The sequence below is a fragment of the Vulpes vulpes genome, chromosome 3, assembly GCF_048418805.1.
Source record: "Vulpes vulpes isolate BD-2025 chromosome 3, VulVul3, whole genome shotgun sequence".
NCBI classification, from domain to species: domain Eukaryota; kingdom Metazoa; phylum Chordata; class Mammalia; order Carnivora; family Canidae; genus Vulpes; species Vulpes vulpes.
The window spans coordinates 37439966-37512054 of NC_132782.1; the positions used below are offsets into that span (position 1 = coordinate 37439966).

Consider the following 72089-nt stretch of genomic DNA (forward strand, 5'->3'; position numbering starts at 1 on the left):
CTCTCTCTCAAATAAATAAAATCTTTAAAAAGAAAAGAAAGAAGAAAGAAAGAAAGAAAAGAAAGAAAGAAAGAAAGAAAGAAAGAAAGAAAGAAAGAAAGAAAGAAAGAAAGAACTCTAGGACTGAGGGCATTCTTATATAGCCAAGTAGGGACCAAAAGACTGCATGTGGTGCGTGCCTTTCCCAACACGTTTTTCCCCCACCCCAATTCCCTGATTTTGAAGCTATAACCAAGAAGTATAAGAATAGCTTCCATTTCTACCTCACCCTCAAATCCAGCTATAAGTCTCAGGTATCTGTTTTTGGGGGAAACACTACCCCAAGTGTTCCTCTTCTTCCTCTGCCCTGCTCTTAACTGCCAGTGTTGGTCCTAAGGGTGTCGCTCTATGCATCCTCCATATAGACATCTCCAGCCCAGAGTTCCCAGAGCCATCATATGTTCAGGTCGTGAACTACACAACCCTAGGGGGCACCATTCATATAGTCAATATTGTGGATTAATATATATATATATATTAAAAGATTTTATTTATTTATTCATGAGAGACACAGAGAGAAAGAGAGAGAGAGAGAGAGAGAGAGGCAGAGACACAGGCAGAGGGAGAAGCAGGCTCCCTGCAGGAAGCCTGTCATGGGACTTGATCCCAGGACTCCAGGATCATGCCCTGGACTGAAGGCAGTGCTAAAACGCTGAGCCACCTGGGCTGCCCAATTAATATATTTTTTACATAAATTTTCCAACACATGGAAGTGTCTTGAGAAAAGAGTTCCATTTTCTAATCAGCACAATGGTGTGGTAGTACCAAGTAGTGACTCTGCTCCGCCCTGAGAAGAAGAAAAAGCAGCTGAGGTGGGAGGGGAAGAGGGGAAAGCAAGCCTAATCACAAAGAAAGATAGTTCTCATAAAGAGTTCCTTCATTTCTTGCTCAAGAGAAGAGGCTTAAAGATGTTTTTTAAAAAACAACAATTATCAGTTGAAGATACCAAGTAGACTGGGAAGTTAAGCCGCTCCCTATTCTGAAATTTTGAGTTGAAGACCTCTATTTTCACAGTCTTTTACAATTTGTCTTAGTCTTGGGAAATTTGGAGCAATTCCTATCAAAATCCAGCAGAAGTGATTGCAGGATGAGAAACAGTGATAAGCTAAAGTCTTTTTTACAGTTTTCTTTTTTGTTTTTGCTTCCTCTTTACCCTTCAAGACTGCCTAAACTGGACTCTAATCCTGCACTGTATTCAGTTCAAAAAGCTCTGTCATCTGAAGGAGAAGGAAAACATTAGGCTTTTTGTCTGCCCACCAATCTGCCTACCCTCTGTGTTATTCCACTTCATGTATTTTCTACAAGATCTGTAAAAAGAATGGAGTCCAGCTTGCATCCCCAGGCAAAAACTACTCACTATGGACATATCTAGTGCACAAATTAGAAGGGAGACTCACTTACATTCATGTGTGCTGGACCATTATGGTCACCAATCTGTGAAATATTTAAAAATTTGGAACAGATAAACAGAAATGACTTCAAAAGGTAGCTTTCCTTTGATAGATTTTGAAATATCTAAGGAAAATCATGGAAAATGCTCTTCTTGCCTAGAGAGATTTGTGGGGTGTGTGTGTGTGTGTGTGTGTGTGTGTGTGCGTGTGTGGGGTTAGGAGTGATAAGGCTTAATACTAAATACCTAAGACCTCATTGAGGACCTTGAGAAAAAAAATCTCGGTGGTGGGCATCTCCTCAACCACCTTTATTATTATTTTTAAAGATTTTATTTATTTCAGAGGAGAGAGAAAGAGTACAAGTGAGGTGAGGGGCAGAGGGAGAAGCACCTCCCCACTAAACAGGGAGCCCAACACACAGCTTGATCCCAGATTCCAGGATCATGGCCTGAGCTGAAGGCAGACACCTAACCAACTGAGCCACTCAGGCACCCTCCTCAACCACCTTTAAAATCCCTCTGGAAAATGGCTCCCAAAACTAGTCTCCACCTCACTCTACCTTTGACAGGAATATAAATCTTCTATCTGTTAAGCTTCTTTCCTCCTCCACCTTCTAAATCCCCTTGACCCTCCCTATACTGAATACTCAAGAGCTTCCCAGTTAACCTTCCAAAAATGCCAAAATCCCAATCATCGATTGCTTCATAATAAGATTGAGCCTTTGATATATTATCTCTAAACTCCCCAAACGCTTAGGAAGACCAAATCTTAGAAATAATGGAGTCATTATCTGGGACATTTTACCTCCATAACTAGAAATTAGAAACAGTCACCATGAAGTAGCTGTGTCCTCAGAGTAAGCCTAGGCTGTAAACAGCAGAAAATAGAGCAATTACTTGTATCAAAGAACTTGGATCTAGCAAGAAGCATTGATACTGAAATTTGAATAAGTATAACCGGAAGCAACTTTACCATTAAATGTGAAGTCATCTTTGTGTTGTAGATTAAAAAATTTTTTTCATGGGAGCCTAGGCATAATATTAACATATTTTATGATTATCAAATAGTGAAAAGCGGAATTGCTTTGCCCAGCCAGGACGCATGCATTCCATGAATAATGTAATCTTACACGTACCACTCATTCAGTAACTGCTGATGAATCAAATGGTGGCTTAAATGAAACCCACATGCAGAACTTTGGAGACTCAATGACTGACTTCTTCCCACCTCTCTCTTAAGAGACTTGTTCTCTGAAAATAGAAACTAAAAGCTTCTCAAATCTGAGAATGGTCATCTAGAAGACTATTAATAACCTCAAACTGAAAAGAAACAGGAACATTAGAGAAGGGTTTCTGTACATCCAGAGTGAGGTGTAGTCTAAAGACAGAAAGAACTGAAAGAAACCCTGAACTTCGTCCTCTCATCTTATTGTTTGGATTAATAGTGTTACTGTTTGGGGAGTTATTTTCTTTTTATTGTTAGGTAAAACAAGCAGTAGTCTTTTGTTTAAAAATCAAGACTTTTTGGCATAAGAGAAATGGAGGTACCATTGCAGAAAATAATTTCAGTAAAAATACAATGTTAGAACTCAGAAATATCCATATAAGCTCATGCCTTGAGAGAGAAGAAAACATGTCTTTTCTGAAGACTAAACTTGTTTACTAACAGTGGTAGTATGAATGCTTAGCACACATATTATGGTTTATAATTCCATCATTCCACAAAAACCAACCAGGCCTCTTTGGAAAGATAGCCAATTCCATGTCTCAGTTTAGGAAGGTACAAGAGACAGAAAACAGGAAAGATTTCAAAAATTAATCTGCATGGGGCTTTAAAATGTTTTTCTTTTTTTAAAGGTTTATTTGTTTAAGAGAGAGGGGGCGGGGAGTGGAGAGAGAACAAGCAGGGGAATGGCAGAGGGAAAGGGAGAGAATCTCAGATTCACCGCTGAGTGTGGAGCCTGGTGTGAGACTGGATCTCATGACCCTGAGATCATGACCTGAGCCAAAACCAAGAGTCAGACTTTCAACTGACTGAACCACTCAGGCACAACCCCCACCCAAAAAAATTTTTTTTTTTTTTCCAAAAAATTTTTTTTATTTTGATGGAATTTCAGTCTTGCAAAGAAGTTGCAAGATTACTACCAAGATTCCCAGGTGCTTTTCATCCACCTTTCCCAAATGTTAACATTTTAGTGTCTTTGTTTTATTTCTATCTCTGTCAATATATATTCTGAAAAATTTGAAAATAAGTTGCAGGCATGATACCCCTTACCACTAAATTCACTTATATAATTACACAACAATGAACATTTAACTATTCACAGGAAATTAGCACTGATACAATTCCATTGTCTAATACATAGAGCTTATTCAGAGATGGCCATTTATTCCAATAACGTCCTTTATAATAAGTGAAAAACTTGGGCTACGCATTACATTCAATTATCATGTCCTTTAAATCTCCATTAATCTGGAACAGTTCTTCAGACTTTCTATGTTTTAGAACATCACCATTTTTAAAGCATATAAACCAGATATTTTGTAGAACATCCCTGTTTGGGTTTGTTTGATGTTGCCTCACTGTTAGATTCAACTTGTTTATCTTAGGCAGGAATCTCTCAGGTATCGAAGTGTCTTCTCAATGCATCATACCCAAAGGCACATGATGTTGATTTGTCCCTTATGGATGATGTAAACTTTGGCCAATGGGTTAACGTGGTGTGGTAGAGGTTCATTTCTGTATATTTCTACTTTATTTTTGATTCGCTTTGTTGGAGCTTATGAAGAAGATAATTGATCCATATCCATTAGGAATTAAAAGTAAAAAATTAGGAAGTATTCCAGCAGAGATGATATAAAAGAAAGTATTACATAATCTGGAAAAGCACTTAAATGAATATAAAGGTTTGTTATTTTTAGCAATGATTCCACTATAATATTTCCCAGAAAAAGTGATTTAATATGTAAGAAAGCTAAGCATCTCAGCTTTTTCATCTGAATTTTGTCAGAGAAAACAATCATAGGAAAGTAGAATCAATCCAAAGTCAAATCCCTTAGAAGTTCTGACGAATAACTTCTGCTTTTCCTCAAAGTGTTATGGTCTCAGCTCATTCAGCTGCCCCTTGGATAAACTACTTAGTCTCTGAGTTTTAAATTTCTCCTTCTATGAGAGAGAAAGAGACAGAGAGGGGGGGGAAAAGGAGGTGGAAAAAAGGGAGAGAGGGGGGGAGGAAGAGAAACCATTCCAGTTGCAGAATGGTTGGGAAGAACAGATATAAAATGCAATGCGCTTGGCATAATGCATAATGCCTGGCAAAGTCCATATAAACAAGAAGACAAATTATTGTGAACATGGTCTGCATCAGTTTTCCCTGTGGGCCCCCATGAGGCAGGTGGGGTAAGTATTTGTTATTATCTCCATTTAGATGTGATCAGTGTCTCCAGGATCACATCAACCAAGCCAGGTGTGGGGCTGGTATCTGCTCTGGGGTTACTGTTTATTACTCTTTCTTTTACATGTGGCTTTAACCTTGCATTCTCTGCTTGGAGAACTCATTTTATGTTGAAATATACAGTTTAAATATACATATACAGTTTGCTTGCATTTCTGAAAGATTCCACTCAGACCAAAATGTGATCATGCAAAAGATAATAATAGCCTTGATTTAATAACACGGAAGTCATTTTGTTCTCTTATCTCTTGTGTCTAAAAGAAAGTTCCCAGTAGCATGAAAGGTGACCTGCATGTGACTGCAAAACAAAGTTATCCATCACTGTCACAGGCACCAGGGCTAATCATTTCTCTAATTTGAATTCAAGGACATTCTCACCAATCATGCTGGTGGAATGCAAAGCAACATTGCTTCTACCCAGCACAACCTCCACCTGACTGATGACCATAAAAAACCATACGATTCGTTCCGCTGAAAATATAGTCTCTGAGCCCGCCCCCCACCCACCGAGAGACCAATAAGTGTCTCTGTGGCACTCGATTTTCTAATTGCAACTTTACTTTGATCAAATGTTTTCTCAGATCTACCTCTTTAACTTATGAATACACCTGCCAAAATGTGAAGAAAAATGCATTACTCTTCTTTAGTTGGCCATTCTCTTTGGTTTGGCGTTATGTAATCCAGAAATCAAAAGGAATCAGAACGTTGCCAAATAAACAACTTAAGTTGCTTAATACCTTGAAAAAAGCCCAATTAGAAGGAAAGAATGCCAATAAGGAGGCTGCCAAGGCAGCGTCTGTTCTCAGAACTTTCCTTGTCTCAGGGAAGCCAGGACCAGCATAGCAAATCTATCCGGGCTTCACTATCTTACTCCTGCCCTTAGACTGCATCCTTCCTCCCACAGTCCCTCTCTCGGTCTCTGTGCTCTCTGTTTTCTGACCCCTACATTTTCTGCAGAAACAATTTAACACGAATTTTAAAAGTAAAAGGTTAATGCTGGCAAGTCTTAAAATCATTTTTGAGAAAAACTCTCTTTGGCCTTCTTCTTAAATGTAAGTGCAGATGATACTGTGGCTGTTATTTTTCCTTCTTATTTTGCAACACAGGACCATTCTCATCAGGATTCTGGATTAACTCATACTAACTTGGTTTTCATCACCAAAGGTAGCCCTGTGGCTGTGTTGTAAAATGGATAAAGTTTTGCTTCATTTCCTTCCTCTCACAAATATGGTTTTTTAAAAGATTTTATTTGTTTATGAGAGACACAGAGAGATAGAAAGAGAGAGGTAGAGACACAGGCAGAGGGAGAAGCAAGCTCCATGCTGGGAGCCCAATGTGGGACTCGATCCCGGGTCTCCAGGATCAGGCCCTGAGCCGAAGGTGGCGCTAAACCTCTGAACCACCCAGGCTGCTCACAAATATGTTTTTCATTTGCCCCAGATGATTCTGGGTTTTCAGGTGATAGATTTTTTTTTCAGCCAATGGTGTAAAGCACTCTAACAAACTGCCCCCAGAACCAGGAAGCCTAGAGAATAAGCTGAATAAGATGAAGAGTAAGAAAGCCACATTGAGATACATATAATTGAATTGTCAAAAGTTAAAGACCAGAGAATCTTAAAAGCAACAAGAGAAAAATAACTTATTACATGCCAGGGAACCCATAAGGCTGTCAGCAGATTCTTTTGCAGAAATGACAGGCCAGAAGGGAGTAATACAATATAGTCAGCACGCCGAAAGAAAAAAAAAAACCCTGCCAACCCAGAATACTATACATTGCAAAAGTATTCTTCAAAAATGAAGAAGAGCTAAAGAATTTCCTAGACAAACAAAAGCTGAGGGACTTCATCACCACTAGACCTGCCTTCCAAAAAATGCTAAAGGATGTTAGCAAGTTGAATTGAAAGGATGTTAAACAGCAAGATCAGGAAATTTGAATATGCTGAGACACTAGGGGTGTGTGCACACAGAGGCAAGATCATGTGAGGACACGGAGAAGGCCGGCAACTGCAAGCCAAGGAGAGAGACCTCAGAAGAAAGCAAACCTGCCGACACCTCCATCTTTGAGTTCTAGGCTCCAGAACTGAGAGAACGTAAGTTTCTGTTGTCTGAGCCACCCAATCCGTGGTAGCTCTTGTGAACTAATCTAGGAGTCTCTCCTGACCCCGAACTCACCATGTGACTTAGCAGGACCCTTCTCCTCTCCGGGCTCCAGTTTCCACATCTGAAAAGGACAAGGTTGGGCTAGATGCTATGTGAAGCTCCCATCCGTTTTTGTGGTCAACTGTTCCAGAATTGTCATCAACTTCTATGTGGCAGATTTTACCATGAGAAGATAATCAGTAGGACAGATGGACTTTTGTTTTTTTTACCTAACTTCCATCCCTCAGCACATCCATATTAGTTTGCTAGTGCTGCCATAACTGAGCACCACAGCCTGGATGGAGGGCTCCCACCACAGACATTTATTGTCTTGCAATTCTGGAGGTGGGAAGCCTGAAATGAAGATGTCAGCAGGGTTGGCTCCTTCTGAGGGCTCTGAGGGACGATGGGTTCCTGCCTCTCCCCTAGCTTCTGGTGTTTTGCTAGCCATTTTTGGCATCGTTGGTGTATAGGAGCATCACTCTGGTCTCTGCCTTCATCTCCCTATGGTTCTTCTATGTGCATATTTGTGACCACATTCCCCCAACTGGTCCTATTGGATTAGATCCCACCCTAATGTCCTAACTTTAACTTAATTAGCTCCAAGCAAAGACTTGTCTTCAAATAAGGTCACATTCTGAGGTAGTGGGGGTTAGGACTCCATCAGAAGAATGTGGGGGGACATAATTCGACCCATAAATAATAGCATCCCTAACTGCTATCGAAAAAAGCCCAATTAGAAGGAAAGAATGCCAAAAAGGAGGCTGCCAAGGCTCCTACCTAAGAATATATCACAGAGAATCCCCCAGGTCAGCCTCCTGTCATGGTCTGTCTTCTACCAATATGCTTATCTTGGGTTTTCCTGCCTACTTTTCTGTACCTAGTACTTGGGTTTCTCTCTCTGGCTGTTTCAGAGTCGACAATTTGGAGAATCTGTAGAACATATCTAACCTCACCTCCCATTAGAGGCTATAGCAGTGCAAATGCATATTCTTCTAGCCTCCTTTGGATCCATATTCTCCAGCCCATGGATGTGCCCATTTTCAAACCCATCCAGGCCAAGGATCCCACGTGAGTCAAGACCCTAGACTACCTCTGGCCATTCATCTAAGAGGGAAGTGTGAACAAAAAGATCCTCACAGATCCTGAGGTAGTAGATTTAAAATGACCTCTAAAGCAACAAGCAGGAGTAGAAAAGAGACAATAGGCCAAGGAGTACCACTAAAGTTTGTAAAAACATTTATTTTGCTATATCTCATACCCTTCCTAGCAAGCTGCTTTCATGGTCTTAGACGCTTGGGTGGCTTGGTTTTGCAGGTCAACAGCAGACTCTTTCCTTTCATAAATACAGAAGAGACATCATCCAGGTCCACACAAGAAAACCAATTCACATTCTCTCAACTGTTTGGAAGCCCTGGCTTAAGTATTAATTCCCTCCACTGGGAAAGCATAATTTTCATTTGTTATTTAAGGATATTGGTTCATTGAAGGATAGGAATCAAATAACATACATAAAAAAGATGATTACTTACAAAAATTGATCCCTACAGAAATATCCCATTGATGCTCAGTATATGAAAGCACAATTAGAAATGGCATTTTCTGGAGCCAGCACCAAGGTTGCCATGGTAAGAACAATTTTTTTTTAGTTACCTAGAGAAAGAACAAAGTATCAGAAACATGTGCAGTTTGTTAGGTTCTAAACACTAGCATAGGGATGATTTTTTTTCTTTCTGAAAAGGAGAATTTAATGGAAAACAAAACCTATCCTAGACCATGACTCCTCACAAGGGTTCTTGTTTTGAAAAGAACCATAAAATGTATTTGATTGGGAGGGAGAGAAGCCTGCATTGTATAAAATGTCAGTGGGGGAGCAGTTGGGTTTTGGCTTTTTAAGTATGGCCTGAGGAGCTGGAGATAACATCACCTCTCTCTCGGGGTTGTTGCTCATGTGTGCAGTCATCAGCCATCTCCTTTCCGTGGCCCCCTTATCTGTTATGTGCTATCGGTTTCATGCTGAGAAAGCTGGACTCACAGAGTAAAGCCTCTCAGCTCTTTAAGTGACTGAAGAGACTGCACAAGAATAGAACCATTCTAGGCTTCTGCAGGTGTTAGAGAGGAAATGAAGTTCGGTTTGAATGGCACAACTCTTCCTTCTCATCTCAATTAAAAAAGAATGAACTCTCTTAGGTATCCCTATTCTTTAATGTTCCTTCTTTGGCTGTTTTAGCCACCAAAGGCTTCTCTTTGGTGGCCTCTTTCCACTCATGGTCCAGGCTTTGGGGCCATTCTTTTTCCTAAAATCTTCATCATTTTTTCTCTTCCCCTCCATTTTGTTGAAGAATTCAGTTCTTTAACCCTATAACCAAAATTGCACAATCCAGACCATCATTTTACATTAGACCCCTGAATATCTGTGCGTGTGTAAGTATATATACTTATCTTTACTACATGTGATACATGCTGATATTTTCTATTTTGTTGTATTCAATTTCAATTTTTAAAATATTGGTCATAACTCTCTAACTTGATTTCAGGCCCCAGTAATGGGTTGTGACAAATGGTTTGAAAAGTGCTGTACTACAACCCACTATCAATGTCATTTGAAGTCAGGGAAGGTTCTATAGAAAGTTAATTCTTGTGTTGGAACTCAATATATAAGCAGAATAAACTGAGATAAGTAGATGATACAGAACAAGGATCAGGAAATATGGTGGTTGACAGCATGTATGTGATCAGATAGATAAACTTTGAAGAAATGAAGCAATAATTTAGGAACCGACATGTGGTGAATTCTGGTATAAGTGTATCGGTGAGAATTCATAAGAGATGAAAGGAATACTTATCAACAGTTTGAAAGTAACACTATTTTGTACAATAGAGAAAATCTTAGTTGTGTGAATTAGGTCCAAGTATGTAGAAATGAGATGAGATACAGCCACAAGATTGCATAGTTCATAGTGATTCACAAACTTGTCATAAATTTCAAGCACTGACTACTCCTTTCCTGTCTTCACTGGCTTTGCCTATTAATCAGTTTCCATCGTCCCCATTTCCTCCCCATTCTAGATAAAGCTGAGTTTTCTCTCAGCTGCTTGTATCTCTAGGGACCAGGGTTCTCTAATGACAAGGACTCAGGAGCATCTTTCTTCATTGAGATCTCTCTCTCTAGCTATGTGTGTTCCTAACCCAAGACTGCCAGACACATCCCATATAAATTCCCAGCCAGGCCTTACCTTTAGCTCTGCACCCTCCACCTCCAACTCCTCCTCTTGTAGGAACCTTCAATCTGGAGCCTCTTTCTTGCTGCAATCTCTGAAAAGGCTCCTCTATTGTTCTTGGTGGCTCCCAATGGGCTACTTATACACCCTCCCTCTCACTCTCATTTAATCCATCCATTTAATTAACCTTTCTTTCCTTTTGAGCTTTCAGAATTCATAAAAAGACTAAGTGCTTTCACAGCTCACTACTCCATTCTTGACCCCCAGCATTGACTGCTTAGCTCAGACTCCATTTTAAGTCCTTTCTGGGGATAACGGCATGGAGACCCTTGCAGAAGCAATCCTAAGAGTTCTCAGGAGAGAAGCCTCAAACTGGACTGGAAGTAGAGAAAAAGCAGAAGGGGACCACAAGGCAAAAGCCCTGAGATTCAAGGTGCCTGGATGGTGAGGTCAGTTAAGTGTCTGACTCTTGGTTTCAGCTCAGGTCATGATGCCAGGGTTATGAGATGGAGCCCCTCAGTGCAGAGTCTGCTTAAGGCTTTCTCTCCCTATCTTTCTGCTCCCCGCCCCCACCGCTGCACGTGCCTTCTCTCTCTCTCTCTCATAAATAAATAAATAAATAAATAAATAAATAAATAAATAAATGTTTTAAATAAATATTTTTTTAAAAAGCACTGAGACTCTATAGCAACCCAGGTTGGAAAATTTCTGAAGGGTTGTTGTTAATTGACTCTTAACTAGGGAGTCAGCTGAATTCTACTACCTGAATTTATTACTTTTACCTGAAGTGTGTCTTCCATGACAGATATGGGTCAGACATGTGATAGAACAGAATTTGGACTTCATCAAGCTACAAGGATGGGTGATGTGACCACCGCCGACAAGTGTTTGTTTGTGAGGCAGAGTGCTGTGTGGTCCTTGACTTCACTGTTATCTGAAAACTAGGTTGTGGGAGGAGGAGAGTTCTAGCTCTTAAGTCTTTTTAAATATTGGAGGTTACCAAAAAGAATCTGATTCCTATAAACAATCAGATATGCTTAAGTCAGTTCACAATACCCACGAGAGCCTTGAACAGTTGGAAATGGTACTGCTTTCTTGTTTATAATTTTAATTTCTATAATTTTGTTCTTGATATAACTGGGAGGAGATGTCGGTGTCATAGAGACCCATGACTAATTTCCAGCCAAGTATACTGGACACGTTTTCATTAGGTTCATTCCCTCCAGCAATTCTCCCTTGCTTGAGGCAAAAAAAAAAAATCAGAGAAGCAAATGCATCATCATCTGTATACTCAGAGGAAGTCAAGCTTTTATCTTCACTTTATTTGGAGTTCTTGCCTCAAATATTATCCCTCACCTACATATCTTGTGCTGTCCAATTCACAATGCCTATTTTTAAACATAACATTCTGTTTTAAATACTCTTTGGGAATGCCTGACTCACTTTATTTATTAATTTATTTTTTAGCAGATGATGGTAGTCACTGCAGAAATCTGGGGTGGGTAAGGGTCATCTACTCCACATGACCCAGCTACCAGGTTATAATGCAAGAGAGCCTCAGATTTTAGCCAATTCACAGATCATATATCTTTAACCTCCCCAGTGGAACTCATTCCTATCATTTGTTAAACTAATCAGCTATTATTTCCAGCAATAAAAAAATTTCTAATATTTACTATGCCAATTAGCAAACTAGGATATTTTTTGAGGTACGTGTAACAGAAGCATTTTAAGTAACGAGTTCTGTACTTTAGAATCCGAGATGACCACCTGAAATGTGCATCTTTCTTCTAGGGTCACAGACTGAGCCCCTGCTGAAGTTATTGTAGAGTGAATTGCAGCTTTCTTAATGTGTTTTTGGACATAATAACGAGTACTTCCACTGTTAAAGGCAATGTTAAATAAAACTCAGTGGGTGTTGGGTTCCTTTAAAGCATTAGTACACTGTGTACGTGGTCAGTTTCCAAAGAGTTGATGGGGAAGCTGGTGGTGGCTCCAGGGTTCTGCACTTCCTGACCTCGGCTGGCCTTGGAGCCTTTATGGTATTATAGTTCATGGAACTAAGGTTGCTTAGAAACTACCTTGGCAAATACCAGTCTAGCTGAGTTATATAACCAGAGGTCAAGGGGGAAGCCTGAAGGCTGGAAGACGGGGAATGGCGCTGTAATAGATGTGAGATAACGAGATCCTAACTAAGGGCGAGAAAGCAAGAAATCTTGGAAAATCCAATTAGACATTTAAATGAGAGAATGGAGTAACTTGGAACATTAGTGTAACTTTAGTACCTTGACTGTAGAGACAGGCAAGGCCTTCAGAGATATGCATTATCCGTGGGGTGTTGCCCATGTCTGTAAGCACCATCTTTCCAGGCAGGAATCCCATAAAAAGAATTCAGCGTAGAACCCAGAAGTTAACAGAATAGGTGAATTCAATCAAGTGGCGAAGCAATCCGGGTGTGTGTGCGCGTGTATGTGTGTGTGTAGGATAGGATGTGCAACAGACTTAAATCCTCTCCCCTTTACAACAAAACTCCTCAGTAGAATTTATTCTTTCCACTGCCTCTGGCTATTCTCCTCCCATCCGGTGTAGCACTGAAACCAGTCTTGTCAAGGTTGCTGTCTCTAGTTGCCAACTCGAGTGGCTGATTTTCAGTCTTTTTGAATCAGTTTAATATATCATCCAGTTTCAGAAGTTCATCTATTTCCTCTAAATTTTCATTTATTGACACAAAACATTTCACAGTATCCTCTTATTGCCTCTTAAACTTCTACAGCAGTCCCCAATCTAGCTGTTGGTCTCTGCCAAGTTCATTCTGAAAACTTCTTCTGGGAGCTTCTCGGCCCCTTTGTGTTTGCATGGCACTTTTCTGTTGGTGCACTGCAGGATTTTCAGCACTATTGCTTACACAACTTGGGTTAAACATTAATGATTGAAAGTACTTTACAAAATACCAACGCAAAATTGCAGAAAAAGAAGTGACAATGGAGTAAACTAAAGTTCAGAAATCACAGAGGTCAGGGGAGCATGCCAAAGTCCTCCTCAGCTCATAGTCCTTGTGTGTAAAGCTAAAGCTGATTGGCGGGAGGGTGGGGGGCACCCGGGTGGCTCAGTGGTTGAGCAACTGCCTTCAGCTCAGGGCGTGATCCCTGGGATCCCAGGGTCCTGGGATCAAGTTCCACATCTGTTCCCTGCAGGTAGCCTGCTTCTCCCTCTGCCTGTGTCTCTGCCTCTCTCTCTGTGTCTCTCAGGAATAAATAAATAAAATATTTTTTAAAAAAAATTTAAAAAATAAAGCTCAATTGGCCGGGAGTGTAAAAAACAAAAACAAAAACAAAAACGACTGTAACCCTTACTTTTATTTCCTAAAAATGTTCCATAGCACTCAACATGCAGGAACAGATAGATATTAACATATAAATAAATATGACACATCTCCATGGAGATATATGCATTTTTTAAAAAACTTATTTCTGAGGTGAACGGCAGTATTGTGGCCCCAGTCAGTATATAATGGGGTGTGCTTCTAAATATAAAAGGACGGGGACAAGTGTACTCATCAGACAAAAAACCCGAGTCCTCATATGTATCCCTAAGGTAATATCCAGACACTGGGTAGGATCTTGTCACCTTATATAAGTAGTTTTGCCCTTTAAAGTTTAATTCCATGCAATTCAACTAGAACAATCCACACTTATTATGTACAAGGTACCAGCATTTGTAGTCACCTGTGTAGACATTAATAACTATTAATCCTTTAAAACTAAATGCAGCAATATCTGCTAAGTTGTAGGATGCTAACATACCCAACTCTCTATTCTTTGAATTGCTCCTTCTAGGGTTTTTGCCTTGGAATTAATGTGAGCACTAGGAGGAGGCTGGGGAAAATGACGTCTCTTCTGTGCTGAGCCTCAGGCAAGTGGCCGACTTATCATTAGGCATGATAATGTTGGTGGGCACAATAGCTCAGGACCACAGGGCTTTTAGGGGCCCGTAAAAATATTTTAATCTCTTTTAAAATCAGAAGAAATAAGGCTCAATGTTTAGACTGAATAAAATCTTTTAATACGTAATATTGAGATATCCATTTTTACACCAACATGATCATAAAATGGAACTTAATATTTTCTTATGGAGAAAGCAGCCCTCAAAGCAAATGTGCCCAGTGCCCATGAAAATCCCAGCATAGTCCTGGTTGTGGCCTGAGGGAAAGGCACTTCTCTCATCTGACTGCAAAATTTTGAAGTAGGAGATGGGAGTATGGCAGAGAAATGGCCTCTTTGGGTTTTCCCGAGACAAGGGAAGAGGCAGTGCCTTAAAAACATCTCCGTTTGTTGACTCTTCCTGCCCCAAATCACAGGGCTGTTCATAGAATATATCCATAGTATGGACCACGAATAGCTGTTTCCCACTCAGGGAGGGGTCGGAGTGGATTGGCTAGTACCTGCAGCGTGCAGGTGCAAAAGCAATGCCCGAGATAGGTGTGGCATGGGTAACATCAGCAAACTTTAGCAAAAAGAAGCAAATCTATGACAAGAATAATTTGAAATTGGGGTGGAGGGGGAGGTGGGTGTGGCATCTGGGAACTCTTTGGTCAAAGACCAGCAAGTCACCAAGGAGTTAGTTAGGTTAGTACAGATTAGAAGAGTACAATGCCCAAGTGTCTGCAAATGAGCCATCCTACCCTAGCATCCTCACTGAAATGAGGTATATGTGAAAATTATCCGGAGAGTTTTTACAAAGTGAGGGACACCACTAAAGAGTCTAATATGGCCCCCACATACACACACACACACACACACATACACAGGGGAAGTGTCCTTTGCAAACCACCGTCATAATGAGCTGCCATTACTGATGAGAAGATACTGTGTTTCTTACTGTGATGGGTCAGAAAAAAATCCAAAAATCTAGTAAGTGTTGATGCAGAAGACAAAGGAGATGCTAAGATACCGAGAGCTGACACTCTCCTCTCATTTACTGTGTCCAGCTTTTATAGTACTTCACAAGTTTTAACTCATTTGAATCTTCACAGTAATCTATCCAAGGGCTTATTACTACACCCATTTCATGGACAGAGAAACAGACACAGGGAGCGCGACGAAGGTCACACAGCCAATAAGAGGCAGTGCTGGTGCTCAAGCCCAGGCGGCCTAGCTCTGGAGTTGGTGGCATTTCCAGTCACGGAGTACAGGAACCAGTAGCTACAGTGACCCGTACGTATGTCACAATACGGGGGGCACGTGAACTATTTAGGAAGTCTATACATTTTACCAGTAGCATCACTTGTGTTTTTCTCAATTCCTTGTTTCATAAAAGCCTAGGAGAGAATTCCCTTCATTATCCCAGAAATGGGAATTCTGAAACCCTGGGTGGATCCAAGCAGTTCATCTGGAGGGCTCTAGCAAAGAACTATTTTTTTTTAAGTTTATTTATTTATTTTGAGAGGTGGGGGAGGGGCAGAGGGAGAGAGAGCATCTCAAGCACACTCCCCGCTGTGTGCAGAGCCCCCCACAGGGCTCATTCTCAAAACACCGAGATCATGACCTGAGCCAAACTCCAGAGTTGGACACTTAACTGACTGAGCCAGCCAGGAGCCCCATCCTCCCCCCTCTTTATTTAAAGAATTATTTTATTTATCTTTAGAGGAGGGGAGTGGCAGAGGGAGAGGGAGAAGAGGGAAGAAGTATCTTGTTTCAAATTTCCCAAATGAAGTAATTTGCTAAATTATGAAGTAACTAAATTCATACTTTAAGATGTCACATGTTTTGAAACCAGTCTGGACTTAATCATATTTGTAATCATTTTTCTTAATATTTCAACATGTTTTTCCTCTCTCTGGGAAGTTATGGAATCCGGTTCAAAGAGATTTCTCAACTGGATCTGAACCTGAGTACCGTGGGAATACCAAAAACCCCCTCTAATGCACCACTCATGTCCCAAAGTGCAAAGGTATTAGAAACCCCTTGCTTTTGTTCTTGTTATCTTATGTTTCTACTCCCCTACTGTAAACTAGAGCAGGTCTGCAGGGGCACCGAGCTCTGCTTTCAGCCTCCGCGGCCCTGCGCCAGGTACTGCTCTCCCAGGGGCCTTGGAGGCTCGGCCTTTGCGAGCTGGCTCTATGCCCTTCCCCCAACCGGATGAGAATTTTACCTCTTGGAGAAGAAGGTGAGCTTTTTTTTTTTTTTTTTTTTTTTTTTGAGAGCTTTTCCTCTGTGAAAGATGGTCAGCCATCTGGAAAACCCCAGGGCAGGCTTTTCTTCTGAAGGCACATCCCCCTCTCCTAATTAACTGTCTAAACCTAAAGGCAACCATGATTTAAGGGTGGACAAGAAATTGTTTTACATCCATGACCATAGGCCCAGCTGAAAACAGAAACAGATCCATGACAAGAACTGTGGAAAGCTATGGAGGGGAGCAAAGTGCTTTGTCTACAGGAACTAAAATGGCGTGGAAATTCCTTTTTACTGGGGTTTGTGTGTGTAGAATTTAGTGTATTTCTGTGATTGCAAAAAATAATACATAATTACCATGGCTATTTGGAAAACAAGGGCATAAAGATAAATATAAAACAATCCATAGTTCCGCAGCCATAGATAATATATGTTAATCATGTTAACTCATAGGTGTTTATCCAGTCACTAAAACAAGGACACATCTTTTTCACTCTTTTCTTATATGATTGTTTTTTCCTCTCTAATCAATATGTTGTGATGTTTTTCACATCATTAAGTATTCTTCTACTATATGATTCTTTATTGATGTATCTGGTCTAAAAAGAGGATCTAAAAAAATACGTTGGATATATATTTAGGTTGAACTACAGAAATTTGCCACTTTTGCATGTCAAAATAGTTGAATATCATCAATCTTATGTTTCAATCTAGTATTTCCCTATTGCTGGATTTTCAGGTTATTTCCAATTTTTTATTTTATAAATAATGATACGATGGACATTTTGCATGTAAATCTTTTTGCAAGACTATCATTGTTTTCTCAAGATAAATTGCTAGTAGTGAAATTGCTGAGTCAAGAAGGATGGACATTTTTATGGCCTTGGATACATGTTGCCAACTTTCCCTCCAAATAACGCTGATTTATAATGTCTTTGGCACCTTCACTGCTTTAAAAAAAAAAACTCAATTATTCTGTTCATACTAATATCATGAAATCGTGTAACTGTTGGTTACTTTCTCAGCATTGTCTTCTAGTTTCAATGTCATCAAGCAATATTTTTAAATGGCCAGAACCTTTATAATCCCATAGTTAATGTAGATGTAAAGATAAAGCTTGCTCGAATCCAGCACCTAGCTTTTAGTTCATGAAAGCATAAAGAATTGAAGCATTACTCTACCCTCCACTCAAGTCAATTCCTCTAGACTGGAGTACTTCATAGGATGCTAAGCAATGGTTCATGCTTCATTTATGGATATCATATTGAGTTGCACCAGAAGATGCAGAAGTCCCTAATTTGATTTGTTTCTTGGTTGTTTTGTTTTATTGTTTTTTTTTAAGATTTACTTATTTATTTGGGAGGGAGAGACAGTGCGCAGGGAGGGGCAGAGGGAGAAGGAGAAGCATATTCCAGTAAGCACAGTGCCTGAGTCAGGACTCAGTCCCACCACCTTGAGATCAGGACCCCAGCCGAAACCAAGAGTCAGTCGCTTAACTGAGTCACCCAGGTGCCCCTGTTTCTTGTTTGTTTTTGATGGAGTGAGTGATGCAGCGAAGGGAAGCTGAGGGAGGACATGATACAATTCCATGCATGCATTTATTTGTGTGTATGAGTCCTGGATATTAGGGAGTCCTGGAGCTCACCAGCTAACAGTTGACTTGGGTGGAAAGGAAGGATGTTGGTCAGCAAGTTCTAAAAAAAAATATTTCTCAAAATGCAAACCAGGGATAGTGGGTCAAAAGTGTAGGTGACAAGCCTGCATCTGAAGGTTCCTGCTTTAAAATCTTGTCACAGGGGCACTTGGGTGGCTTAGTCAGTGAAGCATTTTCCTTTGGTGCAGGTCATGATCTCAGGGTCCTGGGATCGAGTCCTGTATCATCGGGCTCCCTGCTCAGCAAGGAGTCAGCTTCTCCCTCTCCACCTGCTTATGTTTTCTCTCTCTCTTTCTCTCTCTCTCTCTCACTCAAATAAATAAATAAATAAAATCTTTAAGAAAAAAAATCTTGTCCCATCTTAGATATTATAGTAACAGACTTTAAGGACATGGTTGCACTTAGCTTAAAAAATGTTATCCAAAATACTCTTACTATGTGGGCATCCAGGTAATTTAGAATCAACATCTTTGTAGAGAAAGGAAACCAAAAGCAATTTCTCTTCCACATGTTGTCTGCGTTAGTGGTATTTCAAATGCTACTTCGGAGTTTTTGGAAATCCTTTTCTATACAAATCATGTAACTTAACAGCCCCAAATGTCTAATTTTGCCAGTGGACCTTATCTAGTAATTGCTAGTTTTATAGCTTTCGAACAGCTTTGGGGAAAACTGCCTTTGGGAGACAAGGAAAGACTTTTATGATCTTTAGAATCCGATTAAACTACCTAAGTTTGAAAGAGGGTCCAGAAGTGGACAGTCTAAAACCTGATATAGAAAACACATCCACATAATTTGCTTATACATAAAACAGACAACATGCACATGGGGTTATCAAAGTCATATAAAAAAAATACAGTCAGTGTAGTCCTTCTGCTTTCCTAAAAAATGTTAACTCAGGCTAGACATTATTCTGATAGAGAATATATTCTAAAAATCATCTATACCTCTCCCTGACCAAGCTTTACATTTGTAAATCTGAAATGACAGATGAGTGACAACTTTGATTATCAAAACAGGAACAGAATACATAAATTTAAAGGTTGTTAAAATAACACTGAAATTATAATTATCCAGGATGTTATAACTCTTTAAAATTACGGTATTGAGATTGATACTCATGCAAGTAGAGTATAAAATAGTGCAAACTTTCTGAAAACCATGTGGCACTGTGCTTTAATAAACTTAACATTTTTATATCTCTCTTTCTAAAAGATTTATTTATTTACTTGAGGGGCAGAAGTGTAGCAGGGAGGGGCAAAGGGAGAGGGAAGGAGAGAATCCCAAGCAGGCCCCATGCCAGGTATAGAGGCCAACACTGGGCTGAATCCTACGACCCTAAGATCATGACCTGAGCTTAAACCAAGCCTCAGACTCTCAATTGACCACTCCACTCAGGTGCCCCAACATTTTTATGTCCCATAAAATTGTAGTTCTGCTAAAATAAAAGGGCAACTTGACATGTGGGGAAAGATTCATGAACAAATGAAACATTTATAATATTATTTTATTTTGGTTTTTTAAAAATGTTTATTTATTTATTTTAGAGAAAGAGGGAGAGAGAGTGCACAAATAGGGGGAGGGGGAGAGGAAGGGGGAGAGACTCTCAAGCAGACTCCCTGCTGAACACAGAGCCAGCCACGGGACTCCATCTCACAGCCCTCGAGATTACAACCCGAGCAGAAACCAAGAGTCAAATGCTTAACTGACTGAGCCACCCAGGTGCCTCTGTTTTTCAGTTGTTGTTTTTTAAAGTTCACTTATTTATTTAAGTCATTGCCACACCTAACAAGGAACTCAAACTCACAAGGTCAGGATTGGCATGCTTCTCCAGGTGAGCCAGCCAGGTACCCTCATAATATTATTTTGATTGTAGTATTTCAAAACAATTCAAATGTTGTTAGAGGAACAGATAAAAAGTTCTATCATATGCTATAATATTATGTAATAAAAATGACATCTTCAAATGATTTTATAAAATAGAAAATGAAAATATTAAGTGGGTAAAGCAGATTATATACTTATTATACAAACATAAGTTGTATATGCATAAATATTTTCGCATTACTAATTCTTCATCACTTTTGTTAATATAGATTTGAATGAACAGGAGAAAAATCTTGAAGGCAATATACCAAAGAACCAAAAATAAAAAAAACCTATGGCAAGAATGATACTGATGACTATTGTTTTCTGTTTTACGTTTTCTTGCCTGTTCTAATTCCTCTAAAATGGATATATATTAAAGTGAAATAATATTTTGAATAACAGCATTCATAAGATGAAAATCTTGAAAGAAAAAAGAGAATAGGAAGGAAGGAGGGAGGGACAAAATAAGGATTTCAGAGTGGTCTGGAAGTGAATTTAAGGAAAATATTAATCTGAAAAAGAAAACAAGAAAATTTTTGTTGGACTGCTGAATGTGGTCCTACAGGTATGATTATTTCTCCTTTTCAAACTGTTTCATAGGATGGGAAAGAAAGGTATGTGAGCTGGAAGATAATGAGAGCTAATAGGTCACATTAGGTCGACTTTGTTGCCCAGAGTCTACAAACAAAAGATAATCGGGGTAAATATGGTGCCAGTGTGTTCTGGTAACTTCAATAACTAGTTATCAGCTACCTTGGACATAATTCAAGTCTCTCCCCTTTAAAGGGACCCTTCCCCACCTTGAATGTCTGCCATACAGGCTCGTCCAGTTGCTCTATCCTGGTATTTCTCTTTCCGTGGGCCACGGTGGGTATCTTCCTGTGTCTGTACCTAGCACCACCCACCTGTCAGACACTTGATTATTGCAAACAGAGGAGTGTATATTAGTCCTGGTTCTCGGTTGCAAAACCAGAAACTGATTCTGAATTATTCAGTACGAAAGGAAATCATTGGGAACAATCTTGGGTTGGCAGACAGAACTGAGGAAAGGCCAGAGATCCAGATCCCTGAAAAAACAAGGAGGAAAGCGTAGCCAAGAACTTTTCACAGAAACCACCTCTTGGCACATCATCCCTATTGCTGTGGCTGTGGCCGTGTGGCTGCAGCCCAGGGACTGATGGTGGTGTCTGACCCCGCTTGAGGGTCAACAACTGGTAGAGGTGACTGCCTGGCCCTTCTCTCCGCCAGGGACACGGCAGCGCAATGCCCACCTCCCCTGGCTTCTGCAGCAGAAGCTGGAGCTCGACCCCTCACTATGGTTGAGCGTCTCCTCAAATAAGAAGTGTGTTGGGATAGTGGGCAGCCCAGATGTCACCTATCCCTTGTGAACGGTGACGCTGATGAAACCCAGGCCACAGCTTTGGCTTTTGTAAAATCATATTGTCGATCTAGCGCAGTGTTGACACGACACTCAAGGATGTGTGGCTGGATGGTCAGAGCATTAGAAAGACAGAGGACGGAGAACATCCTCCTGGTGGGCAGAGCTTCAGGACCTGGTCCGGTACCACCGCACTTGCGCGTGACCTTGGTGTGAAGGGAAAGGTGATATGAATTATAGACTCAGACTGACTGGGAAAGCAAATGGCTTAGGAACTGGGAAGAAGCAAGATTATAAAGTTGAGAGTAGAGAGGTCCGGAAAAGAAGCACACGAATGGATTGGTGGGAGGATGGAGGTTTTGGCACCGTATGCCAGCCAGAGAGCACCGTCACAGAAAAGGCACTAAACAAACAGTGGACAGGATGACCCAGCCAGCGATGGGCTCAGCCACCCAAGAGCCTGTGCAGTGGCTCATGACCAGAGTAGCCACGATGGCAGACGAGAGGGTGTGCATGAACCCTACCGCACGGGCTCTCTTGGGTCAAAGTGACCACTGCCCAGACCCGCCCTTGCAGCACGCAGACGAATGCTGAGCCCCTGGCGTGGCACATGCCGTCAAAGGGCTCCCCAACCACTTGGTGGCAAGGTGATCACATCATAGCCTCCCACCCTAGGTGTTTCCTCCTGAACGGGTAAGGATTTGCCTTTCTTGCCTGTAGTATTTCAGCCAGGACGACCCCCCAAAGGCTAATCTACCAACAGGGAAGCTCATATAATATCGGCTCAGACCAAACGACCCCCTTTACAGCCAAGTCCATGGCAGGGGGTGAGTTCATGGGAAAATAACAAAGGGATCCACGGACCCTACCACATATTGTGCCTTCCGGAAGGTGCTGACCCCTTAGAGGGGAGTAGAATGGCTTATTGAAGGGGCCGCGGAGCCCCCAGCTTGGAGGTAACAACCCCCAACGATGAGGGTACTGGCCTGCAAGGGTATTTCCCTGGAACCAACGGCCAGGAGGGGATGTTAACCTCAAGAGGTGGAATACCCGAGCCTAGAAAACAGGCGGTAGGAGTCGAAGGTCCCTCACTTACCGGCACTTTCAGACGCACCTGGGAAATGGGTGCTTCGGTCGCCTGCAGCCCTGGCCTCCGTGGGCCCGACTGCCCCAGTTCCCCCCAAGAGGGTCATCTTAGCCGCCCGGTGACAGCCACCGAGTGAGGCTTGCGCTGCTGGTGCCAGGAGAGCAGTGGGCACACGCTGGACCGTTGGCACACCGACCGGAGTAAGGGCTCCGAGGGCCCTGAGAGCTAGGCCCGAGGCCACACGAGGGGCTGGGGGACACTGGCTGCGGCCCTCGGCAGCCCGTGCCCCGCTGTACCTGCACCCGGCCCTGCAGCCGCACAAGCGCCCGCGGGGGCCCCAGCGAGTGTCGGTGCTCCCTGGGCCAGCTGCAGCAGGGGACGGCGCCCCTCAAATCTGTCCTTGCAGCTTTCCCTTAGAAACCGTGACCCCAAACGGATCCTCAAGAACCCCCATGGCGGTGCAGTGAACACAACATAAGAAGCCAGTGGGCCTGGCGAGTGCGTGGGGAGGATATGGTGAGTGCTGTTGGTGTCGCCCAGGTCTGCTTTGCCCCCCAGGCCCCAGTCACCCCAAGGTGCTGTGCTCCTCCTCCGGAGACTCGCCTCCAGCCAACAGGAGCTGTCTCTCTCAGGAAGTCTTGCCCTCCCACCCACCACACACAGGAGCTAGGCCATGACTGCCGGACACAGGCCCACAAAGGCCAGCCCCCTTGCCTCAATATGGGACAAACGACGGGTGCAATTCACGCTCCAGGGCTCCCCAGGGGATCAAGTCGAAGGCAGGCCCCTGCCCAGGCCTCATCCCCTGCCCTGCCCTGGTTCGTGGCCCCCCTTCCTTCATCAGTGTCCCACCCGGGCAGGCCCAGCTCAGGCTCTGCTTCTAGGGTCATCCCAAACCATCACCATCAAATTGCTTTTTTAAAAGACTTTCTTATTAATTACAAAGAATTTTATTGTCTTAGGTGATATTTTAGTGGTACTTTTGTAAAAAAAAAAAAAAAAAAAAAAAAAAAAGATCCTTTTCACCAATTTAAACGGATATATTTGGGTCACTTTTCTCCAGTTTTTATGTTTTTCCAGCATGTGCTTCATTGGAAACACATTTCTCAAGATAGTCCACCACTTAGTCTCTCTCTCTCTCTCTCTCTCTCTCTCTCACACACACACACACACACACACACACACACCCAACAGTAAAAGATTTTGTGCCAACTGGTTTGACAGGCCTTGCAGTATAAATGTTAGCTCAGAAGACTCATGATGCTGAGAAGGCAATACCCAGGGGTTAAGTGACCCAAGAGATCTGTTTCCAAATCCTGGCTCAGTCACTACTCATGATGGGGATCATCACTTCACTCTTCTGATCCCCCGGTTCTGATGGGCACACGCCTCACAGTTACAGCGCAAGAACTAAATGATAGAATGCATAAAAAGCACTTAGCACAGTGCCAGGCACAGAGCAGTCAGCAGTAAATCATCACAAGTAAACAAAGAAAAATAAGTGCCTTGAGCTGCGGAGGAGAAGAGGACTTTAAATTTGTTTTGACCACAGAATCTTTCTTAAAAAAAAAAAAAAGCATCAGAGAAAGAAAAACACGAGATGCATTTCGCAAAATGTGAATTTGTTGAAATCGAATCGAACCCACCACCAAGTAGAGCGCATTATCTAAAGACTGTGAACGAGGTGAACAGTGCAGCAACATAACTACAGGCAAATACCCCATAGTGACAATTCAGAGATCTCTGCACACAAAATAAAACAAAATGAAACAAGCCAAAAAAGAGTCCTTATTTTAATTCTAAGAAAATTAGCATCTGCCTTGCTTGTATTTTCCAAATCAACATTAATTTTCCACCTTGGCTACATACCGACACCCAGATATTCTTGATATTTGTTTACTTAATTATATATGCCGACTTGGAAATCTGCAATCCTCCTGCATCTTGAGTCTGAGTGACCCTAGTTTATAGCATTCCCCCCCAGCCCTGCGAGAGGGCCTGCTGTGGCTGGAGGGCACGATGAGGCTCTGCAGGGGGTGCCTGGGTGGCCCAGTCGGTTAAGCCCCTTCCTTCAGCTCTGGTCATGATCCTGGGGTCCTGGGACCTAGCCCCATGTCTGGATGCAGGCTCAGTGGGGAGCCTGCTTCTCCCTCTCTCTCTGCTCCTCCTCTCTGCTTGGGTTCTCTCTCTCTCTCTCCCTCTCAAATAAATAAATAAAATCTTTAAAAAGAAAAAAATGGGGGAAAAAAAAAGAGGCTCTGCTGTAGCAGAGCAATAGCTGAAGCCAAGGATTAGGCCAAGGTGTGTGTGCTTTGTTTGGTAGGGACAGAAGGCTTCAGCCAGAATATTTTTACAGAATTAAGTCAATGACACAGTTCTTATTCTCAAAATAATAATGAGAAAACTTCAGAAAAGGAGACTCAGGAGGCATTATATTGGTTTGCTAGGGCTGCCGTATAACAAAACATCACAGACTGGGTGGCTTAACGACAGGTATTTATTTCATCATGGTCTGGAGGCTGGAAGTCCAAGAACAAGGTATGGGGAGGCTTGGCTTCTCCTGGGGCCTCTCTCCTGGGTTTGCAAGGGTCTCCCCCTCTCACCAATGTCTTTTTAGGGCCTTTTCTCTGCATGTGTCCATCCCTGATGTCTCTCTTTTTCATATAAAGACAACCAGTCCTAGCGGATCAAGCACCATAGCTAAGACCTCCTCACCTTGCTCACTTCCTTAAAGGTCCCCTCTTTAAAAATCATCACATTCTGAGGTTGGGTTTCAACATGTGATTTGGGGGGGGGGGGAACATAATTCAGTCCACAACAGGTGTTACTATACATCAGACATATTTTCTGCCTGCCGTAAATTCTATCCCCCGAACCAATATTTATTAGCCTTGAACTCAGCGAAAGAGTTGTATCTACGAATATTTACTTCTGTAGTGCACTGCAAGACACGGTCTCCCTCTCTGCGCCCCTAGGAAAATGCTATTTGCATTTAGGGTAATCGGTTCAAAATCATTTCATCATTGAGAGGAGAGTGGATCTCCTCTGTCACAGAGCCTTCCCCTAGAAGCTATCTGTGTCAGATTCCCACATTTCCATGTGCAGAAAGAGCCAGTTTGGAGTTGGAAATCCAAATTCTAGCCATGGTTTCACCTCCATGTCATTGGCAAGTTCCCCTGACTCCTTAAGGCCAGGCAAATCCACCCTGCAGCATTCACTGGCAAAAACACGTTCCCTTTCAGCTTTTTTCACTTGGGTGCGACCATGTCAGAGATCACTGGTGCTTGGCTGTTTTCGTGCTGGCTTTTTGTTACCATATCCAACATTTGGATAGCATACAAGTAGCTAGCACATTACCATGGCAGGACTCCAGGCTTACCAACTGAACAAGATAAACAAGGTAATAGAAACGCAGAACTTTATGATAGAGACTCTGATTTCAACAGAGGAAAAAGAATCCACCAGGATTTATTTTTTTATTTTTTTATTGGCACACATATGGGTTTGTCTCCCTTCTTCCTGAAAAAAAAAAAAAAACGTTTATTTAAAGAAGAAAATGTGTCTCTTCCAAGTTTTTTTCTGGGATGAGTCATTTGCCGATTGTCTGTGTTTTGATGGCCTTCGCATGGGCGGGGGAGTAGAAAGAGCTGTCATCTGGAAATTCATCAAATGCTGGAGTTAAGAAAAGGGCATTACGATAATACAGGATAAGCGCTTCATTTTTTATATGGAGGAAAAAACCCACAAAAACTTGAGTTTCTGAAAATTAACTAACCAAATCCAGATGTAGTCAGAGATTGCACTGGGTCATTGCCATGTCTCCCCAGCTAAAATATGTGCTCTTCTACACCAGAGACGGTGATTTATGCTTCGTTATGGTTGCCTGTAAATCGCAGGCAACTTCCGGGTACCTGCAATACTCTCTATGTACTTGTGTATCAACAATGCCTTTATCTTAAAATGATGGTAGAGTCTAAGAGCATTACAATTCTCGAAAACAAGCAAAAAGACAGGTATTAATTTAATAACAGAACTATGTAAAAATATTTTAAACGATTATTACAGTTCGGTAAAATAATTGCTAAATCTGATGGGATCGTCAAGGACAACAAGCGTGTGATTACACAAGATGCTATGATACAGAATCAAACCTTTGAGTGTTAGTGAGCACCACAGAGATGATCTAGTACCAGCTTCTAATTTTGAAGCTAAGAAAAACCAAAGAAATGACAAGAACAACCAAGATCCCCTGTGTCTTGAAGAAGGTGAGATGACTTTTTAGAGAAGACAGTGTAGTGTTGACAAAGCAACAGGCAAATAGATCAATGAACAAAACTGGGAACTTACAGAAAAGATCTATACATATATAGACAATGGATATGTGACCGAGTTAGTACTAGAGATGGACAGGAAAAGAGTGGACTTACCAATAAATGATGATGAGACAGTTGGTTATCCATATGGAAAAAAAATAATATGGGGCATGCTATCTCACTCCATATCAAAAAAAAACTTTTTTTTTTTAAATTCCAGGTCAATAATTCTGGGAAACGAACTAGGGGTGGTGGAGGGGGAGGGGGGCCAGGAGTGGGGGTGAATGGGTGACGGGCACTGAGGGGGGCGCTTGACAGGATGAGCACTGGGTGTTGTTCTGTATGTTGGCAAATTGAACACCAATAAAAAATAAATTTATTATTAAAACAAATAAAATAAAATTCCAGGTCAGTTAAAAAGCATAAATGTTAAGACCTAAGTAAATGGAAATTTTACACCATGTTTATGACTTACAGTAGGAATGGATTTTTTAAACAAGACATAAAAAGCACAGACTGTAAAGGAATAGATTAATAAAAGTGACCACATTCATATATCTGCTTATCAAGACACATCATTAAAAAAATACAAAGAAAATCCACAAAAATATCTGAAGATGTTGGCAATGCATGTAAACACAAAGGACATGTATATCGGATATGTGGAGCTCTTCCATGAATTGATAAGAGTAAAATGATCCAATAGAAAAACAATGTCAAAAAAATTCAGTTTCTGCACAGAAGGTGGAAACTTCAGTGAACAATAACATATCAAGAGATACTCAATCTCACTATTAGAAAATACAAATTAAAGCCACATGACTTCCCGTTATACCCTAACCAGACCAGCCCAAAACTCCTAAGATACTGAGTGTTGATAAGTGTGGAGTGCAGTAAGAATTATTTTTTTGTAGGTGAGATTACAAATTAGTGCTGGCCCTGGAAAACTGTCCCTAGTCAAGGGACACCAACATTACCTACGACCCAGCTAAGTGGGCATATGTGTCAGGGGACATGTATGCAAGCGCTCGTGGCAGCACTAACTACCCAAAAAATGAGAAGCCACTCAGAAGTCTTCTTGGCAGATAACTTGTGGGATGTTTTAACAAATAAATACTTAGAAGCAATGAAAATTTTAGTAAATTACAGCTTCATACATCAACATGAAGGAAGCTTAAAAATCATCAGATTGAGTGAAAGAAGCAAGTCACAAAAGAAATTTTTTTAGAAGATTTTATTTATTTATTTGAGCGAGAGTGTGTAAGAGAGAGCACACAAGCAGGGGAGGGGGTAGAGGGAGAAGCGGACTCCCCGCCGAGCAGGGAGCCCAATGCAGGACTCGATCCCAGGACCCTGGGATCACGACCTAAGCTCAAGGCAGACACTTCGCTGACTGAGCTATCCAGGGGCCCACAAAACATCTGCTGTATGATTCCTTGTACATAGAATTCAGGTGGTAAAACTACTTTTTAAAAAGCAAGAAACCAAGACAAAAGTCGAGATAGCAAAGGGAGCACATAGGGAATGTCCAAGTTACTGGACAAGGTAATAGATCTTGTTCTAGACCAAGGTCTTATAAGAGACAAGGCTCTATTTATGACTTGGGCTATGGTTTTATGACTTTACGATTATTGTTTATATTATATGTTTTATATTATTTTCTATACGTATATTTTAAAAGTTTATTTATTCACTTAAGCAGTCTCTACACCCAATGTGGGGCTTGAACTCCCAACATCAAGACTGAGAGTCACATGCTCTTCCGACTCAGCCAGCCAGGGGCCCCCCGTTGGATACATTTTGCATTGCAGAAATAATTTTAGAAGGAAGAAAGGGAGGGATCCCTGGGTGGCGCAGCGGTTTGGCGCCTGCCTTTGGCCCAGGGCGCGATCCTGGAGACCCGGGATCGAATCCCACGTCGGGCTCCCGGTGCATGGAGCCTGCTTCTCCCTCTGCCTGTGTCTCTGCCTCTCTCTCTCTCTCTCTGTGACTATCATATATAAAAAAAAAAAAAAAAAAAAAAAAAGAAGGAAGAAAGGGTGGGACTCCTGGAGCCTCAGTGGTTGAGTATCTGCCTTTGGCTCAGGTGGTGACCCCGGGGTCCAGGGATCGAGTCCGCATTGGGCTCCCCACAGGGAGCCTGCTTCTCCCTCTATGTCTCTGCCTCTCTCTGTGTATCTCTGGAATAAATAAATACAATCTTAAAAAAGAAAAAAAGGGAAAAAAGAGTAATAAAATCAATATAGAAGAAAGAATACTAGACTTAGAGCCAGAAAGTACTACCACAAGTTCAAATGTTAAAAATTAAAAAATGGTTTCTGTAAACTTTTAGTCACTCCACTGCCCAGTAGTGGAAAGAGTATTTGGAGCAAGGGGAAGTAGAGTGGTGGATAGCCTTTTTAAGTTCTTTGGATAATATCATTGACGATTTTTGAAGTCGGGGAATGCTCACGCACCATCCCATGGCCTGGGCGTTAAGCACTTTCTGAGCACCGGACTCTTCACAACACTGTCTTGTGTTATCCCAACAAATCTACAAAGACTGTGCTGTGATGTGTGTCACAGATGAGAAGTCTGGGGTTCAGGGAAGTTAAAGGCTTTGCCCAAATTAATCCAATCGAAGAGGAGATAGTGCACCAGAGAGTCTCAGACTTCACTGTGCAAATGAGTCTCTCGAGACCTTATTAAAATGCAGATTCTGATTCAGGAGGTCTGGGGACCTGAGAATCTGCATTTATAACAGGCCCACAGACCCGCTCTGAATATCGCGGGTTCTGGAGCCCCGCTGCCTGGAAGCCTGATGCCACCGTGCTGTCGTCCTTTTGTCGGGGGACAGGGAACATTCCCTTTCCTCGTCTGTAAAATGGGAGCAGTAAGACTCAGCCCATCGGGGTGTTGTGATATCTAAGGTTATAATGTTCGCACGGGGTCTCAAACAGTGGCTGGCCCTTAGAAAGCGTTTGAAAATAGTAGTGATTTTCCATCAGTAACATAGAGCGATGCTTCTAAGGAAAACGTGTCTGTTGCTCACAGAGCTAATGAGTCATCCCAGAGAGCCCTGAGCACAGGCATTGGGAGGAATTGCCCTGAGAATCCCAGCAGGGATCCCTGTCCCCTGCTCCTGGGGCTTGCCCCATCTTCTTATGTCAGGTAACTGTACAGAGGGACACTCAGAGCCCGAAGACAGTCATGTGGACAGTGATCTCCTGCATCTGGCTGCAAACCGGCTGCACTCCGTGGGAGGAGGCAACTTTTCTGGGAAAACGGCTAAAGCTGGGAATCCATCCAGTTGTTTAAAACTGCTGATCAAAGCCAGACTGACAAACACTTTTTTAATAGAAACCATTTCGAAGTGGAAATGTTACATTACAGGGAACCGCTGACCAAAGGTATTTTGGGGGGAAATGCAAGCGGTGCTGTGCTCTTTGTTCACTCCTTTCCTTTATCTTTTTTTTTCTTTTAAGATTTTATGTATTTATTCATGAGAGACACAGAGAGAGAGGCAGAGACCCAGGCAGAGGGAGAAGCAGGCTCCCTGCGGGGAGCCCAATGCAGGACTCGATCCCAGGACCCCAGAGTCACATCCTGAGCCGAAGGCAGGCGCTCAGCCACTGAGCCACCCAGGCATCCCTCTTTCCTTCAACTTCTTCCTTTTCCTGGGTAGTCAGCCTATTAGATTATACTCAGGACATTTAGAAAAGGTCCTGTAGACCTGGGTTCCCCTCCATTACCCACATGGGTGACCTTAGGTGCTCCATTAACATCCCCTATGAACAGTTTCACCTGCCTCTTCAGTGTCTAAGGGACCAGTGCTTGCCCTTTGTCTCACGTGGTTGCTACTTCGTGCCCATCCATTTTCCCATGTGGATATTTCTGTGCCTTCTTCTAGGGTTACACGTGGGCCTATGTGGACCTACGGACCCCTTCAATAAAGAAGGCCCCACCTATAGTGCTCCACTTGAAGACTGCAGGCCCCAAAGCATTACAGAGTAGCAAGGAGTCCTTGGGTGTAAATGTTTACAGAGCAAATTCCATGAATGGTTGAAAAAAGCTCCTCTTATTTAAAGAGATTGTACCTCAGAGCCACTTGGTAAATTTGTGTAAACAAGCAGATTCTTAGGCTTTATTCTAGACCAACTGAACCTGAACTTCCGGGTTTGAGTCCAGGAGGTTTAATTTTAAAGAAGTTCCATGGTGCTCTGGTCTGAATGCTTTTGTCTCTCCCAAATTCATATGTTGAAGCCTAATAATACTAAGTGTGATGGTATTAGGAGGTGGGGCCTCTGGGAGGTGATTAGGTCATCCCCCATGAATGGAATTAGCACCCTTATAGAGGCTCAAGAGAGCTCTCCCCAGAGTAGGAGCCCACTGCAGAGAGCCCCTATTAGGACAATGCCCAGTAGAGTCATCGGGGTAGAGCTACCAGCATTGCAAAAGGAGCTCCTGGCACACAACAGCGGGGGTAGGACCACCTAAAGCCAGGGGGGCAGGGCAACTCAGAGCCTTGCAGGCCCAACATCTAAAACAATGTATCCAGAAGATACTAGGTCTTAATTAGTGCTTTAAAAGGATGGTTTTGATGTGTAGCTTGGGGTTAAGAACAAGTGATTTGGCCCCCCCCTTTCTTCTATTCTCTCTCCTCTCTATGAATTCTTTTCTTTTTCTTCCTAAGAAAATTTTGGTTTTGTTCATATATCTGTATTTATCTGTCATGCTCTGTGCAATTCCCTGCCTCAGAGGAAGCTAACTCCACTTTGGGCTGCAGGAGTAATTTTTCACTGTTAATTAATGCTCGTTGCTCAAGAACAGTCTGAAAAATCTTTAGGAAAAGGTCTGAAAAATCTTTAGGAAAAAATAAGGGACCTAATTCTATCCAATGACCCATTGGAGAACTTGTCAGAGACGTCTGGAAAAATTTTTCCTCATTCTTAAGAGTAAGTCACTATTGGGCTCCCAACTTAATAACAGAGTATCTCATATTGGACTATTTTTCTGCTGGTAACAGTTATAAAATTTGAACAAAATATAAGAAAAAACAGCATCTGTTTCAAGGAACTAGAAAACAACCAAAAACAGACAAAACCTCTAAGAGACAAAGTCTTGAAAAAAGGGAAGTACGCTAGGTAAGATATCACATTTAACTGGCAGTTCCCTTGAGCAAACTCCCTCATCTGCCTAAAGCAACATGAACAGAGCTCAAGCAGATAATAGCAGTCTTAGTGGGTTGAGGAGTCAGAGGAGAGTTTTTGGGGCTATTATAATCACACCTAGAAACTGAAGAGAAAGTTCCAGAAAGGAAGGAGTCACAGGGAAGTAAGTCCCTAAGATCTGAATGCAACTTCCCTCAAATGCTTGGCTGACTCCCAAACTATGCATGTGCATGACAAGACTTCAGGAAGTCCAGCCACAAAGCAACTCTGGAGACCCAAAAGAGAGGGGCAAGGATTTTAGCAAGTAATTAGTGTTAGAAAACCTGAATTTAGAGTTCAAATCATTCTAAATTGGAAGGTTTAGTATATACCTTGGTCTTTCCACTGAAATCCCAAGGGCCAAGCCTCCATAGGATCAAGGTGACCCCTCAGTAATTTAACTGTCTGCTAGGAAAAAAACTCAACACATCTTAGTGGATGATTACAGAATCTACAGTTTTTATAACGTGTCATTGACAATGTCTGCTATATAATAAAAAACTACTAGAAGTGTGAAGAAACAGAAAAATGTGATCATAATACATTTTTTTAAAAAGTTGATAAAGAGCTCTGGATCACCCAGATGTTCAAGTTAGTAGACAAGAACTTTTAAACTATTAAAACATATATTTTAAAAACCAACAGAAAATAGTGAAACAATCAGTGAGGGGATAGGAAATTTCAAGAGAGACATGAAATTCCGAAAAAGAATTACATGTAAATCCTAGAAGTGAAATAAACAATGTTGAAGTCAAACATTTATCAAATGGGAAATATAGAAAGACAGGACAATAGAAAGTTGTTAAAGGTTGGTGACAAAGTTGATAATGAGTCAATAAAGAAATTATGCAAACCGAACTACAGAAGGAAGGAAAATTGAAGAAGGAGCAAGAGGAGGAGGAGAGAACAGAGCCTCAATGGCTGTGGGACGGTATCAAGTGATTTAAAATAGTTATATTTAGGGATGTCCAGGTGGTTCAGTGGTTGAGCATCTGCCTGGGCCGAAGCCCAGGGTGTGACCCCGGGGTCCCAGGATTGAGTTCCACATTGGGGCTCTCTGTATGGAGCCTGCTTCTCCCTCTGCCTGTGTCTCTGCCTCTCTCTGTGTGTCTCTCATGAATAAATACATAAAATCTTTAGAAAAATAAAATAAAATAGTTACATTTAAAGCCCTAGAGTAACAAGAGAGACAATGGAGGAGAATACATATTTAAAGGTAGACTTGCGGGATCCCTGGGTGGCTCAGTGGTTTAGCGCCTGCCTTCGGCCCAGGGCGTGATCCTGGAGTCCTGGGATCAAATTCCACATCAGGCTCCCTGCAGGGAGCCTGCTTCTCCCTCTGCCTGTGCCCTGCCTCTCTCTTTCTCTCTCTGTGTCTCTCATGAATAAATAAAATATTTTAAAAAAATAATATTAAATAAAGGTAGACTTGGGGCACCTGAGTGGCTCAGTTGGTTGAGTGTCTGACTCTGGGTTTTGGCTCAGGTCATGATCTCAGGGTCATGAGATGGAGCGCTCAGGGAGGAGGTCTGCTTGAGATTCTCTTTCTCCCTCTGCTGCTCCCTCCACTAGGGTGTGCTTTCTCTCTCTCAAATAAATAAGTAAATAAAATCTTAAAAAAAAAAAAAAAGAAGATGGATTGGTTGAAATTTTACCAAATTTGCTTTAAAACAAACTTCCAGAGATCTAAGAAACTCAAAAACCTCTGAGAAGGATAAATGTAAAGAAAACTATACCAAGGCACATCATAATAAAACTTCTGAAAATGGAAGGGAACATTTTTAAAGAGAAAAAAAGACATTACATAGAGGAATGGTGATAAGAATGACTGCCAACTTCTTAACAGAAATAATAGAGGTCTCAAAATAATGACAAGATGCAGTTTGAGTGATAAAAGGAAAAACAATGTCCAATTTAGAATTTCATATACTGCAAAGCTATCCTTCAAACGTGAATGCAAAATTAAGGAACTTTCAGAAAAACTAAACTTCCAGAAAAACTAAGACTTGTCACCAGCAGAATCCCACTATAAGAATTACTAAAGGCAATGCTTCAGATTGTAAAGGAAAGGTACCTGATGGAATTCAGATCCATAAGAAATAATGTAGAGAGCCAGAAATAGTAAATATGTGGGTAAATGTAAATGATGTTTTCCCATTTTTTTCTTTAGATTTTTATAAAGACAACAGGCTTATTAAGGTTGTATAATAATAATGCATGATGGGGAATATAACAATTAGAAGTAAAACATGTCAACAATAGCACCAAAAAAAGGGGGGAGGGAGGAAACATACTACAATGCTACAAATTCTGGTGTTATGTATGAAATAGTATCATTTTAATTCAATAACTCATAAAGAATACATAACATCTAATAAGAGAGATTCAGAATACAAGGATAAAACTAACAGAAATCAAATGAAAAAAAGAAGCAAACCTACCAATATAATGGAGACTTTAACGCACTTCTCTCAGCAATTAATTGAAGCAGTTATAGAAATTTTGAGCTATACCAACATCCGACTTGCTCTAGTTGGTACTATAGAACACCATACCAGTTACTGAATTCTTTGCAAGAGCACATAGAATTTCCACCAAGATAGATATGTTGATTCATAAAACAAATCTTAATTCATTTCAAAGGAATAAAATCATACAGAGTACATTCTCTGCCCAAATAGAATGAAATTAGAAAGCCAATATCAATAATGTGTCTAGAAAATTCCATAAATATTTAGAAATTCATTACATACTCTAAGTGATTTTCAAAGAAGTTATAGAGAAAAATGAGAGGACCCTACCAAATTTGAAAAACCCATGATTCTCCCTCCTACTCGGGGAAAACACCCGTCCTTTCCTAGTGGGTGTCTCCCTTTCTTTTACACAGAACACTCACAACACTTCACTTCTGACACTTCTGGCCACCACGTATTGGGGGGGTGGTTCCCCACACGAAGCAATTCCCCATGACATCAGCCGAGTGCCCTGCAATTCAAGTCAATTCTGACACTATCTACCCAGGGATGGCATCGGATCCCATGGTTTAAGATTGCTCCCACCCCACTTTAGATGCCAATCGCAAGTAGTAGGTTCCCAGGTTTCCTATAACTTCTGTTGATTTGGCTATAAATCAGAGGGTCCTAAGACCCCCTCCTCAGGTTCGATTAATTTGCTGGAGCAGCTCACAGACCTCTGGGAAACTATTACTTACATTTACCAGTTTATTAAGGGATGTGATAAAGGATACAAATGAACAACTAGATGAAGATATACATGGGGTGAAGTCTGGCAGAGTCCTGAGCTTAGGAGCTTCTGTCCCCACGAGCTGGGCTACACCACCCTGCCAGTATGAATGTGTTCACCAGCCTGGAGATTCACCGAACTCTGTTCTATAGGGATCAAAATAGAACGTCGACATGATCAAGTATTAATTCCACTTCCAGCCCCTTCCCCTCTCTAGAGGATGGGAGTTGGGGCTGAAAATCCTAAGCTTCTAATCATGGTCTGGTCTTCTGGTTGGCAGCCTCCAGGAGCCTACCTAGAATTATCTCAGTACAACAAAAAGTACTCCTAGAGCTTTCATCACTTAGAAAATTAGAAGAGTTTAAGGAGCTCTGTTCCGGGAACCAACGGCAGAGACAGATATGTCATATACATATATGTGGGCTGAAATGGGCATTTATCTTTCACTTTGGCCGGCCAGCATGCAAAACCCTTGTATAGGTTAGGAGTTCTTCACTTTATGAGCCGCCCACTTTTCACCACAGAAGCTAAAAATGTCAGATACTGACCTCATACTTCCTTGTGGTTAAGGTGTAGTATGAGCAAGGCACAAACAAATGCTTGGGCAGCATCTGATGGTAACTCATGAAGCTTCATGAAGCAGAAATAGAGGCTAAATATTTCTGTTCAACTTCCAGAAATAGCATTGTCATGAGTTCTAGTAGAATCTGATATCTAGTGTTGGTGGCCCCTGTGGTAGATTAGCCTGTGGTGGCAGCAGTTATATTGCTACCAGAATGCGCGGGTAGATTTTGATGTTGTTCCTGAATTTGAAAACTTCAAGTCTAAGTTTCCAGGAACCTCCACTACAATCCTAACTACCCAAAATCCTTTTAATAAATTGCTTTTTCTTACTCGATTTGTCTGAATTTGCTTCAGCTGCTTGACACTAAAGGCCCAATTAAAATTTCGTTGACATTCTCTTAAGCAGCGTTCTCTTAATTACAGCTGAAAGTATCCTAAATAATCCCAGTCCTGGGCTCTATCAGTTATCTGTAACCACATAATGCTCTGCGGCAAATAATGCAGTGGATTAAAACAACAATGACTTCTTCGTGTTCACTTCTCTGTGGGTTGCTTGAGAATCAGCTGATGTAGGCTGAGTTCAGTGGACTTTCGCTCCAAAATGTGGACAGGGTCTGGCCCAGCACCATGCTTCTCTCATTCTCCTTGGACCTCCCAGGGCTTGTCTTCTTATGGAAATGACAGTCAAGAGAGCAAGACCAACGGTGCAATTATAGTTCAAGCCCTCTCATGTTAGGTATAGTAGTATCCCGGTGGCCAAGTCCCACTGCTAAGCCCAACATCAGTGAGGTAGGAAATATATTCTCTAGTGAGATGAACCACCCAGCACATAGCAAAGTGCACATACAGAGCGAGGGGTAAAGAATTGGGAGCTGTAATGAAACCTACTACATCCACCTACCACCCATTTCTACCCCCACAAAAGGCAAAGTGTTAGGTGACCCCTGGTGATGGTGTCATAGTGTCTGTTTCATCGGCGTTGAAGATTTTTCAGAAAAGGTCTTGGACACACTGCTTTCAGATGAAGAAATGAGCCTCTTTGTATGATCAGGTGACGATAGAATCATAAATGATAGGGTTGTTAGAGATCTTAAAGACCCCTTAGTAAATCCCATTGCTTGATTGGTAAGGAAACTAAAGCACCAAAACGTGAATGACTTGGTCATGGGGTACAGCTAGAAAATGGCAGAAGGACGACTGGAATGCACACTGAATGTGAGGGAGTTAATATTTTGGAAAAACATTTTTTTTAAATTATGATAGTCACAGAGAGATAGAGAGAGAGAGAGACAGAGAGAGAGGGGGGGGAGCAGAGATATAGGCAGAGGGAGAAGCAGGCTCCATGCACCGGGATCCCAACGTGGGATTCGATCCCGGGTCTCCAGGATTATGCCCTGGGCCAAAGGCAGGCGCTAAACCACTGTGCCACCCAGGGATCCCTATTTTGGAAAAACATTGACGTGCTTTTCTCTTTTGCCTGTCTGAGTGTGTCAATGCTCCCTACTTCCCCAGCCTGACCCGAGTGTGTGTGTGTGTGTGTGTGTGTGTGTGTGTGTGTGTGTACACAAGTGCATGTATACACAAGGTGATGGTGAAGAAGGCTGGGGTGGGGATAAAGGTGGGGTGGGGGTAAAGAGGAGGAGGGAGAGTGTAATTCTGAAAATTTTGAGTCACATAAATTCCCTTACAGTTTAGAACGCAGCCCTTCTGCCTATGGCATCTAGGCCATGAGGCTTGAAGGCCTATGGGAGGATGAGGATACGTTAGGACAAATCAAAGAAAATCCCACCCCCCGTTAGCTGGAGGGGATTGCGGAAAGAAGGAGAGTGAGAAAGAGAGCCAGTGGGAGGGAGGTAAGGACTGAAGAGGGTGCCCAGACTCCGGGGGCAGAAAAATGGTCCTGATTTGTGTCCTCCTGCTTTCTTTCACGGGGCCTGATTTCAGGCTCTGCTTCAGCCGTGCAGCAAGAGGGCGGGGGAGACCAGCTGTGGACTCAGTTCATCTAAACTGGGACCCGGAGGCCACACTTTTAAAGGCTTCCTGCCCATGTTACTATGTACTGGGTTGAAAACCACAGTAGTCAAAGTGAGAGAATGAACGTTTGGACCCCCCCACCCTGCTTCTCAGTACGACGCCCTCGTGAAAATAAACAGGTTAATCATGGGCAAAATGATGAAGTTACTATTTCTCAGAACATTTGGGGTCTGGGCTCATTTGTCACACATACCGTGTGTGTGTGAAAGTACAAAGAGGTCACTGCTGGAAATTTTCATTGTCTTGAAAGAAACACGTACCCCCACGTTCATTGCAGCATTATCTACAATAGCCCAGATACTGAAATAACCAAAGTGTCAGTGGATAAATGGATAAAGAAAAGATGGTATATATGCACAATGGAATATTACTCACCTATAAAAAGGATGGAAGGCCGGTCGGTTTGCAACAGCACAGGTGGGCCTGGAAGGTATTATGCTAAGGGAAATAAGCCAGACAGAGAAAGACAAATACTGTATGATCTCACTCATAAGTGGAATCTTAGAAGCAAAGCAAAACAAACAAACAAAGAACAGGAAAAACCTGAACTCACAGACACCAGTAGCAGATAGGTGGCTGAGGTTGCCAGAGGGAGGGGTGGGTAAGATGAGTGAAGGTCGTCCAAAGACCCAAACTTCCAGTTATAAGATAAATAAGTTCTGGGGATGCAACGAACAGCGTGGCGGCTACAACGAGTAATAGTTACATGCTTGAAAGTTGCTAAGAGAGTAACTCGTAAAAATTCCCATCACACATGCAAAACTTTGCACCTCCATATGGGGATGAACTGTAATTAGACTCCTCGTGGTCATTATTTCACAATATTATACCAATAACGATACCTACATATGCAAATACATCAAGACATAGCACCAAGAGAGCAAATGCGAACTGGTCTGCATGAAGCAACTACAGGTTTGTTTGTTTTTTTTTAAGATTTTTATTTTTTTATTCACAAAAGACACAGAGAGAGAGAGAGAGAGAGAGAGGCAGAGATCCAGGCAGAGGGAGAAGCAGGCTCCATGCAGGAGCCCGATGCGGGACTGGATCCCACGACCCCGGGGTCACAACCCGAGCCGAAGGCAGACGCTCAACCCCCGAGCCGCCCGGGGGCCCCGCGACTGCAGGTTGTACCCCCTGGTGTCTGCTACCTCGGGGTCCACTCGAGAACCGGGGGGCAGCGCTGTGATTCCTGCCCACATGCCACCTGCCTGCTTTCTGAACGTGCAGGAAGAGCCCCCAGGAACGAACCTGTCCCAACTGGTCTTATTTCGCAGGAGCAGAAGCCCCCGGAGAGGCACCGAACCTTCTGAGAAGCCACCCAGAGGGTCAGTATTAGCGACGGCCACAGAACTCAAGGGAGTGTCTCGACACCGAACTCGGGGCAAAGGGAGATGAGTTTTCAAAGCAAAGTGACCTGAGCTATACCTCGATCGTGGCGGTGGTTGCACCTCGCACACGTCACCCAAACTCCTCAAGCGTAGCTTTGAGATGGATGGACTTGAATATATGGGAACAACAGGCCCGGTAAGGTTGGAAGCGCTGGTTGTGGACATAACTGGGGTGCGGTGCCGGAGACCAGGGGGGGCGCTTCCCATCTCTTCGCTCGCTCATCCTTGGCCACGACTGCAGCCTCGTCTAAACCACTCGGCTCGCCTCCTCGGTCCTTCTGGGTGACAGTTCTCGGAACTCCCATCTCACTTGTCAATAGGACCTCGCTTAGGGCCGAGCAGGACTTCACTGAGAAGGGGGTGAGCGACCCTGCTCCGAGCTCGTGAGCCCTGCCGTCGGGGCCGTGGCCAGGGGTTCCGGCCTCTAGCCGCCGAGCCGGGAAGCCAGGTGTCATCACCTGCTGCATCGCATCTACCAGCACCACTTGGCGTCCTCCCGGCTCCCGGATGCTCAGGCTTGAGGACGAGGCCGGGTGACCCACCGGGAAGCAGCAGAGCCGCCCCCACCCCCCCAGGCAGTGGGAGCCTCTGAGGAGGTTTGCTGAGCCCTACCCCACGCAGCTCCCTCCAAAGACACCAGCCAGGCGGGCTGGGGGCCAGGGAGGGACCTGGAGGGACGACAGAGGAAGCTCTTCCCCGGTGCCACCTGCCTCTGGACCAGAGCGCCCTGGGCCTGTGGTCAGACATGTGGTCTGGCTCCCCAGGGCTGGGAGGTGACACTGGGGTGGCCCGCGGCACCTCCCAGGAGCAGCGGGGCGGGGAGCCCCGGGCCAGCCCTCCCAGATGCAGGCTGGGCCCCTGGGCCCCCCAGACTGCAGGGTGGAGAGCTGCCGGAGTTTCCCTCCGCCCAGCCTGGGGTTTTCACTTTCGTTTTCATTCCTTTTTTTAAATAGATGAAATCCAAGAAGGGCTCCACCCCTGGCGGTGCCTGGCCGGCAGCAACAACCTGCTGCCTGGCTGCGGGCGCAGACACGGGACCGGAGGGGGCAGCGAGATGCAGGCCCCGGGGGGCCCCAGCCTCGGGCAGACGTGCGTGCTGATCCTCATCTTCACTGTGCTGCTCCAGTCCCTCTGCGTGGCTGTCACCTACATGTACTTCACCAGGGAGCTGAAGCAGGTCAGTACCGCCCGCCCCGGCTTCGCTGTCCCCAGGCCCCCTCTGTGACCGCCTCTGCCTGGGGACCCTGACTGCCCCCGCCTGGGCTTCCCCAGGAGCCTGCGGACGGCGGGGTGGGAAGGACGGGAGAACCGAGGTGGGTTACAGACCCCCGGCACCAGCTGCCCGCAGAGGCAGGAGCCCGACCCCGAGGGCTTGGCTCTCCCTGGTTTTCCCTTCCACAAGAGCTGCATTTTTTCACGTTAGCCCTTGAACCAAGTCCTGGAATGTCATCAGGTTTCTCTCTCTCCTCCAAGACCTGGGGCGAGGGGGCAGGTCAGAGCTTTGAAGCAGGTTCTGGTCTCGGCCGTGTCCCATGTGCATGTCAACAGCAGAGAGGCCGCAGAGGACCGGTATCGTCTCTTCCTTGGCCGAAGACACTCATGCCTAAAGTCAGTCATGCAGCCTGTTAACGTGTGCACCCAGCATGTTATGTTCATGATAAAATCATTAAAAATAAAGTGATTGTTCTTTCTACGTCCAGGGCAGGAGGGGGTACGAATTACGAATCCAGGTACATTTGACGGGGGGAAGAAAACCACAACTCAGTGCTCTGCTAGTTCATATATTTCTCAACTGCATACGACTTTTGGAACTGTGAATGCCAAATTGCTGAAAATGAACCAAGCCAGCTTTTGGCTTCTCAGGTATATTTTGACTAATTGTGTATCACCTAGTAGAGAACTGGGAGCTGGAAGGAACTTTGGATGCCCCCCCCCCCATTTTATAGGTGAGGAGACTAGAGACCCCCAGACAGAATGCTGGGGAATGCAGAATGCAGACAAAAGCTCAGACAGGACTTTTTTTCTTTTTTAAAATTTTATGTATTTGTTCAGGAGAGACACAGACTGAAGTAGAGCTGAGCTGGTCTGAGCTCAGGTGGTTGGGCACCTTGAGTCACACTCCCTCCTCGTAACAGGGTGACCACAGAGTTAACAGATTTGTGCCCCGTGATGCCCACCACATCCTGCCACGTTATGATAAGGCAACGCTGCATCTGCCAGCTGGCTAGGAAATGCAGGTAGAGGGGCTCAGAAAAATACCAATTCTCCAAATGCCAGAGAATGAGTATCTGGAAAGGAAATGCACTCTGCATACCCTGCAGAGTAGAACTTTGGTCATCCCAAATCGTTGCAAATCTTCCCTCTGGATTTGGAGGAAGTAGACTCTTGTTTGACTTGCAAATAATTCTAAAAAGGATGGGTGCGGCCAGCTGATGGACAAGTAAAGCCAGCTTCGCTCCAGAGCATGTTCGGGAGAGCCCGGGTATTGGTAACTGAGACGGCGGCACAGCCACAAACATGCCTCTAGCTCTAAGCCTGCCTGAGAGGCTGGACTACTGCTGTGTTTGTTGAGTTTGGAGCTGGCCTTCCCTAACCCTGGCGAACTTTGCAGCACAAACAAAACGAGTCTGTCTCGATTACGCAAGTCATTCCCCTCAATTTGCTGACATTACACGTTGGCCTAATTTTAGGACTGAGTTAACTAGTTCCTGACTGAGCAGGCTCCTGCACTTCTCTGTGTCTATGATCAAGTGTGTCCTTGAATTTGACTATCAAAATGGAAATTGCCAATCAAGCTTACCAGCTCCCCACGTGCCTACATTTTTCTTGACCGTGTAGCCACGTGTGTTGCATGTACATATAGACATGTGGGAGAACTCGTTGAGAGTGCTGCAAGGGGAGGCAAACTGATGGATACCGAGCAAATACTGTGTTCCAGAAGCTTGGCAAAAATACTGCTCGATTTGATCCTCATAACAATCTTGTAAACGGAATTATCCCATTTTGCAGGTAAATGAGGCTCAGGGAGTTAGGTGATTTGCCCAAGATTATGAAACAGGTTAAAGGGGAAAGCCCAATTTTTGAGCCCTGGCATTAAGTAGGTGCTCAACTAACTGCGGCCGTTGTGATTAGTATTGGGACGTCCTTGGAAGTTGTGGCCCTCTTCGTCGGGAACGCTCGCAAGGAAATAGGAATCTGAGTCTCTTTGGCTGTCCGTGGAGAATTAGGAAAAGCACATTTCACAAAAGCGTTAATTTCCTAAAATAGATCCCAGATCCCACTTTGGCTGATGAAACTTTCCAGAAGATAGACTGAGCAAGGCCTATAGGGAGTGTGGCTGGAGGGCTGAGTTACCCCTGACGGGACCTTCACAGATACGCCTGTAGACCAGCAGGCCCGCACGAGAAATCCGTGCTTAGCCTCTAACGTTTACATCTCTTGAGAACATTTTATGCCAAGGGGACTGCCTGTCGCTGTGGCATCATAGACGGGACGGGCAAAGGAGAAGGGGACCCTTATCCGCCGATCTCCATAAACGGTTCTTTATGCTATTTGTGGCTTGCAGAAAATGATTGTCAGAGACCAATGTCAGGGCAGCAGAGCGGGCCAGTGCTGCCACCTTGAAGCCTCCGAGCCAGCTGGCAAAGGACTCCACCCTGCAGGCCTAACAATGCATTTTAGCTCCCACATTTGTTGGAGATGCAAGTAGACGCCCGGGACTGGCTGGCCCGGGCCTGGACCAGCGCCGGGGTCACAGCGGCACCGACAGCCCTCGCGGTGGAGATTCACCGGTCGGAAGAGCAGACGCCCGTGCAGAAGCTGTCCGGTGGCACGTGAATGAAAATAGCACGCACATCCCTCTGCCTCCAACACCCAGATGTTAATGAGAGAATAGCTCTGGCCTGAGTGTGCTTCAGAAAAGTCATGCTCTGACGTGGAAAGGATGCGGAAAAGAAGGGGAGAGAGAGAGACACATCACGGTAGTCATCATGAATCACTCTGGACCACAGTACCCCCAGCTAGTCACCAGCACTGGCCAATGTCTGCAGAAGAAGCCACCAAATGTGATAATGCGAGAAACGTGTGGGGATATAGGGAGGATGGTGGGAGCCCTCCCTCTGGGTTTCTGTTGTTCAGAAATCAGTATTTATACATAAAATATCTGGAAGGTGAAACACCGAAATGTTGATAATTGTGGTCTCTGGATGGTATGATCCAGGATGTATTTTTTCCTTTTTATTTTTCTATATTTTAGAATTTTCTACAGTGAATGCCAGAAAAATATCTATGCTCTCTCTGTATGATGTTTTGTGCAGACTTAAGGAACATGATATTTTCATATAGTCTGAAAACAATCATACCCCAAACGGCCCACATACAACCCTGCAAAGAAGAGACAGCATCCAGAGGTTAATGAAGAAGTAGGATTAGGGTGATTTTAGTGGCTTTGGGGTTTATTTTTCATTTAGATACGTGTTCTTTACTTTTCTGTATTTCTGTATTTTGCAGGTTGCCTGTAGACCATCAGTGTCTCTAGGCAGCAATGTTGTCTAACTCCACTGCTGGTCACATCTCTATTCAGGTGGCCCCAGCTGTTACCTCTAGTACATCTACTAGGTTGAATGTTTTACTCTTGTGATTTAAAACAGGAAGAAAGAAAGTAAACATTTATTTAAAAGTAAATGAATGTTTATGCTGGAGTATGTGGAAGGAATTCAGCGATTCAGGTTTGTACTTTTGCACTTGAAGGACCTTGATGCAATGTCTAGGGGGTACATCCATGGCTGGGCACAGAACAATGTGACCCTGGCTGGGACCCCTCATAAACAAGTTATTTTGATTTGGAACGAGATTGTCTTTTTATAGGAAGGAACATCATTAAGTTTGATCTTTCCTTCAAGCTTTGGAGTCCCCAAAGTTCAAACAGATAAAAATGGCCATCTTCCCATTTATTTCCCCAGGGAAAGGCAATTTACATTTGTACAGGGAAACAACATCTCCTTGGTCCCCATTGTTAAAAACAAAAACAGGAAAAAAAAAACCAACCAAATGGTCAACCAAATATCTGACCTTGCATGGGCTTCCTGTTTCTCTTTGTAATATTAACTGGATATCAGCCTGGAGTGTGCTGCTTGGCTTGGACATATGTGTACATGCCTCTGTGTGTGTGTGTGTGTGTGTGTGTGTGTGTGTTTGTGTGTTTAATAACAAGCTAGGACTTTGTTGACAATTACCTGGCCATTATAAATGTTTGCCTTCAAATGGTATTTCAAGTCTCTGCAAGTAAATCCCTACCTAGTGTGGACATTTAATTTTTAAAAAGTTAGGCTTTCCAGTGGCAACATGTTTTGAGGAGTAGAAATCACAGCAATGACTAGAATTTACTCAATAGCCAAAGCTCATATCAAGAAACACAACTTTACCTGCATCCCAAAGGCCCCAAACAATCTTTTAAATTTTTTATTTAGGATCCTGGTATTTAAATGGACTCTATTGTCTTTTTTTTTTTTTTTTTAAAGAGAGAGAGAGAGAGCGCGTGCAGGTGTGGGTGTGAGCAGGAAGGGGCAGAGGGAGAGGGAGAGAGAGGATCAGGCTTCACACTGAGCTCCTAACCCAGGGCTCAATCTCACAGCCCTCAGATCATGACCTGAGCCGAAATCAAGAGTTGGACGCCTAACAGACTGAGCCACCCAGGGGCCCCTCTTTTGCCCGCTTTGTACCTAGGTGGTTTCCCAACTTTAGAATGGGATCTTAATCATCTTTGAGCTGGGAAGAAGCTCAAAGGTCACCACGATGAACCAGCTCAAAAATCAAATGCAAAATAGAAACACAAGAGAAGAAGCAATTTCTTGAGGGACACACAGAGGCAGTGAGGGACATTGTGACCCAGGATGTGTGGCCTGCACCTGTATCCTTCCCACCAAATCCAACTGCTTACTTTTATTCACCAAAGGACATTGCTTACTTTTATTTCAAGCCGTGAGTTTATCCAAGGTGCCAAGGCTTCTTTGAAGCTGTCATCAGCTCCTGTTGCTTAAATAAAAAGCCCTGGTGCGTAATATTGTGTTATTATATTCCATTTTAACCCAGATGCAGGACAAGTACTCCCAAAGTGGCATCGCTTGTTTCTTAAAGGAAGATGATATCCCCTGGGACCCCAGTGATGAAGAGAGTATGAACAACCCCTGCTGGCAAGTGAAGTGGCAACTCCGCCAGTTTGTTAGAAAGGTAGGTGGACTACTGGTCACTTCACCAGGTGGCGTGGAAGGTCTCAGTTAAGATCATCAAGTGTAGATGCCTCATTGGGCCAAGGAGGACACTGAGGCCCGGAGTGTTTAAGTGATTTTCCCCCAAATTCATAGAACTAGGAGAGAGTGGAACAGCACCACGCAGTGGGTCCCGGCTGACTCCTGGTCTAGAGCTCACTCCTCCACTCCAGAGGGCCTCCCCATCTAGTCTAACCTTTTTGTCTCCCATTGTGGAAATTCAGGCACAGACAGGGCAATGAGTTCAAGGCCACACGACAATAAAACACGTGTTGAGATTTTGTCCATGTTGTTGGCGTTGGCGTTCAGAAGACAGAAGAAGGCCAATAATGGTGTTTTATGTTCTTCCAACCTTATTGATCTCTGGAATTAAACATATATTTATTTTATTTATTATATTTATATATTTATTATATAAATATACAAATATATAATAAATATATATTTATATATTTATATATTTATTTATATATTTATTTTATTAATTATATTTATATATTTATTTTATTTTATTATATTTATTTTTGTATGCACATGAAGAAAGAGGAAAGGGAGAGGGAAGAGAGAGATACTCTGAGGAACTGAAGGTGATGACATCTCAATTTATGGTCAATTAATGGCCGATTATGAAATACCTGTTTATGGAAGTTGCTTGAACAGGATCCCTCGCAGAAACACAATGTTAGCTCACAGTGTATTTCACCAAATTACATGATTTTTCCCTCATAGTTTTATCTTCCGCCTCCAGAAAGGTCAGATAAGGATGTGGGCATGAAAATATCCTGAAAACTGTGACATGACATCATTGTTTAAAAAAAAAAATACTGGGGACATTCCCAGGGTGGGGAGGAGGCGTGTTTTAAAGACTGGGGCTGGTGGGGACAAAGCCATGGGTGGCAGGGGAGGGAAACTCAGAACTAGGGCAGAAATCTGGAGCCTGAGAGGGTGGCTAGACACCGGGGCTGGGAGTGGGGGGCTAGAGAGGTAGTGGGGATAGATTTCACACGCCTCTCCCCTGCTCTTCTCTCCCTCCCTCCTGTTCTCACGTCCTGCTGATAAGCTGGGAGAGGACGCAGATAAGGGGGTGCAGATAGGGTGGGGTGGGATGCAGATAGGGGGGTGGGAGCGTGGGGGGGAAGGTTTCCCATTGTGTTCCAGCACCACAAATGGAACAGGCTCTTTCCAGTAAATGCCCATTACAGATGGCATCTCATGTAGCCCTCATCACAGCTCTGAGGGAAGAATCATTATTATCTTCCTCTTTAAAAAAAAGAAAAAAGATGGGTTGATTGATTTGAGAGCGAGAGAGAGCACTCTGAGGGGGCAGAGGGACAGAGAAAATCTCCAGCAGGCTCCCCGCTGAGCGTGGAGTCCGACTCCCAGCTGGACCCCATGACCCTGAGATTATGACCTGAGCCGAAATCAAGAGTCAGATGTGCAACCGGCTGGGCCACCCAGGCGCCCCACCTTCCTCTTTTAAAAAGAAAAATAGATGAAGAAATTAAAGTTCACATCCGTTAAGTACGTGGAGTGGAGTCTCCCAGAGCTAGTGGTTGACAGAGTTGGAACTGGCCCATCCGCCCAGGCCGCCCAGGCCGCCCTCACTCCTTTATTCTGCTCCCCACACTGTAGAAATCAGCCTGGCCTCTGTCCTGCTCCTCCTCCTCCTCCTCCTCCTCCTCCTACTCCTCCTCTTCCTCCTTCCTTCCTTCCTCATGTCCCAGAGTGAGAGACAGAGCGACAATGCTGAGGCCACCTGTCCCCTGCCCTCACCAGAGTCCAGCATCCATTGTGCTAGACGCAGACCCTCCCTTGGGGCACCCAGGGGGCTCAGGGGTTGAGCACCTGCCTTCAGCCCAGGACATGACCCTGGGGTCCCAGGATCGAGTCCCGCATCGGGCTCCCAGCAGGGAGCCTGCTTCCCCCTCTGCCTGTGTCTCTGCCTCTCTCTGTGTGTCTCTCAGGAATAAATAAATAAAATCTTCAAAAACAAAAAGACCCTCCCTTACCGGGTCAGGACGTGAGACCGACAGGGGAAAGCAGCTGGCTTCTGATCCGGGGGGAGGGCACGGGGAGGGGAGTTTCTGGCCATTTCAAAGTCAACAACAGGGGTGGGAAAGGAAGGCGGGAGGGACAAAGGCCCAGGGACAGAAGCCAGTGCAGGGGACTTTAGAAGCCGTGGCCTGGCTCAGCAGCAGCTCATCTAACAGGAAGGCGAAGGGTTCACTCTTCCTTACTGGTCTTCCCCACCAGTTAGCACGAAGAAGGCGACACTGGTGGTTTCGTAAAGGCCTCACCTAGCTTGCCAGCTGGCACCTTCCTCCTGTGTGGCTCCAGCTGTGGCCTCTCGAAGATGCCATCCCCATCCACAAGCAGAACTTTCCGCAGCTGCCTCTGCTCTGCGCTCACCCCAGCTGCCCCATCCCACGCCAACCCGAGGTTCATATCTCTTTTCTTTTCTTTTAATTTCTTTTAAAGATTTTATTTATTTATTAGAGACACAAAGAGAGAGAGAGAGATTGAGAGAGAGAGAGAGAGGCAGAGACACAGGCAGAGGGAGAAGCAGACTCCACGCCGGGAGCTCGACACAGGACTCGATCCCAGGACCCCAGGATCAGGCCCTGGGCTGAAGTCGGCCCTAAACTGGGGGCCGCCCTTGAGGTTCCTATCTGGAAGTTTCCTCCCAGACATCAGCAAGAGGGGCCGTAGACCTTCTGTAGTGAGTTTACATTTTTAGGAAAATTAACAAGCTTTATTCAATACTGTTTGCAGATGATTTTGAAAACCTATGAGGAAACCATTCCTACAGCTCCAGGTAGTATTCTTTTTTGTTGCTATTTTAATTTTCTACTCCCAACCTCCTGACAAGGTGAACGGCTCTCCAGCCCCTTCCTCTCTGCCCCCATCTACGCGTCCCCCTCACACTGCGACTCCCTGTCTCAAGACACTTGATTCTGTTTTCCTATTTCCCCTGGGCAGGTAGTTGGCTCAGAGCCAAATCTGGGGCCCCACGGTGGTCAGGGCTTGATTTCATCCGAATCTTGATTTCCCACCGTGGATTTTCCTTTCACCTCAATGTCTTCGGTTATTTATTTTTTACTCTATACCTAAGTCATCTACATCCTTTCTGGAACGTGGCTGGGGGCCCCAACCCAACCCGTCCTCTCTGCTTCTGGGCTCCATGGCTGTCTTCACGCGAGAGCCCTCCCTTGGTCATCTTTTCCAACAAGCCCGTACCCGCCCTCAATTCTCATCTTGTGGTCCCCCAGCCATGACCACCTTCCTGTTCGTGCTCGGCAGCCTGCTTCTGGCCCATTTCCCCTTTGAGGCCTACAGCCCCGGCTGGCGCCTTCTCGTTTCTCATCCTATCACCTCATTTTACCTCTTTGGAGAAAACTTCCCAAAGACTACCTTTCTGAGTAAGTCCACCCACACCCCCTGCTATTTCTGTCACACTTATCTTGTTCACTTTCTTCTAGTTTTATAATTTTTTAAAAAAATCTGTGTGCTAAAAAAAAAAAAAAATCTGTGTGCTACCTGCTTCCCTACTAGGTTAAAGATCCGCAGAGATGCAACACGCCTATTTCTCTGTCTGTCTGCACCTCACTTGACGCTCCACACCTAGTAGATTCTTTTATCCCCCTGGCCCTTAGGTGTACCAACTTGTGCGTGTGTGTGTGTGTGTGTGTGTATTTTGGTTGGGATGAAATTCATGTAACATACAAAAAACTGTTTTTTGAGGCGTCATTCTCATTTTATTTTTTCGTTGAAGTACATATGACACGCAGTGTCATATTAGTTTTAGGTGTACACCATAGTGATTTGACGCGTACGTACATTACAAAATGCTCACTACGGTTAACTACTGTCACTACCTGGCACCACACAGAGTCATCACAATACTATTGGCCGTCTTCCCTATGCTGTATTTTATATCACTGTAACTTATTTAAGACTGGAAGTTTGTACCTCTTAGTCCCCTTCACCTATTCCCCCCCCCCCCCGTCTCCCCAACCCTTCTAGCAACCACCAATTTGTTCTCTGTATTTATGAAGCTGTTTGTCTTGTTTTGTTCGTTCTCAAGTTCCACACGTAAGTGAAATCTTACAATATTTGTCTTTATCTTCTGACTTATTTCCCTTGGCATAATACCCTCCAGCTCCATCCATGTTGTCTCAAATGTCTAGATTTCATTGTCTTTTATGGCTAATGCTCCACTGGGTGTATGTACCACAGCTTCTTTATGCATTCATCTCTTGATGGACCCTTGGGTCGCTTCCATGCCGGGACTGTTGTAAATTACACTGCAAGAACATGGGGTGGGGGGTGCATAGATCTTTTCAAGATAGTGATTTCACTCATTTCCTTGGGTTAAATATCCAGAAGTGGAATTCCTGGATTGTATAGTTTTTCTATTTTTAATTTTTTGAGGAATTTCCATACCACGTTCCATCATGGCTGCATCGGTTTACATTCCTACCAGCAGTGCGGGAGGCTTCCCTTTTCTCCACATCCTCACCAACACTCGTCGTTGCTTGTTTTCTTTGTTATTAGCCATTCTGACAGGTGTGAGGGGATATCTCATCATGGTTTTGACTTGCCTGTCTGCCCCTGACGATGAGTGATGCTGAGCATCTTTTCATGAAGGAATGGTGTTAGGTAGAAGGTGTGCTGTGGGGCCCAGAAGTGCAATCCCCTTTGGCCACCAGAACTAGGTACTTCAGGTACTATGTGGGGTGTGTGTGCCTTCCTATTTTGAGCAGGCCACAACTGCTGGTGGGCATGGCTGGCCCTGGGTCTGGCTGGCTAAGTCCCAGCTACGGCTACTGTGGGTGCCCTGCTGGGTGGGACAGCCTGCTCTGGGTCAGGAGCCACTTTGGAGGGGTGCTGGTCTTAACACCCACAGGACCCCCCTGGGGCATGGCAGGGCAGGAGCAGCTTTGGGGTGACACTGATCCCAGCTGAGCTGCCTTAGAGAAGCTTGTACCAGGATGGGCAGATTGGGTGGCGCAGGGCCACAGGGCAACGCCAAGGTGAGGCCAGTGGTGCTAGCAAGGTGCTGGAGTCAGAACTGGTACCAGCCTGTGCATCAGGCAGCTAGACCGAAAGAGGGCAAGAAAAAAAGGCTGCCAGCCCCTCTGTCTCCAAAGAAAGTTCCTCTAGATCCCTTCGCCTCTATCACATGCCCTAAAATTAGTCAATAAATCTCCTCCACAGAATGGCCCAGACACTTTTGAAACCGCTGCCTTTGTGCCAGGTCTTGGAGTGAGTGAGTCTGCACAAAAGCCCTTTAAAAGCAGAGTCTGGGTTACCAATAGCGCTGTGGCTCTCCTGGGGGTGAACCCCATTGATTTTCAAAGCTGGACATTGTGAGAGCTTGTGTTGCCCCTGCAGGTCCTCGGGCAGGGGGCAGTGGCCCATGTGGGACTCGAACCCCTTGCTCCCTGGGGGGAATTCCATGCCCACGTATCCCCCCTCCACTCACAGATCACCTCACCTTGCGTGTGGGTCCTGACCAGACCTTGTCTCTGCCCCTTTCAGCTCTCCTCCATGTGGCTTTTTCGTTATTTCTTTAGCTGTGGAATCACTGTGCTGCTAGTGTTCAGGTCCTTCTCAGAGAGAATCGCTCTGTGTGTAGTTGTAGCCCTGGCGTGTCCACGGGAGGATGTGACCTCAGGACCCTCCCATTGCACTGCCTTGGAAAACATCATGACTAACTGTACTGAAGTGGCCAATTTAGTGGCAGCTAGTGCAGTCACAACATTGTGCCACCACCATCTCTCTCCACACAGACGGTTCTTAACACATATTTTTAAATGAAGACATAAGTAAATAAAACTATTGAATAAAATTTGCTGCTTATTCACATTTGGCTCACTGTAGCCCCATTTTCCCATATTGATGGCCATAGAGGCCTGAATACATATACCAGAGACTGGCATCCTAGGGCACAGCAGCCTGGCAGAGGAGAAACAGCTCTTTAAGTGTTCCAACGATGCCTTTCTACTTTTCAACTATCCTTTTTCAATACGACAAGCTTCCTCATTACTCAACTACTCCCATTTTTTCTTTATTAAATAGCCTTTATTAAACATGAAGGATAAGACCTGTTCCCGGGGTCTCAGCATTTTTTCCTCATTGTTTCCCCAAAAGCAAAAGTGGTAGTCAGAGCAGTGAACACTCCCCCTCTTCGGATGAGGCACAACAGGTCCACAGTAGAGGCATGTACAATTTTCAGTGTTGTGAGAAAAGTACTCTTTTCTGTTCATCACAGTAAGATGTAGAAATCACTTACTAATCAGTATACCAAGATGGATTCACGACACCCAAATAGACATATTCATATGTTTCTTTTCCACGAAGTGTTTGCAATAGCCAGAAAGAAATCTCTTACCTAAAAAAAAAAAAATCCTATTTATTTATTTATTTATTTTTATTTATTTATATATCCTCATTAGCATTTGCTTTTATATTTAGCCTTTCCTGTGTCCTTGCAATGACCTCAAATATAAAATATTTATAATTGATTTCAGTTGTTGAATATTTTAAAACAAGGTGTTAAGGTCTAAGGGCGGGCAAGTCATGATGGATTTTTTTTTTTAAAGATTTTATTTTTATTTATTCATGAGAGAGAGAGAGAGAGAGAGGCAGACACAGGCAGACAGAGAAGCAGGCTGCGTGCAAGAAGCCTGATGTGGGACTCGAACCTGGGAATCCAGGATCACGCCTTGAGACAAAGGCAGGCGCTCAACTGCTGAGCCCCCCGGGATTCTTTAACAGTGGGAGCTAAAGGTGAATGGACGCATGAACCTTGCAAGCTGAGCACTCGGAGGGTCATGCATCCCCATGGAATATTTGGTCTTAAAGACTCTACAAATGTCCACGCATCCTGAATAAGCAGCAACGGATACCAGATAGATGGAAGAGATTCTCACTACCCGTTCACTCCCTTCCTGTGAAATTTTGCCACCTCCTTTCAGTTCCCTCTACTACATCCTAGGTTAAGGCCCCCTGTTCGCAGTCTTGATCAGTTATAGTCTGGTAACTTGCTAGTGTCCAGCCCTCTTACCCTCTACTCATCAAACCTTATTTTGAGATAGGACAGCCTAAAGCACAGCACGTTCTCTCTTTAGTTCCTCTACCAAAATCTTTCAGAGTCTTCCCATGTCCTGTAAAATCTAAATCTCTTAGCTTAACATTCAGATCCTCTATAGTTTGGCTCCGAGTTCAAGCCTGAACCTGAACTCCTCCCATGCCTGTGTCCCAGGAAGGCTTTGTGCGTCCTACCTCTGGCCTCTCCCAGGTCTCTGAGAATGCCCTTCTTCTATGCCTTGCTTCCCGAAGTCTGCTCATCCTCATCCTGTTCAGATCATTATCCTTGAACCCTCAAATATTTACTTGCATTCCTTTGTTTCTCATTCTTTCTCCTTGCTCCTGGAAGAGTGCCTGGCATAGATCGATGGGCACTTTGGTTTGTTGGAAGAAGCGTTAGCACAAACCCTCCGCTGACCTCAGTTCTCCAATAAATAGGAATCTTTCCCTCTTCTGAACACTCATCACCCTTTATTCATATTCCTTACAAGTAAATTTCCATTTTCTAGTTCATCTCTTCCCTGGAAGACTGTAAGTCCTTTGAGGGCTCAGTCAGTGTAATCAGTGATTAATCTTTGCAACCCCTGTACATCAGAGTGTAATGCCTCATTCCTGGCAATATTTGCTTGATGAAAGAATGTAATTTATCTTAACTAGTGTGAGCACATTTGGAAAGTTTGAGCCAATTTTGTTAAAAAGGGTAGCTTGTTGAATTTGTATATTTAAAGGCTGCTCTGAAGTAAATCAGAATGTGATCAGTATTATTTATTATGGTCTAGTGAATTCGTGATTTTTATGTTTATTTACTGATTATCATGACCTGTATGCCAATTCGAATTTCTTTTAGGGGGGTGAGGGCAGGGGGACGACTGTTGGATACCAGTTTGTAGCATCTATGGACCACTGTTAACACTGCTACTCCTTTAGAATCAGGATCACCCTGATTGTTTCTATATATAACTCAAAGTGGAAATTTGCCAATACTTGGTTATTTGTGTACTTTAAATGACTCAGCAGAGTTATTACATGTCCACAGTTATTTTTTTATTTGTGTATTTGCCTGTTTTTGAAAAGGACCAGGATCTTCATTTTGCTGTATTCTGGTTAGACCTTACCCTTGAGATGCTGATAAATTCTAACCCAAGTTACTGCTCATTCTTCCCATCTCAAATACTTTCGAAACAGAAGCTGAAATAGACGGATCATCATGTTAAAATGTAGGCTGTTTTTACAAAAGCCCGTATAATCAACTTGTAAGCACACTGGGCTTCCAAGTCTCACCGACAGCAGCTCTCAATAGCAATGTATTTGAAAAGTGATTTGACAAGTGCTAGTGCTGACGATTCTTTCTCATTTTTCTTTTAGAAAAGCAGCTAAATATTCCTTACGCAGTAAGCGACCGAGGTTCTCAGAGAGTAGCCGCTCACATAACTGGAACCAGTCGGAGAAGCATGTTTCCAATTCCAAGTAAGAGAAACACTAAATATATGGCTTACGGGAAGGCAATGGAAAAATTTGTTCCAAATAATTTATTCTTTTAACTCGTACATGAAATGTTTATGTGGCTATCTAGAAAATGTGCAGTGGTGATCGGGGCTCAGACTGACTCTTTTCAGAAGCAAGATTACAAGACAAATAGCTCAACAACTGCTCTCAGGAAAATTATATGGTGGGAGAACTTTGTCTTTGAGTTTTCCATGCCCATATTTGTGCTTTTCTTTTTCTTCTTCAAAGTAGTTTTTCTTCCTCACTATCATCAAATCATCTTCCTCTTCAAAGGTTTTAAATCAGCTATTCACTTTCACCATGAGTCACTAGGTATTTTTGCGGCATTTGTATTTGGTTAAACTAGGGAAGCTGCCAATATCTGACCATTTTTCATTCACAGAAATGTCAGCTTCATATTGTTTCACCATGGGGATCCCTGGGTGGCGCAGCGGTTTGGCGCCTGCCTTTGGCCCAGGGCGCGATCCTGGAGACCCGGGATCGAATCCCACGTCAGGCTCCCGGTGCATGGAGCCTGCTTCTCCCTCTGCCTGTATCTCTGCCTCTCTCTCTCTCTCTGTGACTATCATAAATAAATAAAAATTAAAAAAAAAATAAAAATAAAAACATATTGTTTCACCAAATATTCTTACCAAACTTGGTTCTTACCAAACCAAGTTTGGTTCTTAAACTAAAGAACCAGTGTCCACACAGTGTTGTAACGGTGCAAGAGTTTTAGAGTCCAAATACCCATGTTGGAATACCAGCTCCTCCTTACCTAGATATAGGTTTTTAGCAAATTACCTAATCAAATCAAGCTTCAATTTCTTCATATACAAAGTAGAGACAATCTTTAAGTCATAAAATACTGAAGATTAACACAGGCAAAATTCCCGTGGTTTTAAGTACTCAATAAACAGTTGCTTTTATTACTATGAAAGGTTTTATCCCAAGTTAAAGAAATTTCAAAAAAAAAAAAAAGAAATTTCAGATATCAGTTAAAATATGAAAAGATTGTGGGATTCTTTTTTTCTTTTCTTTTTTTTCCTCCGGGCAGTTGCCTTCCTGGTATTCCTGAATTCATGATTATGAATGATTGACATGTTGTGCCTGAGAGTGAGATCATTATAATGTTACTGTGTATTATTCATCAGGACACACAACAGTTGCTTTACGCTGTTGAAAAACTAAATTTTGCACCAATCATGGAGATGACCTCAGAGTTTAAAGAGATATATTTTCGTAGGGCCCTTTTTCAAAGTCTTTGGAAGCTAAAGATCCGAGGGTCTGAAGATCTTTAAATCTGGGCTCTCCTTGCCAAACCTTGCACCCTGTCTTATGGAGGACTAGAGGTGCTTTCTGCTTGAAAGGTGCTTTTGACTCTGGATTACTGAGAAAGACCAAGAAAGAACCCAAAGAGACCCAAAGAAATTGCAATAATTTCTGAGCTCTAGGCTTAAGGAAATAGATATGTTTCTTTTGGTTTCCTTATATGTTACTCATTTGAACTCACCGGCATAGGAAGGGAGGTAGGGGTTTGGGATAGAAATTCTACCCAGAAGTAAAGAGTGTCATCCGAGTTAATCATCCCCCATGCTACTGTTTATTGCTGAGTGTGGCAGACGTCGCATAAGTGGTGGATAAGGTACAGAAAAGTAAGGGACTTCCAAAATGTCCCAGTGATATAGTAGCCTCCAGATTTCCATAAGACTAAAATTTAGAATCCTTGTAAGATTGAAGGAGCAAGAAGTTTTATATTAGATTGAAATTCTTTATAATCCCAACCAAAAAATTGGCTAGCCACAGCTACTGAGATAATTTTTGCATTTGCTACAAACTTCTTTCTTTTAACTTTCTTTCTTCCTGAACTTCATCCAGGCTCCAAGAATGATAAAGCTTTGGGCCACAAAATAAACTCCTGGGATTCCACAAGAAAAGGACATTCATTCTTGAATAATTTGCACTTGAGGAACGGAGAGCTGGTTGTCCATCAAAGGGGGTTTTATTACATCTACTCCCAAACATACTTTCGATTTCAGGAACCTGAGGAAATTCCAACAGGACAGAACAGAAAGAGAAACAAACAAATGGTCCAATATATTTACAAACACACGAGTTATCCGGACCCTATACTGCTGATGAAAAGTGCTAGAAATAGTTGTTGGTCTAAAGATTCTGAATATGGACTCTATTCCATCTATCAAGGTGGGATATTTGAGCTTAAGGAAAACGACAGAATTTTTGTCTCTGTATCTAACGAGCAATTGATTGACATGGACCAAGAAGCCAGTTTTTTCGGGGCCTTTTTAATTGGCTAAATACACTGCAAAGCAAAAAAAAAAAAAAAAAAAAGCTGTATTCTTCATTCACAGCAAAGCAAGGACATCTGAGCAAAGTCACGTCAACCAAAAGAGTAACACGCATTTCTCAAACATCTCTGAAAATGACCAAGTCATTCTCAGAAAATGAAATTGCCGAAGACCTTTCCAGGCGCCACCAGGGATCAGTTTGCTAGCAGAAACCTAGAAGATTCTGTAAGCAGCTGTCTTTATAATCTACTCTTGTAAAGACCCAGAAGCAAGATTAATGATCCATCTCTTTTTTATGTAGGCTCCACAGCCAATGTGGAGCTCAACACCGTGCTTGAATTCACAACTCTGAGATCAAGACCTGAGCTGAGATCAAGTATCGGACACTTAACCGGCTGAGCCACCCAGGTGCCCAGTGATCCATCTCTAAAGTAGTGTATCACTCTGGTCGCTTCCAGGTTACCATACGGGACAACACTCCCGAAGGTAAAAGAGAACGGGGAATCACTGAAAGGTCATGCTCTTGGGAAGTAACCTCTGTCGATATACGCGATGTGCAAAGGGAGTTTGCATTGTGCACGACCTCACAGGGTCACAGGGGTAACCTCATACACCTGGATTTGGTGGAATTAAGAACATTCCACTCAAAATAATATCATTTTGTTAAAAAAAAAACACACATACACACACACACAAACTAAATTTATGTTCAGTGAACAAGGAACTATTTCTGAATGGTTTGTGATTTTCACTACCAGAAGTCAAGCTGGCCAAAAGCACTGATAATATTTTTGGACAAAATCAGTGAACAGCTTAATCAGAAATCGGGGAATTTGGTCTCATGGGAGCAGGAGAAGAAATGAGAAAGTGGAAATGCCAAACGCAAATAAATTAGCAGAAAAGAGCCTAAGAAAGATCTGATTCCCCTACCCCCCAACCCGCCTACCCATCCTCCCCTGCCCAATAACATTGCCTAGTATACATCTGCCTAAGGTTGTTATCATTTATTTGCCTCCGCCAGAAGAACAGAAATTGCTTTTATCTTCCAAAATTATGACACAAAACATTTTTATCTCATCGTTTAATCTGATCAGTTGGAGAAAAAAAAATTAATTGGAGCGTTTGTCTAATCTCTTTTAATTGTCATCCTAAACACAGCATAATTTATACTTTGGGGCTGTATGCTCAAATGTTCATTTAAATGTGTCTGAGCAATTAGGTCTTTTTCAAATTTAAATTTAAACATGCTACAGACACCTGGCACTTCTGGCCCTTCTTACTCTGTTTTCTACAGTAATAGGTAAGTTCTTACATACTAACACATTGACTTACCTGTTATTGTTTTTTAAAGCCTGCCTGCTCTTACCAGAATATAAACGCTGTGATAGCAGGGAACATTTAGTGCCATTCACATCTGTAACCTCAGTACCTGGGACAGTACCTTAACAAAACACCCACACACAACATATTTGTGAATAAATGAATGACTGAGTGAATGAATACCTAATCTTATGGGGAAAAAATTTAAAACATCCGCTGCCTTACCCCTCATATTGAGAAAACAAAACAAAACAAAACAAAACTGAGGAGCTTCAAAAGTAATCTTAAAATGAAGAAGACTTTTTATTTTTTTACTTTTAAAATCTTTTTTAGAGATTTAATTTTTAAATAATCTCTACACCCAACATAGGGTTCAGATTTACAACCCCAAGAACAAGAGCCGCACACTCTACGACTAAGCTAGCGAGGAACCCTGAAGACGACTTTTTAAACAAAGACTTAAAACTCAAAGCAAAAGACTGCAGTGTTTCTTAGCATAAAAACCTCAAAATGGGGATGCCTGCATGGTTCAGCAGTTGACCATCTGCCTTCAGTTCACAATGTGATCCTGGGATCCTGGGTTCGAGTCCTGCATCAGGCTCCCCACAGGGAGCCTGCTTCTCCCTCTGCCTGTGTCTCTGCCCCTCTCTCTCTGTTTCTTATGAATAAAATCTTTTTTAAAAAAAAAAAAAAAACCCTATATATGAAAGAGAAAATTAATTTTTACTTTATATTTTTGTATTAAAATTTTAAAATATGTTACTTTTCCAATAAAAATGACATATGGAAATATGTAGTTTTTGTTTATCTAATATTTGCATTTGTTTTGGAGTACCAAGATTATTAAAAATGGGAAAAAGAGCTTCTAATCTCTTTTTTATGATTTTTGGTTGACATATCTTACAGAAGAAAGGAATTAATTGCTTACTTTTTATCTAATGTGTTAAAATATATCAGTCTTTTCCTTTACAGTTAATGCTTTTGTTATAGATTGAATTGTGTCTTCCAAAAAGTTATGTTGAAATTCTACTCCCCATTGCCTCAGAATATGACCTTATTTGGAAATAGGGTTTTCCCAGATATAATTAGTTAAGATGAGGTCATAGTGGAACAGAGTGGGCCTTTATAACAATAAGACTCGTTTACTTTTTTTCTTTTAGGATTTTATTTATTTTAGGGTGGGGGGGGAGAAGCAGAAGGAGAGAGACAAGCAGACTGTGTGCTGAGCACAGAACGTGACAGGGGTTCTCTACCTCACGACCCTGAGATCATGACCTGAACCGAAATCAAGAGTGGATGCTCAACTGACTGAGCCCCCCGGGGCCCCAAGACTGATATGCTTATTAAGAGAAGGAAAGTTAGACCTACAGAGCTCCACGTGACAGCAAGGACAGAGATTGGAACGATGTTGCTGCCAGCTAAAGAGCACCGAGGATTGGCGTCCCCCACCAGAAGCTGGGGGCGGGCGAGGGAAGATTCTACTCCGTGTCAGAGGAAGGATCTGAGACCCAGAGTCTCAGTCCTCTGCGGACACTCTGATTTTGAACTCCTGGGCTCCAGAGCTTTGAGAGAATACATTTCTGTTGTTGAAAGCCACTCAGTTTGCGGCACTTTGGCCCAACAGCCCTAGAAAACTAATACAGGTCTTCATACTACATCCTAAAAATCTCTTCTACTGACACGAGGCAGATAGTGCCACATACATTTTTCCTAAAAGGTTTAAAGTTTGGCCTTTCATAGTTTGATGGGATCATTCAACTCTGACTTATGTGTGATGTGAGATGGGGATGATTTTAATGTTTCTATCATAGACCAAGCTTTCACGGGTCTCTTTCTGTGCTCTCCTTTCTCTTCCCCCCCATTGATCTAGTTGTCCACTTTTAGATCCATACCATTTTGGTTTCTTACATTGTGTTAAAATACACACAAAATTTACCATTTCAACCATGTTTGAGTGTACAATTCAGTGGCATTAAGTACATTCACGTTATTGCCCAACTATCAACACTATACCTCTCCAGAATGTTTTCATCATCCCAGACTGAAACTTTGTACCCAATAAATATTGTCCCTTCCCTCAGCTTCTAGTAACCACCATGTTGCTTTCTTTATGGCTTTGACTATTTTAGGTGCTTCACGTAAATAGAATTATACAGTGTTTGTTCTTTTGAGTTTGGCTTACTTCACTTAGCATAATGTCTTCAAGATTCATCCACGTTGAAGTACGTCAGAAATTTATTCCGTTTTAAGACTGAGAAAAACTCTTGGGCAAAGGGAGGGGATGGGAGTGTGTGTGTGTGTGTGTGTGTGTGTAAAACTCAGCAACTTTTTGATTTAATAGTATCTAGACCCCTTTCCAATATTCAAGTATAATTACTTTTTTTAAAGATTTTATTTATTTGACACACAGAGAGCTGCAGAGGGAGACAGAGAAGCAGGCTCCCCACTGAGCAGGGAGCCAGACATGGGGCTCGATCCCAGGACCCCAGGGTCATGACCTGAGCCCAAGGCAGATACTCAACTGACTGAGCCACCCAGGCGCCCCTCTTATTGATTTCTTGAAAACTACTGCCTAATACCTCACTGAATGACTAGGTCCTGATTCCTTATTCCACCATTAGCTTGTTCCCAGTTTGTCACTACAAATAATGATCCAAGAAATGTTTTTGGCCTTGATGCTTATGTTCTGGGTCCTGAACTGGGATTGCTAGGCCAATTTAACATTTCAGATGTTAAAAATAATGTCTGGTTACTTTCTTAAACTTTGGCCACAGCTCACACTCTTAGCAGCAGGGAATGAGAATGCCCTATTTCCCATAGCATCATTAGAAGGGGATAATGTAACAACTTTTCTGGTTTGCCGACCTGATGAATGAAAACAGTATCTAACTTGTGTGTTTTCCACTGATATTCTTTATCATGGTCAGCAAAGGTGGTGGAGGAACTGTGGTTCCTTAAGTTCACGGGTCTTCAGTAACTCCTGGAGAGCATCTAAAAATGCAGGTGCCTGGGCTTCCCCACAGACCTCCTGAATCAGAATCTTTGGAGAAAGGCCCCGAGGATCTTTTTATATTTGCATTTTAATTTTCCCAAGGGATCCTGAGATAGCTGGCTGGGCACACATCTGACAGGTAATTGAAAATCATGAACAGAACCTATCTAGAGTTGAGAAACCCAAAGTTCAAAGGCTGTGCTTTATGAATCAAATATGTAAGAAAACAATGTGCCCAGATCATCATTTGGGCTGGAAATTCAACTATTCAACGTACATGTGACATTTTAATGCCATGACTCATTTATAATAAGGGATGCTCATGGGTTCCTTTCTCTGACATAGAAATGAAGCCTAAAATACTGGAGGCAACTCTGAAGACGCTGTTTTAACATAATTTTCTGGCCAACTGTGAATCCCATCCCAGACGGGATGAGCCCTAAATATTCCATCTTTTTGAAAATGAAACAGGATCGGGGGCAGGAGTGTTCTGGCATCGTTGCTGGACCCTGTCCCATGAAGCCTCCTCGCAGGAAGAAAACTGCTACTTCAGCTCTTCTTAGGATGGATCTGGGCAGAGGACAGGGTTTTTCTAAAGACAAGGACCCTTCAGGAGAGGCCAGCTCAGCTGCTTGAGAGGTGCCTTGACGGGTTTGAGTAGCAAGGGGGTTGGCCTTGAGAGCAGGAAGGGGTCACCCTATTGTCACACTCCAGAAGCAGCCACCAGATGGCGAGGTTCCCTTATTTTCCTCAAAGCCCAAAGAGCTTTGAAAGTGGGAGAGAATAAATGACGTTCATTTCTGTCTTTGGATCAAACAGCAGTGAAGGGGACCGGGATGCCAGGCTTCAGGAGTCATGTCGGAGCCTCTCCCTGTGTCTCAGACGATACCACCCACCTTGCAGGGACGCTGTAAGGAAATGCTTAATGCGAGTGAATGCTGAGACCCCACCTGACAAGTGCTAAGCATTCAAGAAGCTTCCTTTTGAAAAATGAAGTTAAAGTCAAGAAAGCCTCTGGTATGACAACCTCGTTTTGATTGCTTTTATGCTGAGTTCTCTTTGTTCAAACAAGGAGAATAAAACAAGAATTTCGCAGATACGACACTGGAGAAGAGGTTTTTAAACAGATAAAATATCTTGTGCTGGTGAAGGTAGGACAATAAGAGCAAAAGGGCTTTATCTAAAACTGGTTCTCATATTTTGCTTTGAGAGTTAAAAAAAGCTAAATAAAAGAGCAATAAGTTACCTGAAAAATCTGAATGAAATAATGACAAAAGCTCAAATTATCTCATAGAAACTTTTATTTATTTATTTTTTAAGATTTTATTTATTTATTCATTAGAGATACAGAGAGAGAGAGAAGCAGAGACACAGGCAGAGGGAGAAGCAGGCCCCACGCAGGGAGCCCGACGTGGGACTCGATCCCAGGACCCGGGGATCATGCCCTGGGCCGAAGGCAGGCGCTAAACTGCTGAGTCACCTAGGGGTCCCTCATAGTAACTTTAAATATATATATTTTATTCATTTATTTTGAGAGAGACTAGAGAGAGAGAATGCAAGCGACAGGGGGGTGCGGCAGCAGAGCTAGAAAGAGAAAGAGAATCTCCATCAGATTCCCCACCGCCTCGAGGTGGGGTCATGGGGGAAGGCTCGATCTCACAACCCTGAGAACCTTGAGGTCATGACCGGAGCCAAAACCAAGAGTGGGACACTTAACAAGCTGAGCCACCCAGCTGCCCCTTCATAGTAACTTTTCTAAACTTATTAGCAGACCAAATCATTTTAATATAATTCCTGGCGTAAATATTAAAGTGCTCAATGTAATAGCCTCTACTCAATTATACACAAATTAGAATTTGTCCTAGAAGTGTAAAACACCCTGGCTTGCTCATTAGGCTTGCCTAACATTTAAAAATATTTCCGTAGCCACAGTGTGGTCGTAGTTCCCGTAAGTCACTTACCAGTGCATACCATACACATCATCTCAGAGATCAACTCAGTACAAGCACCATGCTGCTTCTTCGTAACCCGTCCAGACAAGTGCAGGAGCCCAGATGCAGCCTGCCCAAGGCGACTTATTAGTGAGCGTTTCAGCTGGGGTGGTTACAGCAGCATTTAACAGAAGATCAATTCAATTGGCACCAATAAGGTAAAAAGCCTGAGGTAGGTGACTGCAGTCCTGACTGAGGCCGTGGCTCCCTGCCGTCGCTGAGGATCCAGCTTCTCTTCATTCTTCTGCTGCGCTTTGCTCATGATACCGGCTTTTGACCACAGGTTTGCAGGAAGCCTGCAGCAGATTCAAGTCAGTTGACCCTTGAAAAACACAGGTTTGAACTGCGGGAGTCCAGTTATACATGACTTTTTTCCCCAAAATATATAAATACAGTACTGTAAATGTATTTTCTCTTCTGATTTTCTTAATAACATGTTCTTTTCTCTGGCTTTCTTATCGTAAGAATAAAGCATATAATATATATAACTTACAAAATATGTGTTAATTGATGGTTTAAGCTCTCCAAGGCTTCTGGTCAACAGAAGGCTATTAGTAATTAAGTTTAGGAGACTCCCAAGTTCTACATGGATTTTCAGCTTCCCAGACCATTGGTGCCTCTAGCTCCTCCCCGTCCTGACCCCCAGCCCCATTGTTCAAGAGTCAACCCTACTTCACAAGGCCACTGTACTTTACGTCTTCAAAAGGCTCCCTTGTACCCCTTTTGAAGACTGAGAAAAACTCTTCCCCACTCGCTATTCAGAATTATAAATATGCCCACTCCTAAATTTTTCGCTGGCAAGAAAGATGGAATTTCCATGATTGGATTAGATGAATTATCATCCTCCATAGGGCTGGGGAAAGGTCCACCCTTTTCTAAACTATGTGGTCTCCTGATAGCTGAGCAAAATCAAGTTTTTCATCAAAGGGAAGATTAGTGGATGGAATGGCTTCAAAGTAGGTGGTCAGCAGCGTCTGCTATGCCGGGTCAGAGAAAGAGCCTAAGAGGAATCTGCTTCAAAAGCAGAGCTCGTGCTTTCAGGTTATTTGCCTTGTGGGAGGAGAATAAAAGTTAAAGAATAACTGGGCAGTGCTATTTCTTTTTTTCTGAGTTGATAAGGCAATCTCAACCCCTGATGATTTTTTTCGGGAAAGATAAAATACTGTGATTATGTCTCTTAAAAAGACACAAGAAATTCCCTACATGGGGGAATCAGTAATTCAGTTTTAAATTTGTAACTAGGGCAGCCCCGGGGGGGGGGGGGGGGGGGGGGGGGGCTCAGCGGTTTAGCGCCGCCTTCAGCCCAGGGCATGATCCTGGAGACTCAGGATCGAGTCCCACATCGGGCTCCCTGCATGGGGCCTGCTTCTCCCTCTGCCTGTGTCTCTGCCTCTCTCTCTCTCTCTCTCTCTCTCTCTCTCATTAATAAATAAATAAAATCTTTAAAACAAATTGTAACTAAAAAAAATTGGGGGGAAGAATAACTGAATCAACTAGAATATTTTCAGGTCAATGTATAGAAACCCCATCTGTGACAAGCTTCCCTTCATCACAGGAAATCCAGAGGTAGGGTGGGCGCCAGTGTTGGTCGCTTTGGTTCTTTCCGTGTCCTGGTTCTGCATTCTTCAGTGTTGGCTTCAACCACAGATTGGTGGCTTCAGTGGTTCCAGGTGTCCCGGCTAGTCAAGGCAAGGTTCAAAGGGGGCAGAACAGCAGCTGCCCATTAGGAATGGCAAGGCTTTTCCCAGATGCCCCTCAGCATACTTCCTCTCCCGTTTCACCAGCCAGAGAGGTCACACGTCCATTCCTGAATCCATCACTGCCTAGAGGATGAGCTTAGTAAACATCTGGGGTGTGAGAATTCTGATTGCCAGTTTGTCCTCATTGTGATTGGGATAATCAATATCTCGTCATCTCTGTAACTCCAGCAAACTAATCTGGCCCATCACATGTATTTGTAAATAAAGTTTTATTGGACACAGCCCCACTTATTTCTTTATGTATTGTTGATCTCTGCTTTCATGCTACAATGATAGAGTTGAGTACTTGTAACAGAGACCATATGGCCTGCAAAGCCTAAAACATTTTTTATCTGATATTTTATAAAAGAAAAAGTTTGCCAACTCTGAACCAGAGTGAACTGTATAGTACTTCCCTTTACTTGCTTCACACTATCTTCTGAAAATGACCAGTTTTAAGTAGTATAGATTGCCCTCCCCATTGCTAGTGGGCATCCTCCCGTCCATTGAGGGTCTGAATAGAACAGCCGAGGAAAGAAGAATTCACACTTTTTTCCCTGCCTCAGTTGTGAGCTAGAAAATCCCACCTGATCAGCCCCTTCCCTTGAACGGGGGTTTATACTGTCAGCCTCCTGGGTTCTTGGGTCTTCAGATTCTGACTGAATTATACCACTGGCTTTCCTAGGTTTCCAGCTCGCAGATTGCAAATGGCAGAGTGTGGGATCAACCTCCACAATTACATGAGCCAATTTCTCATAGAATCTCTCTCTCTCTCTCTCTGTCTCTCCTTCTGCGTACACACACACACACACACACACACACACACACTCATAAGTATATTGGTTTATATGTATGTTTGTTTCTCTGGAGAACCCTGACAACAACAGGATGAAACCTAGGTTTATCAACCATAGTTACATGATTAGATATATTTTACCAATTGCCCATGTGATTTTTCCAAATTGAAAAACCCGGATCCCCATAACATACCCACATAAAATCAAATCACTGACTTTCCCAACAGTCACGCTGCTTATATAGTGTTCCAGCCAGGGGTGTACTAGATCCGGTTTTTACTGACTTACACGGGTTGATTGCTAGCATTTCTTTCAAACTGTGTTCAGTGGCCTAGGTAGTATAAAACTGAGCATGGTGGGTATAGCTATACCACAGGGATCGGCAAACATTCCAAACAGAGGTTGTTGGATTTTTTCCCCACCTGAAGATCTGGTTGTTAAACACTTACCAGCACACCGTGACTCCAGCAATTACTAGTACATTTTACGTACCTATTTCTATTATATAACTGCATGCCAGAGAATGTCTGTATGTGATTGGGACATTGCCAATATATAATCAGTTTAAAATGAATGTCATCTGAAATAATTAGTCAATTAAATAAGTCTGAATCGTTCTGAACTCTTTCTTTGTTCTGGGGTGACAGTAGTGTTTACTGAGATCCAAAGCAAAGCCCAAGGTTTGGAGAGGTTTGTCTAAACATAAAAAGTGCACTCATTCATTTAAACAAATATTTATTAAGCATCTAGTAAGTCCCAGGCCGTAATGACTCACTAAAGACCTGAGCCCTGTTCAACGAAGCCTTTCATTCTAGTGTAGGAGATAGAAGTTAAACAAATAATCACATAAATGAATACAAAATTAACAGTGGAACAGAAGGAAAAAAACAGAGGTCTTTACAAGTGTGGAAAACCAGCCGACCGTGAGAGGAACTGAGAGACAGTCACTCTATCTGGGTCACAGAGAGTAAGAGTAAGAAGAGATTTCCAATCTGAAATCTGTATTTTAGGGAAATCTATCTTCCAAGAGATCCTGGAAAAACAAGCCAGTCTAAGAATAAGGGGGACACATGTGAATGGCTTTAAACAAGGGAGTATCAAGATTAGATTTGCATTTTCAAAAGATCACTGGGAGCAGATGACAAATGAATTGTGGAATGGGAGGAATAAACAGAAGGAGATAAGTCTTTTGGCTGTTGAAGCCATTTTGGTGGGGGATTACGGAAGTTCAAACCAGGGCATTAGCAGGGGAAATAGTGAGAAATATCTGGGGCCACATCTGAACTAACTGGGGTTCCTATGAAACACTTCAAGAAGTTTATAATGTAACTGAAGAGGTGACTCACAGGTATGAAATCACAGAAACAGTGTATAATTAGGAAGTAAACTGAGAAGTTCAAATTTTAAGGGACATAGGAATTGAGAGTGAAAAATGGGTCAGCACTCCAATGGTGAGGATTTGCAGAGAGAAGCCAGGGGCAAAAGGCAGCAAGAGTCAGGACAGTGACGGAAGAGGCCTATAGATATGGCACATCGTGGGCAAGAACACATCTTGTTGGATATGCAGGGAAAGGCCAAATTACGAGAACTTGAAAGGGCCAGAGTTTGAAAGTCTTGATGTGAAATTAAAGAATGAGCCATTACAAATGGTTTACATAGGAAGAGTACAAGATGAAAGCAACATTTAAGAAAGTTCAGTTTAACCAAACTCTGTGATTAATGCAACTGGGAAAAACTTGCTGCCTGCATGGTTGTCGAATGGTGGGCTGGACTTAGGTGCTGGCAATTAGGAATGGAGATGAGGGATGGATATTAGGAACATCCAGCAGGTTGGAGATGTTGAATTTCCTTTAGACCACAATGAGCTTGAAATGATGATGAGTGGGAGCACCTGGGTGGCTCAGTCTGTTAACCATCTGCCTTTGGCTCAAGTCATGATCCTGGGGTCCTAGGATCAAGCACCCACATGAGGCTCCCCACTCAATGGGGAGTCTGATTATCCCTACCCTCTCTCCCTCTCTGAGAGCTCATGCTCTCTCTCCCAAATAAATAAATAAAATATTTTTTAAAAATGGTGATGAGTACTCCAGTAATAAATGCCCAGTAGACAATATAGACTGGATGATATTCTTTGTAGTCTTCTGCACTATTTACAATCCCATGTTTTCTTTCCTCATTAGGGTTCCTAAAAGGAATGTTCCCTGATTTGCTCAAAGGAAATTTCTACCTTCTAAAGCATTTGGCAAGACTTTACAGAATGAAATATTTTAATGTATCATTTTAATTTCATATTAAATAACATTTTGACATAATAAAACTGAATTACCCAAGTAGTCATAGGCTTGTTTGTATTCTTCACCAGTTTTATTAAGTAATTACTAATTTTTAGAAAATTTGAACTATAAATAGAATCCTATTTTAGTGAGCTTGAGGAGATAAAAATAACATAGTATTTAGCTTCTATTAAAATTAATGTGTATTATAATCTATAGCAAAAACAGCTTCAGGAGGTATTGTTGATTTTTATAGAGAAACTCATACAATCATATCTGATTTACTAATCTTCTCTACTTTATTAATACCCCACATCCATTGTGCCTTTTTGTCAGAGATGAAAGTAATCTTCATCCCTCTATCCTCTTGCCCTTCAACTCTTCGGCAATGAACTACCACCAAAATACTAATAGAGTGTATTGCAGAAAATCTCAAAATCTCAAATTTCAAAGATCCAAACACTACAAATAAGAAACTCCAAAAGAACAATGTCTTTACTACAGAAATTAGCTTCAGAGTGGATAACAACTGTTGAAGGCATCTGCTAAGTGGAATTTTTAATTTAATGGAATTTGTTATAACTCCATCAGTAAAGTACAATTGCTGTGCACCATCTGTTGTGGCTTTGAAATTGCCTTGCTTTTTTAGAACCGGATGTAATGATCACATCCATTAAAATGGAATACTACTTTCTTTACTAACTTTTCATCTTTCCCTTTATTTTCTGTGCTATTAGAATCATTAGAAGATAAATTAGTAAGACTAAACACAATCTCAAGAGTCAAAGGGGCAACTCAGCAATAGAAGAACAAACCACTTCATTAAAAAATGGACAAAGAACTCAATAGACATTTCTCCAAAGATATACAAGGGCTGATGAGCATGTGAAAAGATGCTCAGCGTCACTAATCGTTAAGGGAAGGCAAATGAAAACCACAATGACAAACCACTTCACACCCATTAGGATGTCTATTACAAAATAGAAAAACAAACTAAAAACAGAGAATAAGTGTTGGCAGGGCTGTGGAGATGTTGGAACCCTACGTACTGCTGGTAGGAAGGCACAATGGTGTGGATGCTAAGGAAAACCATATGGCATTTTCTCAAACAAATAAAAACAGCCATCTGATCCAGCAATATCACTTCCAGGTATATCCTTAAAGAATTAAAGGCAGGGACTCAAACAGTTATTTGTACACCAATACTCCTAGCAGCATTATTTGCCATAGTCAAAAGGTGGAAGCAACTCAAATGTCTATTGAGAGACAAAGAAAGAAGCAAAATGTGGTATATACACACAATAGAATATTATTCAGCCTTGAAAAGGCAGGGAGTTCTGGCACATACTACAACATAAATGGCCTCAAGGACATTATGCTAAGTGAAATAATCCGGTCATAAAAGAACAACATAAAAGAACATTGTTGTATTACAATATGAGTTACCAGGGTAGTCAAATTCATAGAGATAGAAAGCAAATGGTGTCTGTCAGGTGCTCGGGAGAAGGGGAAATAGGGAGTCCTTTAATGGGTTATAGAATTTCAGTTTAGGAAGATGAAAAAAGTTCTGAAGATCGATGGTGGTGATGGTTGCACAACAAAGACAATGTGCTTAATGTCCCTGAACTGGACACTCAAAAATGATTCGAAAAGTACACATACGTATATACACACATATAGTGTATTTTAGCACAATAAGAGACAAAAGGACCCAGAGGAGAAGTCTAATGACTGAAAGAACCTAATAAATGGCTTAAAGTTGAGCCAAATCAGTTGAATTATGCATCACTCGGCACATCCACTTCATCAGACTGGGCCTCCAGTGTCCATCACACCGCAGTGTCGGTACTGATGGATCTCATGGCGCAAAAGGCTGAAAGCAAAGAAGAAGAAGGGATCATTCGGGGGAGCTGTGGGGAATAGGGCTACAGGAATGTCTTCTCAAGAATAATTTCTTATTTTTCTCCCAGGCAGGGCCAAAAAGCAGCTAAGGGAGACTTCAGAACATCATCTGGAAAAGCAGCTAAGGGAGCCTTCAGAACAGAGATTGCACAGAGGGAAACTCTGTCATCCAAATCTTACCCTTAGAATACACATTTCATGGTTAAACTTTTTCCTGTTTAAGAAAATAGAGGAATTGAAGTTCGTGTTATATATGCTGTTATTATAAATTTAATGCATATATATATACAAGTATATATAGTGGGCTTTTTTTTTAGATTTATTTATTTATTTATTTATTTATTTATTTATTTATTTATTCGTGAGAGGCACAGAGAGAGAGAGAGAGAGGCAGAGACATAGGCAGAGGGAGAAGCAGGCTCCATGCAGGGAGCCCGATGTGGGACTCGACCCTGGGTCTCCGGAATCACACCCTGGGCTGAAGGCAAGTGCTAAACCGCTGAACCACCCAGGCTGCCCTATATAGTGTCATATGTAGGTTTGTCATTTTTCCCCGCTGTCTAAAATAATGGGCATTACAGTCAATTACCTAAAAGAATAAAATATTGCCTCTAAAAACTCACAAATACATTTAGAGTCCAAGAGGTCTCTATTCACACCTCTCAGAGGTGGTTTCCTATAACCCACTTCTCCTAGGGCTCCCTTCCTCCATTGGTTCTCTCACTCTCTTAAATTTCTTTGTATGTTTGAATCATAGTGCAATACTTCCCCTATTGTCATTTGATTTTGCATTTTGTTTTGTATTAAAAGATACATATGCAAAAGTAAATGGAATAGGTGAAACAAAATTGGCAAAATTTGAAGGTGGAGGATGGGTGCATAGGGTTTCATCATATTGGAATATAAGAATTCTGAAAAACAAAGCGTGGGAGCAAAAGAAAATTTCCAAAAATTCTAATTAGTATTCCCAGGGCACTATGGGATGACATTTCATTCATGAAATAAGAATGAGAAAGAAAAAAAAATTCTTTAGGAGGTCCAGTATATGAGTAACAAGAATCTTAAGAAGGAGACTACAGGAAGTGGAGGGGGAGGTAAATAACAAAAAAGTAATTCAGTAGCACTTTCCAGAACTGAAGAACCTAAATTGAAAAGCCAAAAAATCATGAAGTGTAATGAATGGAGAAATAACTACACTAGGACACATCTTGGGAAATTTTGACAGCCTGGAAACAGAGACAATTCACTGATCTAATCATCTTCTCAGTTCCTTACCATCTTCATGTACTTTCTTCTTTCCTTCAGCTTAAACTCAACGGTCAATAGTTCTAATCAATTCCTTGGAGAGAACCTCCTCTTCTTTGTCCCTTTTATGCTTTCTCATCTGTCCTGAACAAAATCATAACCTGGGTTAAATTAAATTCCTTCCACTCCATTACTGTACCAGCACAGCTGAACATAAAGATGGGAAAAGAGTCATGTTGATGGATGTCTTTTAAAATTCATCATCATTAACCTCAGGTAGGCCCTTCCGGCTGCCCAGCAATCAGAGGATATTACCGTCTTGTGTTCACTTTCCTGCTTTCTTAGACAACTCCCTCATGCTCGCATCTCTTTCCTCCAACCTCCTCTACCTCCTTCCCCACCCACTCTCCACTGTTGCCCTTGCTTTCCGTATTGCTGAGGAAATGGAAGCTATCAAAGACTTCCCATGAGCCTCACCTTGCCTATCTACCTATTCTCCCACATCTGTAGTGTCTCCTGATCCTGGAGGTAAACTAACCACTCTCCCCCTAAAGCCATCCCTTTTGCTTGAGCACTAGGTCCAAGCCCTCTTAGAAACACCACTCCAGCCATTCTTCTTTCTTTTTCTTCATTTTTTATCACACTTTCAAGTTTCCCCTTTAGAGCATGTTATTCCCAACAGTACACAAACTACTGCCACTTATCACAGCTTTAGAAAGAAATTCCCTGGACCCACACCTTCCTTTACCTACCACTCCATTGGTTTCCTTCCCTTTATAATAAAACTCTTTGGAAATTATACTCACTGTCTCCAGAGTATTTTCTCTTACTTACTTGAACTAAGTAGGTTCATCCTCAACGTGCCACCAGGATCATCGATTAACAATTACCTCCATGTTGCTAAATATAGTAATCAATTCTCATTTTACTTGGCCCATGGAAGCATCGGATACAATTGGCACTCCTTCCTGGATATGCTTTCTTCAATTGTCTTCTAGAACACCACATCCTCCAAAGTTGTAATTTTTAATTTACTGACCATTTGTGAGTATTTTTTGCTAGTTCCTTCTCATGATCTCCTATCTCTAAAAGTTGAAGAACTCCAAATCTGAAGGCCCTTAGACCTCTTCTCTTTTCTAGCTTATCTAGGTTATCTCACCTGGCATCTTGACTTTAAAAGCTACCTATTGCTGACTATTCCCAGATTTCTATCTCCAGCCCTGAACTCCATACCAGTATATCCAACTCCCTTCTTAAGTTGTCTTTTTAAATTTCTAGTAAGCTTCTCTAACTTTGCACATCCAAAATTAAGCTCTTAATCTTTCCTTCAAAACCTATTCTACTTCCAATCTTCCCTATCTCTATTAATGGCAAATCCATACTTTTCAGTTGCACAGGCAAGGAAAACAAAATGTGGCTCAATAAAGGAGAATGTTATCTTAAGTGGTTTGGATTTAGAAAAATCTATATCAGCATAAAATATGAGTGCTAAAGACAGATCTAACCCAAAATTACACTGAGATTGTATTTGGAAGATGAAAAAGT

At 42.8% G+C, this 72089-nt stretch overlaps 1 protein-coding gene and 1 long non-coding RNA gene across 3 annotated transcripts; one reads left to right on the top strand and one right to left on the bottom strand.

Annotated features, from left to right (window-relative positions):
* Positions 1–34702: 34702 nt before the first annotated feature.
* Positions 34703–39811, bottom strand: LOC140598205 (uncharacterized). Its single transcript, XR_012000366.1, has 3 exons — positions 39171–39811; positions 38118–38180; positions 34703–35290 (listed from the first exon to the last, which is right to left on the bottom strand). It is a non-coding gene; the product is annotated as an uncharacterized lncRNA (long non-coding RNA).
* Positions 39529–58395, top strand: TNFSF10 (TNF superfamily member 10). Of its 2 annotated transcripts, none has more exons than XM_026007764.2 (6): positions 39529–39729; positions 40087–40310; positions 45224–45361; positions 48172–48214; positions 53857–53958; positions 55855–58395. In XM_026007764.2, exons 2-6 carry the CDS (start codon positions 40188–40190, stop codon positions 56292–56294), a joined length of 846 nt encoding a protein of 281 aa, XP_025863549.1. In that variant the 5' UTR covers positions 39529–39729; positions 40087–40187; the 3' UTR covers positions 56295–58395. The 2 variants fall into 2 exon arrangements, with proteins under 2 accessions (XP_025863549.1, XP_072608310.1); XM_072752209.1 differs by lacking the exon at positions 39529–39729 and adding an exon at positions 39795–39906.
* Positions 58396–72089: the final 13694 nt, after the last annotated feature.

What these genes read in the sequence shown, in the direction of transcription:
- TNFSF10 (XM_072752209.1), top strand. Translation starts at nt 39,879, where the DNA reads ATGTGGTCTGGCTCCCCAGGGCTGGGAG. An exon ending in TGGCTCCCCAGGGCTGGGAG is followed by an intron (nt 39,907 to 40,086) that starts GTGACACTGGGG and finishes TTTTTTAAATAG; the next exon opens with ATGAAATCCAAGAAGGGCTC. An exon ending in AAGCATGTTTCCAATTCCAA is followed by an intron (nt 53,959 to 55,854) that starts GTAAGAGAAACA and finishes AACTTCATCCAG; the next exon opens with GCTCCAAGAATGATAAAGCT.